General features: G+C 37.6%; 4 protein-coding genes and 2 long non-coding RNA genes across 6 annotated transcripts in view; 4 read left to right on the top strand and 2 right to left on the bottom strand.

Moving 5' to 3' along the window:
• The first annotated feature begins 22,355 nt into the window (after positions 1–22,355).
• LOC138910268 (protein gar2-like) lies at positions 22,356–22,973 on the top strand. Its single transcript, XM_070201497.1, has one exon. The coding sequence runs from the start codon at positions 22,356–22,358 to the stop codon at positions 22,971–22,973; it is 618 nt and encodes a 205-aa protein (XP_070057598.1).
• An 11,224-nt stretch (positions 22,974–34,197) lies between these two features.
• On the top strand, positions 34,198–37,807 carry LOC108947641 (uncharacterized). The gene is made up of 4 exons (XM_018775844.1): positions 34,198–34,442; positions 34,574–34,815; positions 37,163–37,516; positions 37,724–37,807. Exons 1-4 carry the CDS (start codon positions 34,277–34,279, stop codon positions 37,805–37,807), a joined length of 846 nt encoding a protein of 281 aa, XP_018631360.1. The 5' UTR covers positions 34,198–34,276.
• Positions 37,808–38,976: 1,169 nt separating this feature from the next.
• On the top strand, positions 38,977–42,093 carry LOC138910670 (uncharacterized). Its single transcript, XR_011415819.1, has 2 exons — positions 38,977–39,023; positions 41,873–42,093. It is a non-coding gene; the product is annotated as an uncharacterized lncRNA (long non-coding RNA).
• A 21-nt stretch (positions 42,094–42,114) lies between these two features.
• Positions 42,115–42,603, bottom strand: LOC138910269 (uncharacterized). The gene has a single exon (XM_070201498.1). It carries the CDS (start codon positions 42,601–42,603, stop codon positions 42,115–42,117), a length of 489 nt encoding a protein of 162 aa, XP_070057599.1.
• Positions 42,604–46,552: 3,949 nt separating this feature from the next.
• LOC104110844 (uncharacterized) lies at positions 46,553–54,245 on the bottom strand. The gene is made up of 4 exons (XM_009620403.4): positions 53,626–54,245; positions 51,850–52,030; positions 50,504–50,568; positions 46,553–46,913 (listed from the first exon to the last, which is right to left on the bottom strand). The coding sequence occupies exons 2-4, from the start codon at positions 51,992–51,994 to the stop codon at positions 46,839–46,841; spliced, it is 285 nt and encodes a 94-aa protein (XP_009618698.1). The 5' UTR covers positions 51,995–52,030; positions 53,626–54,245; the 3' UTR covers positions 46,553–46,838.
• A 7,115-nt stretch (positions 54,246–61,360) lies between these two features.
• LOC138910671 (uncharacterized) overlaps positions 61,361–72,089 on the top strand; it is a 12,829-nt gene continuing 2,100 nt past the window's right edge. The window contains exon 1 of the long non-coding RNA XR_011415820.1: positions 61,361–61,420. This is a non-coding gene — a long non-coding RNA (uncharacterized lncRNA). The remainder of the gene's footprint in view (positions 61,421–72,089) is intronic.

Genomic DNA, 72,089 nt, shown 5'->3' on the forward strand with positions numbered 1-72,089 from the left:
GGACTAAAATTTTATTTGACAATGTTGAACCGTCATTAAAGACTTTGTTTGATCTCTTTGAACCTAGATCTTGGGATCTCCAGTCTTCTAGGTAGAGTTACCGCCACAATGACTTGTTCTCGGCCATAGCCCCATTCCCCTTGATGATTTCTCAACTACCTCTCTAGTTAGGCCTTTTGTAAGTGGATCCGACACATTATCACTTGACTTTACATAGTCAATTGTGATAATTCCTCTAGAGAGTAATTGCCTAACGGTTTTATGTCTTCGTCGTATATGACGAGATTTACCGTTATACATGACGCTCCCAGCCCTTCCAATTGCCGCTTGACTATCACAATGTATGCATATTGGTGCCAACGGTTTGGGCCAAAATGGAATGTCTTCCAAGAAATTCCGGAGCCATTCAGCTTCTTCACCGGCTTTATCTAAGGCTATGAATTCAGCCTCCATTGTAGAGCGGGCAATACATGTTTGTTTGGACGACTTCCAAGATACCGCTCCTCCACCAATAGTGAATACATATCCACTCGTGGACTTAGAATCAGTTGAACCGGTGATCTAATTTGCATCACAGTATCCCTCAATCACCGCAGGGAAATTACTGTAGTGCAATTCAAAGTTCTGGGTATGTTCTAAATATCCCAAAACTCGTTTCATTGCCATCCAATGAGATTGGCCTGGATTGCTCGTATATCGACTCAGTTTACTTATAGCACAAGCTATGTCTGGTCGTGTACAATTCATGATATACATTAAGCATCCCAATACACGAGCATAATCCAATTGTGATATGCTTTGGCCTTTGTTCTTTGCTAATGCAAGATTCACGTCAATTGGAGTCTTTGCAACTTTAAAGCCCAAGTGCTTGAATTTTTCAAGTACTGTCTTAATATAATGAGATTGTGACAATGCCAGACCTTGAGGAGTCTTATTGATCTTAATTCCCAGAATTAAATCAGCAACTCCCAAGTCTTTCATATCAAACTTGCTATTGAGCATACGCTTAGTAGCATTTATGTTGGCAATGTCATTACTCATTATCAACATATCATCCACATATAGGCAAACAATGACTATGTGATTTGGAACATTTTTAATGTACACGCATTTATCACATTCATTTATCTTAAAACCATTTGACAACATTGTTTGGTCAAATTTCGCATGCCATTGTTTGGGTGCTTGTTTTAGTCCGTAAAGAGACTTAACAAGTCTACATACCTTCTTTTCTTTACCTGGAACCACAAACCCTTCAGGTTGTTCCATGTAAATTTCTTCCTCCAACTCTCCATTTAAGAAGGCCGTCTTAACATCCATTTGATGAATTTCAAGACCATACACTGCAGCTAATGCTACTAACATCCGTATGGACGTAATTCTTGTAACTGGAGAGTATGTATCAAAGTAGTCTAGACCTTCTCGTTGTCTATACCCTTTGACTACGAGCCTTGCCTTGAATTTATCAATAGTGCCATCATCTTTGATTTTTCTCTTAAAAATCTATTTAGAACCCAAAGGTTTATTTCCAGGAGGAAGATCAACCAATTCCCATGTATGGTTGTTCAATAAGGATTGTATTTCACTATTGACTGCCTCTTTCCAAAACAATGATTCCGAAGAAGTCATAACTTCTTTAAATGTTTGAGGCTCATTCTCCAATAAGAAAGTCACAAAATCTGGTCCAAATGAAGTAGACGTTCTTTGACGTTTACTACGTCTTGGATTCTCCTGATTACATGTACTTTCTTTTGTTTCTTCCCGAGGTCGTTTAGATCCTTCACCAAACGACTCACATTCCTTTTTATACGGATATATATTTTCAAAAAACTCAGCATTATCTGATTCTATAACTGTATTATTATGAATGTCGGGATTTTCTGATTTATGAACCAGAAATCGATATGCTTTACTATTTGTCGCATATCCTATGAAAACACAATCAACGGTTTTCGGTCCTATCTTTACCCTTTTGGGTTTAGGAACTTGCACTTTTGCCAAACACCCCCACACTTTAAAATAATTCAAGTTGGGCTTCCTTCCTTTCCATTGTTCATAAGGAATGGATTGTGTTTTGCTATGGGGCACTCGATTTAATATTCGATTAGCCGTAAGAATGGCTTCCCCCACAAGTTCTGTGGCAAACCAGAACTTATCAACAACGCATTCATCATCTCCTTTAATGTGCGATTCTTTCTTTCCGCAATCCCATTAGATTGGGGCGTGTAAGGGGCTGTTGTTTGATGAATAATTCCATATTCTAAACATATTTCTTCAAAAGGAGATTCATATTCACCACCCCTATCACTTCTTATCATTTTTACTTTCTTGTTAAGTTGCGTTTCAACTTCATTTTTGTATTGCCTGAATGCGTCTATTGCTTCATCTTTACTATTCAGTAAGTAAACATAGCAATATCGAGTACCATCGTCAATAAAAGTTATGAAATACTTCTTTCCACCGCGAGATGGTATTGACTTCATGTCACAAATATCTGTGTGAATTAAGTCTAAAGGATTTGAATTCCTTTCAACTGACTTATAAGGATGTTTAACATACTTAGATTTCACACATATTTGACATTTTGATTTTTCGCATTCAAACTTGGGCAGTACTTCTAAGTTAATCATTTTCCGCAAGGTTTTATAATTGACATGACCCAAACGTACATGCCATAAATCATTTGACTCAAGTAAGTAAGAAGAAGCTGAAATATTATTATTATTTTTAACAACCATTACATTTAGATTGAAAAGGCCCTCGGTGAGGTAACCTTTTCCCACAAATATTCCATTCTTACTAATTACAACCTTGTTGGATACAAAAACGCACTTAAAACCGTGCTTAACAAGAAGTCCAGTAGAGACTAAATTCTTTCTCATTTCGGGAACATGAAGGACATTGTTCAAAGTCATGACCTTGCCAGAAGTCATTTTTAGAAATACCTTCCCATATCCTTCAACTTTTGCTGTTGAAGCATTTCCCATATAAACTGTCTCTCCGGGTTCAGCAAGAGCATAGGTAGCAAAAGCCTCTCTAACTGCACAAACATGGCGAGTGGCTCCTGAATCAAACCACCACAGTTTAGGATTTCCCACCAAGTTACATTCAGAGAGCATGGCACACAAGTTATCAACATCATCATGGTTTACTACCATGTTTGCTTGACCCCTTTTCTTGTCTTTCTTCGGAGCACGACACTCCGTAGATTTGTGTCCGGTTTTCCCACAGTTGTAGCAGTTTCCACTGAACCGCTTCTTGCTTGGGTTGTATTTCGGACCAGAAGCCTTCTTCCTCTTTTTGTTAGCTTCAACAATATTTGCTCCCATTATTGTTGAATTTCCACGGCCTCTCCTTTCAGCAGCTTTATTGTCCTCTTCGATTCTCAACCGAACAATGAGATCTTCAAGGGACATTTCCTTTCGTTTGTGTTTCAAATAATTTTTGAAGTCCTTCCACAACGGAGGCAACTTCTCAATCATTGCTGCTACTTGGAATGCTTCGTTGATTACAAGACCTTCAGCAAGTAGATCATGAATAATCACTTGCAATTCCTGGACTTGAGTAATAACAGACTTGCTATCTATCATTTTGTAGTCCAGAAATTTTGCGGCAACGAATTTCTTCATCCCGGCATCTTCAGTCTTATATTTCTTTTCAAGCGCATTCCACAATTCTTTGGATGTCTCCATGCTACTGTATACATTATACAGATTATCATCCAGTCCGCTAAGAATATAATTCTTGCATAAAAAATCAGAATGCTTCCACGCTTCAATCACGAGAAAGCGTTCATTATCTGGAGTTTTATCCGGCAGATCAGGAACATCTTCCTTGATGAACTTCTGTAGACATAACGTAGTTAAGTAGAAGAACATCTTCTGCTGCCAGCGTTTGAAATCAATCCCGGAAAATTTTCCGGGTTTTTCTGCCGGTGCCAACGCCGGTGTTCGGCTTGTCGTTGCGTTGGCAGTCGCCATCGGAACAGCTTGGTTTTCGTTTTCAGTCATCATCTTTTTCAGAAAAGAATGACACAAACAAACGTTTAATACACGTTTTCAAACTGGAGTAAAAATCACGTAGATTTTAATATCCAACAAAACGCCACGAAGGCTTAACTCTCCAAAACGGGAGTACACAAACCACAAAGGTTTTAGTTTGCAGAATAATAAGAATAACACAAGTACAGAAATAAATATTAAATTCCTTAAGATTGTTATTCCCGGTCAATATTGCTGTATTTATAAATATTAATTCTGCAAAATATAAGTTAACGTAATGAAACAATAATAATAAATTCGAGCCCACTGAATTCACAGTGTTTCCTTAAGGAATTTAATCCCCTCCTAGTACCCAAGGTAATGGATTATTTCCTCCCAGGATAGAACGAATAACACACTGGTGTAGCGGTACTTCAAACCCCAGTGTTTCGGCGAACACAAAGTTCGGTAGCAAATCACACTTACAGTTGCTTTGTTTGAAGTTAAAAACAATGCAGAACGAAGGAGTATATACTCAGAAAAACGTATGGAAGTTCTGAGAGGAAGGAATGCAATGTATAGCCAATTTGTTGAGCGAATTGTATGTTGAGTTGAGTATTTCTTCAACATTTGCTGCTCATATATATATAGCAGCCAAGAAGGAGTGCAAGACCAAACGTCCACCCTTCATGGTGGATCAAGCATTACATATTTGTGGAGCAAGTACTTCATATTTGTGGAGCAAGCACTTCATGGTGGGAAGACCATTATCCGGCTGCCAAATTATCAATACACGGATTGGAAAATATCCGTTTATAAATACGGATAATCTTACGTTAATATTTACTATTAACAAATAAATTTGGTCCAAAAAATTAATCAATCAATCGATCATTTGACCAAATCCAAATCCAAATCCAAATCCGAAGCCGAAGCCGAAGCCGAAGCCGTAGCCGTAGCCGAAGCCGAGCCGAGCGAGCGACGACGACGACGGCGCGAGGCTTGCTTTCTTCTTAACTCTTTAAGAGCTACAAGAAGAGCAATTATATATATACCCACCAAAAATGTCTTCCACTTCCAATATGGGACAATGTCTCATTGTTAAGAGGGGAAACTTAAAATTTTACTCAAAATTTTATTTTTCCTCCATTTCCTATTCACCCTCATTTTAAGAATATTACATCTTAAAAAATAAAACCTCAACAGGTTTCACAGTAATATGTGCGATTGAAATGGATTCAGCAACTTGTATCATAACTTTGTTGTGGCATGCGATAGAAGTAGTGTGGTTGAAGATGTTTGAGTTCCTATTAATCTAAATGTTCCACTGGATGAAAGGTAGTAGGGTGGAGTTTGGAGTTTTAAAGGAGGTATTTGTTGTATGGATGGTAGTATCTTTGAGACATGTATCCTTTATCCAGTGGACAAAGTTGTGAACTTGAGGTTTTTGTAGTTTGAAAAAAGTCCATAAGTGGTAGAAAGTTTTGCACGAGAAGAATATGTGATATATGTCCTTTACTACGGTTGGACAGAATTGGCAAATATTTATTTGGAGTGTATTTTTTTGAATATGAAATCTTTAGTAGGTAATTTGTGGTGTACAAGTAGCCACATAAAATAGTTTAGCTTGTTCAAACACTTAAGCTGCCAGATCCAAGAGTTATTGACAGTGTTGGGTTCCTTTATTTGGCTGTTGATCTAGAGTTGTAGTAGATAGGCTGACTTTGTGGTAAAGTTTCCAAGGGATATTTGGTTCCACAAGGATTGATCAGGTTTGGTTGAGAATGAGATGTAGATGTTTTTGATTTGGTGTACAGTATCAGGGTGTAGGGTTAATTATAATCTATCAAAACACCATGAATTATTTGTAAGGATTGAAGACACTGTTTGTTGTTCCTCCATATATTGTAGAGGCCCATGTATGGAGTAGCGTAAACAGTTATTATGAGGAATCCGGTTGTCATTCTAGAGATTGATTATTTTTTCATCTCATATGTTCCAGGATAGCCCTGAGCGGAATAGAGCATTTGCTTTGGTCATGATTTTCCATATGTATGAATCAGCAGGTTTAGCTGCGTGTGTGTCTGCTCGTCGATGTTGGACATATTTTTCTTGTAGAATTTTTATCCACAATGATCGATTGTTCTTATGGAATATCTATAGTAACCCTGATAGTATTGCATAATTCTTCTCACTGGTTTTGTAAAGTCCCAGTCCTTCGAGCAATTTTGGAGTAGTTATAGTCTCCCAATTAATAAGGTGGACTCTCCTTTTTTCGGAGTTGAACCCCATAGAAACTTTTGTTAGATACGGTCTATGTGATTCCTAGTTGAAGTTGACAGTAGGTTATTTTGCATGGAATAATTTGGTATGGAGGCTAGTACTGAATGGATGAGGGTGGTTCTACCTGCCATGTTGAGAGTTTTTGCTTTCCAGGCTGAAAGCTTGTTGTTCATTTTGTCAATTATGAATTGATAATCTTTGCCTTTGGGGTAGTGGTTTGTTAGGTAGAAACCCAGGTATTTAGCAAAGTTAGTAGCCTTGCGGATATTTAGGGTACTGGTAAGGCAATCTTGAGTGTGAAGTGGCACATTTTTAGAAAAGAAAACTTTTAATTATGAGAAATTAATTTTTTGCCCTGATTGAAGGTGGAGTGAGTTGAGTATATTAATAATAGAGTTGGCGTTGTGTAGATCGACACGTGCGAATAGTATCAGGTCGTCTGCAAAAAACATGTGTGAGACCGGTGGCTCCGATCTACTAATCTTGACTATCATTGGCTGTTACTTGATCAATTTGGTGGGATAATGATTGCATACAAATGATGAAGATGTATGGGGATAGTAGGTCTCCTTGACGAATGCCTCGTGATGGTTCAAACAAGTTTGTTGGTTTTCCAATTATCAAAATTGAGACTGAGGATGTGGAGATAAAATTCATAATTAGCTTGATTAGTGGGTGGGGAATCCTAAGTTCTAAAGTGATTTGCGTATGAAGGACCATTCAAGTTTATCAAGGGCTTTTTCTAGGTCTAATTTAAGCATCATGTTTCCTATCCGTCCTAACATGCGATTAAAGTAGTTGATTGCCTCTTGCACTATAATTTCATTATCAACAACCCTTCAACCTGGGCGAATTCTGTTGATGATAATTTTGGTAATCATTTTATAGGATGTATTGCATAGGCTAATTGGTCTATATTGGGATATGTGCTCAAGATTTTTAACTTTTGGGATGAGTGTGATAAAGGTTGTATTTATCTCACTTGGGATTGTATTAGATTTAACAATATTTTTGCAAATAGATATGACTGTAAAGAAAAAGGATTCTTTTTGTACCCCCAATACATCTTGCATGCATATAGTCTCATAAAATGAGAATCTGTATGTCCAATTTGAATCGATCTCAATAGATCCCTCGTTGCTGCCCAGAGGAGAAGAATAGGTAAGCATGGCTCTGACGAGTGCCATCTTTTTCGATCTGGCTCAAATACCTATTAAAGTGCTTTCAGAAAGCGCAGCCTCCCTAGTAGGGTGGTTAAAGAGATTGGATGGAGTCCATCCAGCCCGGGTGCCTTGAAAGGTTTGAATGACTTTATTGCTCTATGTATTTCTTCCTCTGAAATGGGTTTTGATAATATGCTTCTATCCCCCTCGGATAGAGCGTTATCAGATCCTTCGTGAGAAGCATTTTTACTGGACATAAGCTTAGATGAATAGATGATGATGTAGTGGTTTAGGATAATTGAATCAATATCTTTGTGATCGTAAGTCCAGTTACCTACAGAGTCATTTAATCCTAGTATCTTGATGCTTCTTCTTCTTTGAATAGTAGAAGTATGGAAAGACATTATATTTGCGTCCCCCTCATTTAGCTATTGCACTCTAGATTTTAACTTCCAAAAATCTCCTTCTTGTTTTAGTACTAAATTATATTGGTCACGAAGGTTATTTTCTAGGTATTGATGGTATATAGACTTATTAGGATTGTTCATATTTTGAAGTCCTGCTAGTCTTGCTAGTAGGACGTTTTTTGTGTGGAAATTATTCCCAAAAGTAGTCCTATTCCAATCTTTGATGTGGGTGGTAAAGTTTTTTATGACATTAAGATATATGGACGATTGGTGCCAGTGGTGATTAACAATATTGTTAAAGTTCGGATGGCTAAATCACATGGTTTCTAGCCTAAATAAATTATTAGGCTTAGAAGTTTTTGATAGTGATAGTAGGGGTGGACAATGATCTGAGTGTGTGCGTGAGAGGTGTGTGATAGTGTAGTCAGGGTGTGCGGTAAGCCATGATGGGTTTGCATAGAAGCGATCTAGTCTTTCCAAGATTAGGCTATTTCAAGTACTTCTAAGATTTGACCAGGTAAATCTGGAGCCCGTAAACCCTAGATCGACCATGTTAATTTGGAGACAGGTTAGTATGGAATTAGCTCGATTATTATTAATAGGGTTTCCCCCGAATTTATCTGCAGTCGAATTAATTTCATTAAAATCCCCACACAGGACCCAAGGCAACGTATGGGTTATAAAAATCTGTTCTAGGTTATCCCATAAAATTTTCCTATTATTAAACCTAGTACTTGCATAAACCAGAGATAGTATCCAAGGTGGGAAAGTGGGACATACCTGGACATTTGTATGGATTTTCTGGTTAGTGACTGCAATGGGGTCCACATGTTCCACCTCATGATCCTTCCACAGTATAATCATCCCTCTAAATAGCATAGTGCATCAACGTGTAGCATATTTGTAAACCCTAACTCCAACATTAGTGCTTCGTGCGCTGCTTCTTTCATTTTGTCTTAGTGAGACACACCATGTTAGAATTGTGCCAAGAAAGGACTACTCTGAGGTTCCTTCTAAAATCAATTGCATTTGCTCCCCTACAGTTCCATAATAGTATCTTCATTAAGGGAGTTTTTTGTGCTAGCCTCTCTTGATGATTCCTCGTGGGATTTAGGGCAAGGGACATTTGTTGGCAAATGTTTTGTTCATGTAGGGGTTGCTCCCTCAGTGTTGGAACCATCACAATGGAATAAGAGAAGGGATCGACAGGGTAGATCCCCATGTTGATGCCCATCTTCATGACCAGTGGAGGAACACCGATAAGGAATTTTCTTTTGAAGTTTTGGGGCAGGGTGAGTGTCTGAGGCTCCATTATTGTGATATTCTATAGAAGTTGATCTAGGATTCTTGCTTGAAATGGTCATATGCCTGCTGTCCCTAGTGGTAGAGTTTCCAGGCGCTGTAGCTCCTCCAGTAGGAACTGTGGCAAGAACGGTACAACCTGTTCTTCCTCTTATGGTTCTGGTGAAGCGGGTTGGGGTGCCATAGTTGGTGATGAGCTCCATGAGTTGGGTGGTGGTGGTGTACTCCATCGTTGATGCTGATCCGGTGCTTGTTGATGGGTTCCTGCAGCCAGCATGTCCAAGATCTGATTGTTGAGTTCTGGTGCTATGATTTATTGAACTTGTAGTAGTTAGTGCGCATGCTGCATTCTCATATTTTAGTGGAGTCCTTGGGAGACATAGTGTGATAGGGTGGTCATGTTCTCCATCAGTAGTGTTACTTATTTCACCATGAAGTCGAAATTTCAGTGCCTTAAGAGTTATTGTAGTGGCGCTTCCTCCTGTTGTTGTAGTGGTGGGGTTTGGATTGCTTGATGGTAGTACTGTTATTGGTGTAGTTGGAGGATTTTTCGTAGGTTAGAGGGAACTGGTAGGGGTTGTAGTATCCGTTCAAGGTGTAGTTGTAGCCCATCGGAGGAAATAAGATTTGGAGATAGAAAGTTTGAGTGACTGAGTATATTTGGGTGTCCGTTGTACGGTGAAGATGGTGAGTTGGGAAGGGTGGTTGTTGGTAGAGCGCATCGTTGCCCAAATTTCTCCTGCTTGGTTCCCCATAGCTCCGGCGTGCATTGTTTCTTAGAGGTGATCGAGGCATTTTCCAGTTGTTGTGTGTGAGATTGGTTTGCTTTTGGTGATGGGGTGGTGTGAATTGAAGTGCTAGTTGGGTTAATAACTTGGTTGTCAGGAGAAGTGTCATGGGTAGGTAATGGTAGGGGTTCATCATATAGATGGGGTGTGATGGGATTTGACCCTCCAGCACTTGAGTGGTCTGATAAGAAAATGTTCAGGGGAGGCTTTGATGTTGCAAGTATCTACTTTGCATTTAATTCACTGGGGAGGGCGATCATTTCTACTTTAGGAGAGGGGTGTACATTAGGTAAATTTGAAGTTTTTATGGAGTGTTTGTATATATCCCGGTTGGATATATTTAAATGAGTGTCTTCAGTAATATGGTGTGGGCATGGTAGCCCTTTTGGGGTTGTAATATTTGTGGAATCAATTGTTTCAGTTGGGACAAATATTTGGACATTTATTTCAGGTAATTTATTAATAGGTTAGGAGATATTTGGTGGAAAGATTATTATTGGTGGAAAGGTTATTTTTGGATTGTAGGGGTGCAGTGATATGATGATAGCTTGCTTCCATGGTTGATAAAGCCTTTCTTTATCTTGTGTTGAAATGTGTATGAAGTTTGGGTGATTTTTCGGGTTTGTGTTTTCATCTTCGAGAGATAAATTATTCAAAGCGTTGCATTCAAAATCCAGTGGTGTATTATTGTTGTCAGTGGAGATTAATTTTTTCTTACAGCTATCTTTTTTATTTGTCCCTTCCTTGAGTTTGTTTACATTGTGAAGCAATAGATATGCCTCTTCATCATTCATTACTCTATCCTGCGTGGTTTCCATTTGTTGCAGTGTTTGATTGATTGATTTACCTTTCTTTCTCTAATTTCTAGAGAGAAGGCAGATAGAATGAGGCATATATATGTTTACAAGTTACAACCTTCGAGTTCAAACAATTATCCTCTTACTTAATCGAGGAACAAAGAAATCATCAACTGTGATTTCGGACTACTAAAGGCAATATGAATAATTTTTTTATATACATTAATTAGATTATTTAATAGAAATCACCAACTGTGATTCACCATTTCTCTCCTTGCTATTTGTATTTGTCAAGTATACACTGCACTTAGAGGTGGCAAAATCAGCGAATTAAATGAGTTACAAATGAATAATGACATATTCTTTTATGATTTTCCTTCGTTTTCTTAGAGAACTTTAAATGTGTAGTTCATTAAGCATATAGTTCTATTCCTGTATTTTCATCTGAACGTTCTTCAATGTTTTCTTGGATTGGCGGTTGGAAATTCATACCTATCATAAATGTGAAAGAAACACTATAAAACACAATCTTTTGAATTTAAAATTATTTGTTACTACGAATTTCATTTTAGTGATGTAGTTCGTAAAGAATGAGTTCAATTAAACCCAATATTTTCGACACAAAATATAGATTATATTAACCCATCATTCTGAAGTATAATGAGTTCAGTGGTAAAAACCCTAAAAATTGAACCCACCAAATTAAAATCCTGAATTCGCATATGCCAGTCAAGTGCTTTAAGATAGAAGAAATGATATTATGGTGAACGTTGACTAGCTAGTAAATATGAACGAGCCAAAAGTGAATGAAAATAGGAACCAATAAATCAGACAATAAATCTTTTAACATATGTTTTCTAAATCAATTTAAACTCCAAAATTCACAACTTATGTTAATTGATAAGAGAGAAGGTTCCCGAAAAAGAAAACTAAAATCATCTAGGAAAGACTCCGCGTACAGTATATATAATTCTTTGTTGAGTATTGAAGTTTTGATGATTAACAAAATGTGACTTACTACTCAAAGAACCAGGTCCTCAACATAGCTCTTTAACTGTTGTGAAGAACCAGCTTCTTAGGTTAAAGGATCAACTCCTCATGATTGATACTTGTACGTTTGTACAAGACAATGTAACTTTATCTCAAAGTTACCAGGTCCGAGTTTAGTAGAAAATGGCTGATGTAAGTGATAAAGGTCGTTACTCAAGAAAATATAGATAAGTCCGTCAGAGACAAAAGTCCCAAAGCTTGTGGAATCCTTCGAACAGTATGAGTCCTATCAAAGAGGAAGCTGACTATGAATATGACTCCTAGAAGATCTCAAGTCATGTTTAAATAGGATTGCGTTTGGACTTCTGAACTATCCTTTTACACATCAATAATAGAGTCATAAAGTGGTTCACTTGTGTTGAGTACTTGTCTTGTACTCTTCCGAGTTAGTCTAGTAAATGTGTTTTAGGAAATTGAGTTATAATCAAGTGTTATAAACAATTAGTGAGTTGGAGTGAGTGTTTGGTTTTACAAGTTAGAGTTACTTGTGAATCAAATAGGAGTAGTAGGAGTACTGGAGAGTATTTAATTACAGTATTGTAATTGATACATTTTGGCTCATTGTTCTAGTGGAGTTGGAGCTGAAAATCCTACTTAGTAGGTCGTGATTTTTGCATCTTTTGAGCCGGGTGTTTTTTCACGTAAAAATCATTGTGTTCATTTTATTGCTGGTTTACATTTCACTTAAGGAGCACGGCAAAGAACTAATTTCTTAGTAATTCATACGGGCACTCAAACTAACAATCAGTATCAGAGCAGGTTCTCTCATTTACGCGGGTAATACCTAGAGAGATCTTGGAAGAAAGAGGAGTGCTCCACCTGAAATTAATGAAGGACAATCAAGTACCAGATCACCCCTGGTTAATGGAAGATATTACAGTTAGTGAAAAGCAAGAATGGAAGATTTCTTGACAGGTGAAGACTATGAACTATGGACCATAGTAAACCAAGGTCCTTTGATTCCTACTAAATAAAATGCACAAAGTGAAACAGTTCCCAAGGACTCCTCCGAATTTGTGGCAGCAGATTTCCGAATGATGGAGAAGAATGCAAGGCTAAGAAAATCCTTATATATAGACTTGGTCCTGATGAGTATAATAGAATTTCTATGTGCTCTAATGCGAAGCAGATTTGGGATGCACCCCAAACTGCTCATGAAGGAACAAATCAAGTTAAGAGATCAAGAATTGAACTACTCATGAGAAACTATGAGTTTTTCTCCGTGAATGAGTCTAAGCCCATTCAGGATATGATGATTAGGTTCACTATAATAACCAATGAACTAAAATCACTTGAAAAGGTATTTACCTCAGAAGAGTTGGTTAGCAAAGTCCTAAGAATCCTTTCAGCTTCATGGGAATCAAAAGTCACTGTAATCCAGGAAGCCAAGGAATTGGATAAAATCTCACTTGATGAGTTGGTTGGAAACTTAAAAACTCATGAAATGAGAAATATGGAACTGCATAAAGAAGAACCAAAGAAGGATAACGCATTAGTCCTTAAGGTATCATAGAATGATAAATCTGACTATGATGATTCTGATCTGGTAATGTTTGCCAAGTTCAAGAAGTTCATGAAGAATTCCAAAAGTACATCCAAAAGAAAGACCAGTAGTAAGCACAAGTAGATCGACAAAGCTAACTATGATGGGTGCTACAAGTGTGGCAAGCTAGATCACATGGTAAAGGACTGCCCAATGTGGGAAATCGAGCGGAGGAAAAAACGAGCTGAAAAAGAAAAACGGGAGAAAATGAGAGAGAAGGGTTCCAACAAAGGAAAAATCCTAGGCAAAGAATTTACTGAAGCTATGAAGCAGGCATTCTTTGCAGCATATGAGGATAGTGGGAGTGATCAAGAGGAAGAAAAGGAGGATGGGGCGATTAGCCTCTATGCTGTGATCGATGAACAACAAGCTGTGAAGACAGAACCCCCAGTACAACTTGGGATACACATTGGAAGACCTCCTCATTTTGATGAACTCCACTATGATGAATGGAAGCTACGTATGGAAACATTTCTTCAAGCTACTGACTTTGATCTACGGGTAATCATCAGTCATGGACCAGTTCTCCCAACCAAATTGGATGATGAAGGAAACAAGTGCAACAAAAGAGAAGAGGAATACGATGAGGAAGATCGTCAGCTAGTTCAGAAAAATGCCAAAGCAAAGGACTTGTTCTACAGAAGTCTGTCTAGAAACACCCTCTTCAGAGTATCTTCTTGCATCTCTGCTCATGATATATGGAAGACATTGGAAATTGACTTTGAAAATGAAGACATCGAATTGGCTCTGGTTACGATTAAAGAATCAAAAATAAAGAAAGAAATGATAGGAATGATGGCCATGAGTGATTCAGAAACTGAAGATGAAACAAACTAGGTAAGTATATATGACTTGAAAGAAAATATTCATGCTATGTCCAAAAGGCAACTGATGGCCATAATTGTGACCTTAATGAATGAAATGGATAAAATGAGTAATGAAAATGATGTGCTAATCAGTAATCTTTCTTGTGTCAAACTTGACATCAAAGAGCTTGAATCCGACAAAGCCAGTTTAGAGAAATAGGTCAAAGACCTTAAGAACCAGGTTCTTGAATTAACTTCTGAGAATGAGAAGTCTCGTGATACATATGGCAAAGGCAAAATGATCGATCTGCAGGATAATCTTGAAAAGGAATTAAAATTGCTAATGATAAATTTTGTAAAGCTAATTGTAGAAATAAAGTCCTGCATAAGAACCTAGAAAAGGCTAATTATGAACTCTCTAGACCAAACAAATGACATAGATCTTCTGATGCCTTGAATTGGTTGAATGAAAACTGTATCACTAACAAATCTAGAATTGGCTACAGAAAACCTGTCCCTAAGTTTGACCCAAAGTATGTAGGAATTTCTGATAATAAAATGTGCACTCATTGTGGAAAAGAAGGACATTTAAGAGGCATATGTCCTGCCTTAATTCATGCTCAGTTTAGAAACACCTTTGGTATTGCTAAAAATATGAAGAGGGAAGATGAGACAAAGGTTAGTCCTCCTATCCATACTAAGTGGATTAAGGTTAACAAGAAAGTAGCTTCTAATCTTCTTCCCTTCTGGGCAAGAAGGGATCTGATTCGTCCTTTTTTAAACAAAAAGGAACCCAAGCTAGTCTGAGTTCCCAAAACTAACTTGTGAATTTTGGTGCAGGCTAAGGTGAGAGGAAACAATCAGGATTGGTATCTAGTCAGTGGATGCTCATGACATATTATTGGAGAAAAGAAAAACTTTCTTTTACTAACAGCCTTCCAAGGAGGGAGTGTGTCATTTGGTAATGGGAAAATGGCCAGATAACAGGTATTGGTAAGATTGACAAGTCACTCTCTCATGCTATAAAAGATGTATATTATGTGGTAGGTCTTAAACACAATTTTCTTAGTATCTCTCAAATGTGCGACAAAGGAAATGAGGTAAAATTCAAATCCAAAATCTGCACTGTCACTAAGCTTGATACTGACAAAATATTGCTAAAGGGAAAGAGACATAACAATGTCTACAAGATATCGATTATGTCACTTCCCCAGAGTGAGCATACATGCTTGAGTGTAGTGGAAGATGATCTACTACTATGGCATAGAAGACTGGGACATGCTAGTCTCTCTCAACTTAATAAGTTGGCAGCTAAGGACTTGGTCCTTGGGCTACCTAAAGTTGAATTCACCCCTGACAAAGTATGCGATGCATGTATTAGAGGAAAACATGTTAGGTCATCCTTTAAATCTAAGAAGTTTGTAAGCACTTCTAAACCTCTGGAACTTATTCACATAGATCTATGTGGACCAATGAGAATAAGAAGCAGAGGAGGTAAGAGGTATATGTTTGTGATTGTTGTTGACTTTTTCAGGTATACCCGGACTTTGTTTTTGGAATCCAAAGATGAAACCTTTGATGTTTTCTCTATATTTGTCAGATTGATTCAACAAAAGATAGGATGTAATATTCTAAGTATAAGAACTGGCCATGGAACTGAATTTGAAAATTCAAAATTCCTTGAGTTCTGTGGCTCACATGGGATTGACCATAATTTCTCTGCACCTAGAACTCCACAATAAAATGGAGTTGTAGAAAGAAAGAATAGATCCTTAGAAGACATGGGGAGGACCATGTTGATTGCCAGTGGACTGCCTAAGAACTTCTGGGCTGAGGCAATCAATACTACTTGCTATCTGCTAAATAGATGCATGGTCAGACCTATTCTTGAGAAAACTCCCTAGTTAGTCACTTCGAGGAAGAAAACCCAACATCACTCATCTGAGAGCCTTTGGGTGCAAATATTTTGTGCACAATAATGGGAAAGAAGCTCTAGGTAAGTTTGATGACAGAAGCGATGAGGGAATTTTCTTGGGTTACTCTCCACATAGTAAGGCATATAAGTTTTTTAATAAAAGAACTATGTGTGTGGAAGAAAATATTCATGTTATTTTTGATGAATCTAAAAATTTGGCTGAGAAAGGTTTGCATGATGAAGATTATGACATAGGATTCACTAGTGATGGAGATACAAAGGAATCTGATGAAGATGGATCTAAAAACCACAAGGAAATTGACAGTAATCATGAGGAACCAGTAGAGACCGAGCTACTCTAACTACTAATCAAAATAATGAAGCCACACCCACTGAACATGTCCCCTTGGGTCAGTTGATTAATTACTTGCACATTTTAAGAAAAAAGAATCTCTTGAATAGATAATTTATTTGAGTTTAAATCAGTCTGACTCCGGACCTGTTCCCTTGGGTCACTCCTCCGGTGAATCTTTTCTGAGTATGCAAACCAGACCATGGAAGCATCAAAGCTCACACCCTCTTGAAAATATCATCTTTGATCCAAATGCAGGGGTGCAAACCAGGTCTTCCCTAAGAAATATATGTGCACTCACAATATTTCTCTCACATATTTATCCTAAGACCATCAAAGAAGCTCTAAAGGATCCAGACTGGATCATAACTATGCAAGAGGAGTTAAATTAGTTTGAGAGAAGCAAGGTATGACACCTGGTACAGAAACCCAAGAACAGAATAGTCATAGGTACCAGATGGGTGTTCAGAAACAAGTTGGATGAACAAGGAAATATCACAAGGAACAAGGCCAGATTGGTAGTTCAGGGATACAATCAAGATGAAGGCATTGACTATGATGAGACATTTTCACCTGTAGCTAGAATGGAGGCTATAAGAATGCTGATAGCCTTTGCTGCCCACATGGAATTCACTTTATACCAAATGGATATAAAGAGTTACTTTTTAAATGGGTACCTAAAGGAGGAAGTGTTTGTCAAACAACCTCCTGGATTTGAAAGTGAAGAATTTTTTGACCATGTGTTCAAACTGGATAAAGCTCTTTATGGTTTGAAAAAGGCTCCTAGAGCTTGGTATGAAAGTCTCTTAAAATTCCTCTTAGCTAACAACTTTGTAAGAGGAAAGGTGGACAACACTCTATTTCTGAGGAGTAAAAGGAGGAATATCCTGATTGTGCAAGTGTATGTAGATGATATTATCTTTGGGGCTACCAATGAAGCAATGTGCGAGGAATTTGCTAAGATGATAGGAAAAGGGTTCAAAATGAGCATGATGGGTAAGCTGAACTTCTTTCTGGGGCTACAAATCAAGCAAACAGAATGGAACCATGATACATCAGCAAAAATATATCAAAGAGTTACTGAGGAAATTCAACATGGACTCCTCCAAGTCTATTGATACCCCCATTGCTATTGCAACAAAGCTGGACCTTGATGAAGAAGGGAAAAATGTATAACAGAAGCTATATAGAGGAATGATTGGGTCACTATTGTACCTCACAGCAAGTAGGCATGATATAGTATTTAGTGTGGGATTATGTGCAAGATTTCAGACAAATCCCAAGGAATCCCACCTGAAGGTTGTCAAAAAGAATATTAAGATATCTCAAGGGGACCCCTGACCTGTGTCTATGGTATGCCAGAGGGTAAAACTTTGATCTAGTTGGTTATGCTGATGCTGACTATGCAAGTTTTCATGTTGACGGGAAAATGACTTCAGGAACAGCACATTTTCTTGGTTCTTGTCTGATGTCTTGGGGAACCAAGAAGCAAAATTGAGTGGCATTATCTACAGATGAGGCTGAATATGTGGCAACAACATCCTACTGTGCTCAGTTACTATGAATAAGACAACATTAAGGGACTATGGTATATTTATTGATTGTGTTCCTATTTTCTACGATAACACTAGTGCCATAAACATTGCAAAAAATCCATGTCAGCATAAAAGAACCAAGCACATTGACATTAAACATCATTTTCTCATATACAATGTTGAAAAAGGGAATATCTCAACTAACTTATGTAAAACTGAAGATCAAATTACTGATATTTTTACTAAAGCTATAAGTAGGGACCACTTTGAAAGGAATGGACTAGAACTAGGTCTAATTAACTCCTTCCACTAAGTTGACTCCCAATGATTGGTTACAAAAAACATAATAAGACGTAGATATTTAAGTATAATGTGTTTGATTCATCTTTGTCCTTGTATTAAGCTCACACACTCGCATAGAAAATGTGGTTGATAACTGTGTTGCATGATACTAATATGAAGTGCTTAAGCTTTATTGCAGAAACGAATAAGGAGTTGCTAAGGAGTTGGTTCTTTGACTCAGGTATGTGCCAGGTTGTCTTAAGTCACTAGAACTTATATTCTAAAGTTACTGCTATACTCAGACTTTTATTTCAGTTGGCATCACTTCTAGTCGTCTTCTAGTCATAGAGTAGGGGTGAATCCTTGTGTAACTAGAGATCAATTACTCCTGAAAACCTTATAGTCAAAGTAACCGTTATAAGAGTCTCGTTAGAACTCAAATTTGGTCACCTTCTCTCTTCCAGTCAAATCAGGAGTAACACCTTTAAAAGGCCCTTATGATCAGCTTCTCTAACCTCATTGTTCCTTTCAAACCCTAAGCAAGTATAGAAAGCGGGTATCAAGAACTAACCCTTCCATTCTCTTCTTCGAGGTTCTCATCTGATCACCAAGCCTAAAGCCAGTCAAACACCTTCTAAATCTAAATCATCAACCATGGCTGAAGCAAAACCCAAAATCTTGACGCCAAAATCATAGAAAAATGTCAAGCCTTCAAGAGAACCCATACCTACACATGTTCATTCTCCATTAACATCATCCACCATACCTACCTCATCCTCCCCTACTCCTACTGCTCATGTTATTGTTATTCCCATCTCTGCTGTACCTCCTCCTTCAAAAGCCACTACCCATGCACCTGAGCTTCCTATGAAGAATATCTCTAAGAAGGCAAAGGTCAAAGCAACTTCAAGAAAATCTGTCAAGAAAGTGCCTGAGGCTGCTACTCAGAGTGACTCTGGAGTTAAGGAATATAGGATTCAGGGGGAATCAGGTATAGGCACTACTGATCAGGTATCACATCCTGCTTCCAAGTTAGATGTTTTGGCTTCTACTATTGATCTTGCACCCCTAGATACTCTTCCACCTACGAGTGAGAAGTCACCAGTAGAGAAATTCATGGTAGAAGAACATACATGTCACGACCCAAAATCTCACATGTCGTGATGGCGCCTATATGAATACTAGGAAAGTCGAAAAGCTCGATAAACCACAATTTCTCTTAAGTTTGAAAATACAATAATTAAATTCAGCGGAAGAAATCTCACAATTTCAAATATAACACTCCCAAAATCCGGTGTCGTTGAGTACATGAGCATCTAAATGAATACAAAGTCTGACTGATAAACATCACTGTATGAAGTATAGAACAGTACAATAACTAAACAGGAAGAAAATTAAGTCTACGGTCGTCAAGCAGCTACCTTGATACTCTCAAACAGAAATAACTCTGAATTCTAGCAGTCGTCGTATCCGGGAGCACCTGGATCTAAACACGAGGTGTAGACTGTAGTATGAGTACAACTAACTCAATAAGTAACAAGACTAACCTCTGGGCTGAAATAAATGATGAGCTCCGCAGGTACAGTCCGGTAAAAATAATGGTACAGAAATGTAGGCATGCTTTCAAGTTCAACAGTTAAACTCAGTACAAGTGAAATAGATCAATACTGCATGATATGAGGCATATGACATCTCAGTGGAAAGACCTCATGTAAATACTGGTCACAAATTATCCGGTCACTCGGTACTGTTTATAGCCAATCCAGTCCAGGGGTGTTCCAATCCGTATGTAAATACACATCGACTGAGAGTCGGTCACCTAGTACCGTATAAGGCCAATCCAGCCCTGGGATAATTTATCCCCAAAATATAAATAATACGATCAAGATCCATGTCCAAGTAAACTCATTATAATAAAAATAAGTAGGGCAAGTCCATGCCCTGGGAAATTTCATCCCCATATATATATATATATATATATATATATATATATATATATATATATATATATATATATATATAAAATCAATAAGTAATGCAAGTCCATGCCCTGGGAAGTCCATCCCGAATATTGATGATCATCTACGCTCATTGGGGGTGGGTACAGACTCCGGAGGGGCTCCTTCAGCCCAAGCGTAATACAAAGCCAATATGGTCTACTGCAGGCGGGTAGTCCCGATCAGTATAATGACAAAGCCTATAAGGCCTGTTGTAGGCGGGCAGCCCCGATCCATATAATTATGATGTATAAAGCCATTATGGCCTGCTGCATTGCGCAGCTCAATCCCATAAATATCCTCAGAATGGATAATTATTACTAAGTGTGAAATGTATATTTTTGAACAATTAATTCAACTACAACACGACCCCATGGGTCCTAAAATATCGGCACGTAGCCTAAACACGATATTTATCACAAGCCTCTGCTCAATTCCTCTAACACGTGCCACATGTTCAGATAATAACATGATTCTTTAATTTTACAACTTCACAGGATTTATTCAAGACACAATTTCTGTGGTGCACGTCTACATGTTCGTCACCTATCATGTGTGTCACCTTCAACAATTCATATCATACCAAATTCGGGGATTCATACCCTCAGAACCAAGTTTAGAAGTGTTACTTACCTCAGAGTGTGAAATTCTTTACTTTGCTATGCCCTTGCCTCGCAAATCGGCCTCCGAATGCCTCGAATCTAGTCACAATTAATTCGTTTCGGTCAATAATATTCATTGGAATTAATTCCATAAGAAAATGCTAATTTTTCAATAAAATCCGAAATTAACTCAAAAATGGCCCACGGGGCCCACGTCTCGGAATCCAGTGAAAGTTACGAAATATGAACGCCCATTCAACCATGAGTCTAACCATACCAAAATGACTAAATTCCAATAACAATTCGACCCTCAAATCCTCAAAATCTATCCAAGAGGGTTTTCAAATTTTTCCAACTTAAATCACCAATTAAATGTTAAAAATAGTGATGGATTCGGGTAATCTAACCAAGATTGAGTTAAAAACACTTACCCCGATATTTTCTTTGAAAATCTCCCAAATATCGCCTCAATCCGAGCTCCAAATTGTTAAAAATCCTATTTTCTGAACTTAAACATTATGTCCAGTGGTTTCTTCTTCGTGAACGCGACCTATGCTTCGCGAACGCGAAGCTTTGCAAACTCAGACCTTCACGAACGCATCCCTTACCTCGCGAACGCGTAGAACAAAAGACTGTGGTTCCCAGCTGCCTCACTCTCCTTCGCGAACGCGACGCCACTCACGCGTTCGCGATGCACACACTGCCCTACTCTTCGCGTCCTCTCCTCCGCGAACACGTAGAACAAAAATCTCACCAGCTCAGAACGCTCTTCGCGAACGCGAGGCTCCTCTCGCGAACGTGAAAAATAAAACTAGAAAAATTGCAGCAGCAGATATCAGCTATCTCACTTAGGCCAAAAATAATCCGTTAACCATCCGGAACACGCCCGAGCCCCTCGGGATCTCAACCAAATATACCAACAAGTCCTAATACATCATACGAACTTAGTCGAGTCTTCAAATCACATCCCACAACACTAAAAACACGAATCACACATAGATTCAAGCCTAATAAACTTCGAAACTTTCAATTTCTACAAACGACGCCGGAATCTATCAAATCAAGTCCGATTGACCTCAAATTTTGCACGCAAGTCATAAATGACATAACAGAGCTATAAAAATTTTCGGTACTGGATTCCGAACCTGATATCAAAAAGTCAACTCCCTGGTCAAACTTCCAAGCTTAAATTCCTATTTTAGCCATTTCAAGCCTAATTTAACTACGGACTTCCAAATAAAATTTCGAGCACGATCCTAAGTCCAAAATTACTATACGGAGCTGTTGGAATCATTAAAATTCTATTCCGGGGTCGTTTACACATAAGTCAATATCCGGTTAACTATTTCAACTTAAGCTTCCAACATGAAATTTGTTCTTCCAAGCGAACTCCGAAATACCTTAAAACCAAAACCGACAGTTCACACAAGTCATAATACCTCGTACGAAGTTATGCAAGACCTCAAATAGTTTAAAGGAGCGTAAATACTCAAAATAACCGATCGAGTCGTTACAATACAGGGGATTTAGGAAATGAGGTAGATACAACGGTTATGGAGCCTGTGGTTGAGTGGGAAGGATATAAAGTACCAGTACAAAAGGAGGCTTTTGATGGCCTTAATTTTAGCTGGACTGAGGATGAGAAAAATGATGAAGGTGAGAAGGAAGAAGAAGTTGTGACCAGTCATGAGGAACATAAAGCTCAGAACATAGAAAATGAAGAAGGAAAGAGTGAGAATGAGGGAGTATCTGGAGATGAGAAGGAGAGTGATACAGAGGATAAGACAGGTGAACATGCTAATAACTCTGTAGAAGAAGAAAATCTGAGTGAAGAAGAGGAAGTTTCCGAAAGTGATGGAAAGGGTCAAGAAAAGGTAGGTGAGAGTGAAGAAGGTAATGACGAGAGTGAGAAAGAAGAAGGGAATGAGAGTGAGGAATCTGAAATCTCTATGACAATTGGAAACACTGTCATAGCCCCTTTAGAAGAAATTGGTAAGGAGATGAGGGCTCAAGAACCTGGGTCTCTGTTGACTCCTTTCACTGGAGATGAAGATGTTAGCAGTGATGAAGATGATGTGCCACTATCTGAGGTAGGGAAGAACTCAGAAACCACTGAGAAAGCTACAAAGACAACAGTTTCAACAAAAAAAAAAAGTGGTTCCTCCTGCTAGAACTCCTCTCACAAATCATGAAGGAGTCCAAAAGTGCAAAGAAGCCAAAGAAGAAGGTTTCAATTATGGAACCTGTTGTTGAGGTGGATGGAGAAGATAAATCTGATTCAGCCTTGCCAGCAAAGTCTGCAACACCAAAGAAAAGGGGAGCCAAAGACGCCAAACCTGCTACATCTTCTGCAAGGGCTAGTAGGGGTAAGACAAAGCAGAATATTTCAGTTGCAGTTGATCTACTCACAGAGTTTAGGAACAAAAAAGTACTAAATAGGAAGATTCTTGCGAACACTGATGAGAAGGGAATGGCTCAACCGGTTGAGAAACTTGAGCTACAAGGGTGGAAACACATGATTGTCAAAGCTTTCCCCCCAGTATGTGTTCCTACTATGGTGGAGTTCTACACAAATTTCACTTTTTATGGGAAGGTAGTCAAGAATAACGTAGGGGGCTTCGACATGGAGTTTGATACTGAGGAATTGGGACTACTTCTCAATATCCCTTCTTTGGGATTTGACAATTATTTAAAGAATAAGTGGCTAGCCATAGACAATGATGTTGACATTGGCATTGTGGTCACCAGGAAGTTCTCACAAAAGTTTAAACTAGATTCTCCCCAGAAAGTGTACAAGACTGATATGACCCCCTTTCACAAGCTACTGTTTCAGTTTGTCAACTTCTGCATTCTTCAGAGATCTGATAGAAGGCATAAGGATACTCTACTAGACATGGATATGATGGAACTGCTTGACACTGGTTGACCTATCAATCTCCCTAGCCTGATAATTCAGTACATGGCAAGAGCTGCATATACCTCCAAACCAAAGCATGCTATGTCATATGGTTTCATGTTAACTGAGTTATTTGACAAGCTCAACATTACCTTACCTCAGCTTAAGTTTGGAAACCACAATGATGTTTTAGATGTTGTTACCCTCAAGCAGTATGGATATGAGGAGATCAAGTCTAGTGTAACACCCCGGAAAAAAATTTCGAAGTACTTGAGCACTAGTAAGAAAGTTGATATGCGCTAATTATATTCTTTTATGTTCAGACAAGGGCTATTATAAGAATTATATCAATTAATCATGATAATATATGTATGAGGTGCATTAAGAATGGTTTATGGTCTAAGAAGAGCCCCAAGGCTAAGTCAAGTTGAAAAGTTTATGATGGGATAAAGTTTCAAGTGAGTTCGCACAAGATCTAACTTCAAACGAGCATAGATATCTTGATATGAATAGTTATATGGTGTATTACTATCAAACGAAAGGTCTATGTGTATAGTTTCTAATGCTTCAAACCGTTCGTCATTTGGACATTCCTACAAGAAGTTATGACCAAATTACCAAAGGCTTGAAAAATGTGATTTTGCGACAAATTCTACAATCGCAGAATAATTATGTGATCGAGAAAGTGCTTCTGCAACCGCAAAACTGGTCGCAGAATGGACCAGTACAGCCCAGTTTTTGGCACCAATTTTGCGGAACATTTTGCGACCCGCATAGCCATTCTGCGGTCCATTATGCGACCGCAGACCTGATTTCAGAGGGTTAATTTTCCTATTTTCATAACCCGACCCCATTTTGATAAATAGGCTTTGAGGCTTATTTTGGGGCAATTATCTGAGGTTATTTAGAGAGAAGTGAGAGTGTTATAGAGAGATAAAGTAGATGAAGTGTTTTGTTCATCAAGATCTTGCCCAAGCTTTGAAATCCAACAAGGAAAACTCACAAGATCTTCATCTAAGAGGTAAGGTTCCATACCCTAGTTTTCAATTTCAAATCTGGGTAAAAGATGGTTGATTTGGAGTATGATTCTTGGGTATAAGAGTATTATTTATACATGCTTGTACTAATAAGGTTTGTGGAAAGATTGTTGAGCTCAAATAAGTAAATATTGGGTTGTGGAGTGAAGGAAATCTTGTAGAAGAACCTTGTAGTTAAATTTGCACACCTAGTGTTTGATAAAATGCTCAAATGAGTTGAGATCATGAATATCTTCCTAATAATGGTTCAATTTTGTTATGTCTCAAAATAGATTGGGATTGCTAGAATTTTTGAAACGTTGTAGTAATTTGAGAAAAGCTCAAAGCAAGGTATGTTGGCTAAACTACTCTCTTAGAATTGAATTCAATGATGTTCTCATAAGTTTCAAGTATGGTTGTCTCAAGTTCCTTATTATATGTTTCAAGTTGTTCCCAATAAATTCGATTATCTCAAATAAGCAAAGTGTCGAGAATTAAGTATTCAAAATGTGTTCCGAATGTTCCTAACACATTATGTTATCCTTTGGGAATATGTTCAAGAATGATATGTGTATTAAAATGATATGTCTTTGAGTTGTGTTTCAAATGAAGGTTATGATTCCAAATTGTGTGATAAAACTCAATATGCTTAAGACTCTTAATTGCTCATATGTGTACCTAAAGTCTTGATTGGAAATATCTTTCTGTTGATAACCTATAAAGATGGTTGGAAGTGAAATAAGTGAATTGGAATATAATGTGTGGCCAATGTGCAAGAGTGAAAGTTAAACTTGTGGCCAATGGTGCCAATGGAATTAAAAGATGTGAAAGAAGTATGAAATGCGATGATTGATATAAGTGAAAGTTATACTTGTGGCCAATGGTGCCAATAAAATGAAATGATGTGATAAAGGTTATGAAATGAGCCTTGATTCAACTATTCTGAATTGACTTCGAAAATAAAATTGCCTAAAAGCTTATAAACTCAAGTCATGCTCATATTTATGATGATGATACATGAGAGGGAAGAAATGAAAGTGTGGAATATCAAATATGGCCACCATGCCTTGAATAAAGAATCTTATGAATGGACAAAAGATCCAAAGAAATATTGTTGTTGTTATTGATTGAAAATACTAGTGGATATTTATACAATGTGAAAGATGATGAGGTAAATACATTTGCACATATGTTATTTTTGTGAATTATTCCCTTTATTTGGGATGAGATTGATGTGATAAAATTATTCCTCTTAATTGGGATGAGATTGATTGATATAAAAGGGTTGATGTCTCGAATAAGACAGCCTAGCCGATTGGGTCGTGATCGGACTCCTTGTCGCACACATGGTGGTGATTGTGCTGAAAATTGTAATTGAAATTGAGATTTTGGTTGATGTCTTCAAATAAGACAGCCTAGCCGATCGGGTCGTGATCGGACTCTGTGTTAAAATTACGGTGGTATTGGTATTGATAGTAATTGTGGTTGATTTCTCTAATGAGATAGCCTATCCGATTGGGTCGTGATCGGACTCCGTGTTAAAATTACGGTGGTATTGGTATGGATAGTAATTGTGATTGATTTGTTTTAATGAGATAGCCTAGCCAATCAGGTCGTGATCGGACTCTGTGCTAAAAGTATGGTGGTATTGGTATTGTGAATATTGGTATTGTGAACATTGGTATTGTGATTATTGGTATTGTGAACATTGGTATTGTGAACGGTGATATTGTGAACAGTGGTATATCGATGCTAAAGATCTCCCAACCAAATATAATATTATCATCATATTTTTATTATCACTTCACAGTGTTATCTTCATATTTTGGAAATTATTATATTTTAACTTGGCATTTGAATATCATTTATTGTTACTTGTTGGTTCTTACATTGGTATTCTATTTTGAAAGAGGACAATTAGCTTTACATACTAGTACTAGTCCATATGTACTAACGTCCCTTTTGTCGGGGGCGCTGCATCTTCAATGGATGCAGGTGATTCATCAGTGGTGCAACTTTGGTCCTCGTTAGCAGTTACTCCCTATTCAGCAGGTTTTGGTGATCCCTACTCTATTCCGGGCCCGATGTCACTTGATGTTGCACTTTGTGTCTTGAGGTATAGCCAGGGCCTTGTTGCCCGTACTTCCATACTATTCTTCTGTCATATTTAGAGGCTCCGTAGATAGGTTGTGGGTGGTGTATGATGTTGGGAATTGAACTAGAAATGTTGCTATTTGGCAAACATGTTTTTCATTATATCTATAAACTTGTAATACTTTGGAAATTATGAACGAAGTTGCTAATAGAATGAATGGAAGTTGTTAATGAAATCTTCTCAGTGTTTGATTAATGGAGTATATCTCCTCTTATTTCATGAATGAGATTGGGTAGAATGAAATCTAATAGGCTTGCTCAGCCGGGTTTACTCGGTTGAGCGCCAGTCGTGCTCCCCGAGTTTGGGACGTGACAGCTAGAGGACCCACAGGATCTACCATTTTTCATGGGAGATGTAGGGTTGCAGAACACAACAAAAGGTTGGAGTTGCTATTGAAGAGAATGCCAAGCTTCCTGAAGATAATAATGAACTGAGACAGGAAACTAAGCAACTCAGGAAAGAGCTACGAATAGACAGGGAGGCCCATGCTCAACGGATTACTACCCTTGTGAAAGCCTAGACTCCCTCTGCCTCTCACCCTTGAACATGTTCCTTCCCAGTGTCCTTAGTTCGTTTTCCTTTCTAGTGATGTCTTATCTTTTGTTTTTTCTTTCTTAGTCTGAGTTGTCTGCACTATGCTTATTTATTGTGTTCTAATGATAAAGTCAAGGCCCTGGGCTTCTTTTGGAACTACTTAATATTTCACATTCCTCTATTTTAATGATTTGCACTCTTTTGGATCATCAGTTTAGTATATTTGCCTTTTCTTATGCTTGTGTTGTCGCATGATAGGCTTTGAATCTTACACTATATGTGCTTACTGTCTAACATTTGTGTGTGTTTTTTCGATGATGCCAAAAGGGGGAAGATAAGGTGGGGACATACATGTACTTGATGTGATCATCTGGTACTTTGATGTGATTGTTGGTTCTGGGTACAAAGTTTGTCATCATCAAAAAGGGAGAATTTGTTGAGTATTGAAGGTTTGATGATTAACAAAATATGACTAATTACTCAACGAACCATATCCTCAAGGTAGTTGTTTATCTGTTGTGAAGAACCAGCTTCTCAGGTTAAAGGATCAACTCCTCTTGATTGATACTTGTATGTTTGTACAAGACAGTGTAACTTTATCTCAACGTTACCGGGTCCGAGTTTAGTGGAAGATGGCTGTTGTAAGTGATAAAGGTCGTTGCTCAAGAAGATATGGATAAGTCCGTCAGAGACAAAAGTCCCAAAGCTTGTGGAATCTTTGGAACAATAAGAGTCCTATCAAAGAGGAAGATGACTATGAATAGGACTCACTACAAAAACAAGGGCCTAATTGCGGCGGTTTAATAGCGGGGGTCAGCTCCAACCCTCACAAATTTCATTAAATAAGAGGGGTTTACTTAACTGACACAATATAAGAAAATAGCGGCGGCTGAAAACCTAAGCTATCTGCAAAAAACAGCGCGCTAATATTTTCCACGCTATTTTTTGCTTCGTTCATTTTTTTCTCAAAAGCTCAAAAGCTCTGCCCACTTCTCAAAATCTCAAAACCTCCGCCCACTTCTCAAAAGATGAAAACCTCCACCACGCTTAAAAACTCAAGGTAAAGATCTCAATTTTGAGAGATTAACTCAAATTTCATGATTCTTTCTACTTTATTTTTCTTAGAATTGAAAGTTTTGTGTAAATTTCTCATTCCGTTTGTAAGATTTGAACTCAAACCCTCGTTTTCCCCTCTTTTTTCTTTGATTTTCTTCATGTTTTTCCCCTATAGCAGTGGCAAAGGCATCTCAATCACTCACTCTGTCATAGTAATCGACAAGTATCTTCAATTACAGTAAGTTCTTCTACTCTATTTTTGGTTTAGTGCAATATTATTTCTACAAATGGGTCTTTCATCTTCCCCATTGGGTTTGTATAATCTGTAACTTTTGTATGTTTTCTATTGCATGTGGCTTTAATTTTATTTTTACTGTTTTTTTGGATACTTTATGTTAGATTTTTATTTTCTCTGTTTATTTGAGTTTTCTTTGTTGAACTAGCAGAAAATATAAATTTTTATGCCATATTGTATGAGGATTTATATGGGTGCATTGTGATTCTAAGGTTTGGTGTTTGAGCAAAAGTTTGGTAAATTTTCTTTAATAAACTGTTTTACTGTTTATATGGGTGTACTGTTTTACTCCAGTAAAACAGTTTATTACAGAACTGGACCTATCTAATCAAATTTTAGTTTACATATGGATACAATTAAATTCCAGCACATGGATAAGCATGAAACAGTTTAAATTAAACTACACATTCTAGTTTACAAAACTACACATTCCAGTTCCATGATACAATTAAACCTCCATCGTATAACTAGATGGTTGGTAGCATGAAATAATTTAAATTTTCTTTAAAGCCATGTTATAAAGGAGTGCATACAGAACCAAGAGAAAACAAAACCTTTTAGAATCAAAGTTCATCCTATAACTTTCAACTTTTTTAAGTTATAATGGAGTACATACAAAACCAAGAGAAAACAAAACCTTTAGAATCAAAATTTATCCTATGACTTTCAATTTTTTTAACTTCTCCTTCTAAAGTAAGCCTCCCTTATTTTGACAATCTATCTCAAATCTACCGGTACTTCATGAAAATCATAATAATCTTTTCTTAAGATATTTGGCTATGTATGTTCTCTGTTAGAATTAATTAATTTTTTCATTTTCTGTTTTGTTAACTTATACTAATAGACTACTCATTTTCTTTCTCATGAAATCTTATAGGTGATATTATTGCACAATAATCTAATTTTTAATGGATAAATCTTGAATTGGAATGCTTAGGAACACACCAGAATATTTGTTTGGTTTGAATCAATTTCTAGATTTTGCATTTGGCAGACTAGAAATATAGTGTTTGATCATTTGATCGACAAGCCGTTCCCTCAAAACTATGTCACTTGGGTTATGCATGGGGAAATGAATATATTGCATAATTCTGGAAACATAGAAGTCACTCAAGATGCACCACCCATTGAAAATCCTATAGAATTGTTGATTAATGAAACATTCAGGGGCTTAAGACATGAGGGTGTTGATATAGGTCCATCACAAGTAGTTGGAGAAGAAGAAATGATACATGATATGCCTACTTCAAATAACAAAGATTTTTTTGAGTTGCTTAGAGATGGACGTCAAGAATTATATGAAGGGTCTAAGTATTCAAAGTTAAAATTTTTGTTAAAGCTTTATCACATAAAATGTTTGTCTGGGTTAAGTGACCAGGGAATGACTATGATACTAGATCTACTTAGAGATGCATTTAAATTTGCAAAGATTCCTCATTTTTTTTATGAAGCCAAGAAGACCATCAGTAAGTTGTGTCTTGATTATATCAAGATAGATGCTTGTCCAAATGATTGCATATTATACTGGGAGGATGATGTTAATGCAGAAGCATGCAAGTATTGTCACACTTCTAGATGGAAGCCCGAGAAGGAGAGCAGTAAAGACCATGAACCAACTACAAGTAAGAAACAAAAGAAGAAGAAAAATAAGAAGCCTGCAAAACTTTTGCGCTACTTTCCATTAAAACCAAGATTACAAAGATTGTTCATGTGCTCTAAGATTGCAGAGCATATGAGATGGCATGCAGAGGATGGTAACAAAGATGGAACCATAAGACACCCTAGAGATGGTGAGGCATGGAAGAGGTTTAATACAACTTTTCCTGTATTTGCTTCCGATCCTCGAAATATTCGATTAGGCCTGGCTAGTGATGGGTTCAATCCTTTTGGGATGATGAATACTAATTATAGCAATTGACATGTAGTTTTGGTTCCATATAACCTTTCTCCTTGATTGTGTATGAAGCAACCAAATTTTATCCTCTCAATGATTATTTCAGGTCCACGTACGGCGGGGAATAATATAGAAGTATACCTACAACCCCTTATTAAGGAGTTGAATGAGTTGTGGAGTGAAGTATTGGATACTTTTGATTAATCAAAGGATGAAATGTTTAGAATGTGAGCAGCTCTTATGTGGACAGTTAGCGACTTTTCTGGACTTGATATCTTATCTGGTTGGAATACACATACTGGTCTTGCATGCCCATCTTATAATTTTGACGCAGAACCTTGTCGACTTCGTCATAGTAGAAAGTGATATTTTATTGGCCATCGTCGGTTTTTGGGAAGAAACCATAAATATAGAATGATGAGACATCGTTTTGATGGAAATGTTGAAGAGAGGACCCCTTCAAAGAAGTTATCGGGATCAGACATTTTGCAAAAAGTGAAAGATATCAATGTCATATTTGGAAGACAAGCAGAATTGAATGATACCAGGAAACAAAATAGGAAAAAGAGTGTTGGAGAAGGTGTAACTCAACAATGGAGGGAAAAAAAAGCATATTCTTTGATCTTCCATGTTGGGAGTCTAACTCATTGTGCCATAATTTAGATGTTATGCATATTGAAAAGAATGTGTTTGATAATATTATATACTCTTTGCTAAATGATAAAGAAAAATCAAAGGATCATGTTAAGGCTCGAAGAGATCTACAAGATATGGGTATAAGGCGCGATCTTTGGCCGGATGAGAATAATGAATGCCGGCTTGATGCATTTACAATTCCAAAGGAGAAAAAACTGGCCTTCCTAAATACTTTAAAGAATATCTCAGTGTCAGATGGTTATTCAAGTAATATATCTCGTTGTATTTATTTGGATAAAAAAAGAATCTTTTGATTAAAAAGTCATGATTGTCACATCCTTATGGAACAACTGTTACCAATAGCAATCCACAATGTGCTTCCAAACCAGGTTGTTGCAACGTTGGTAGAGCTTTTCTCCTTTTTTAGGCATCTTTGTCTGAAAAGATTAAGCCTTTCAGGCCTAGAAAAGCTACAAAATCGGATTGTGGAAACTCTTTGACATCTAGAGATGTTATTTCCTCCATCATTTTTTACTGTAATGGTTCATCTAACTGTTCATCTAGTGGATGAAGTAATAAAGGTGGCCCGGTACATTATTGGTGGATGTATTTTGTTGAAAGGTGAAATATTTCTTATTCAAAATTATTTTAATAGATCTTGTAATAGTATTTCAATGTAAATGTTTCTTCTAACACTTTATTATTTTAGTTATAGATTATTAGGTCATTTCAAGTCCCTTGTAGGAAATAAATCACAACCAGAAGGTTCTATAGCTGAAGGTTACATAGTTGAAGAAGCTCTAACTCTTTATTCTCGTTATTTTGAGGGAATTGAGTCAAGGTTAAATCGACCTAAACGTGTAAACGATGAACCAAATTATAATGAGGCTTCCGAAGTGTCATCTATGTCCCCTCAACAAGGTAAACCCGTTGGAGGCTCCACAATAGAACCATTGACTCTTTTGGAGAAAACTCAAGCTCATCGATATGTGTTACTTAATTGCGCAGCAGTAAAGCCATTTATTGAGTAAGAAATTTGATTTGATTTGATTTATAATAAATATTTAGAGTAATTGGATTAAAATTTATGCATATAACACCTTTGTAGTGAATTTAGACATCACATCAAAAGAAGTAGAGGCCGAAGACTTTCACCAACAGAGGTAGAGAGGAGAGTTAGTAAAGAGTTCGCTGATTGGTTTCCTAAGCGAGTGAGTGAATGATATTTAAAATGTTTCCTAATTGGTTTCCTAAGCTTTCTTGTATCAAGTTGTAATTTCTAATAAAAATATTTTATTTATTTAGATTATGAATCCAGATATAGCAGACACTATCTCTGATGATATCAAGTTCTTAGCACAAGGTCCAGCACAAGATGCAAGAAGATTCAGTGCTTATAACATTAATGGACTCAAATTTCGGACTTTGTCTAGAGAACAAGGATTAAAAACTCAAAATAGTGGAGTTTTTCTTGTCTCTAACACTTCGTGTGTTGCATCTAGTTCAGATAGATATGCAAGACAAGCACACCTGACATATTATGGGAAGTTGGAAGATATTATTGAGCTTAATTATTATGGTCGGTTCAAGGTTGTTCTCTTTAAATGCCAGTGGGCTGACACTACTCGAAATAGAGGGTTCAAAATAGATGTTTGGAAGTTTAATTGTGTCAACTTCTCTAAATTGATCCACCCTGGTGATCGCGAGGATGATGATCCATATATTGAGGCATCTCAAGCAAATATGGTCTACTATGTTGATGATGAAACTGATAAAGGATGGAGTGTCGCTGTACATCTAAAGCCAAGAGATTTGTTTGATATGGGAGAGGTTGATGAATAAGAAATATACGAGAATGAGCCATTGAGACAACAAGAATTTGGATATTTTTTTTATGTTGATTACGAGAATATCCAAATTGCAACAGAGGAGCATATGACTGAATAGATATAATAAAATATCCAAATTGCAATTGCAACAAGAATTTGGACAATCTTTTTTTGCTTGATTAGGATATTTTGATTAGTGTTTTTTTCTTCAAAACTTACTATATTTTGGCTAAGAAAGTGATATTTATTCTTTATGAAAATTTTGTGATTGTTTGTTGCTCGAGTTTTGCGTAGAATTCAGTAAGAGTTTGATAAGCTATTATAATGTGGATCTAACATGTTCAAATATTTCTTTGAATGTTTACTTTTTAACCATATTGGATTCTTATTTTTTTATATTTCTCAGCTACTACTATTTTCATGAGCTATATTTTATTAACTTGATATTGTATGAGAAAGAGGTAAGGCAGAAGCATTGCTGATGAAAATTTAGAAGCCATTTTCTGAACTGAAATATTGTTCAAGAGAAAAGGGAAGAGTGTGAGATTATGATGTTGTGATTTGTAAAGAAGGGCTTTTTGTAGGATAAAAATAAGATCTAATTTTCATTTACACATCCGAACATGACTGTTCTGAAATTGCCATTAGGATACAACTATTGTGAAATACAGAAGGGCATGTGAGTATGTGACTTTGTGAATTCCTTGGTTTTCAGAGTACTACTTCTAGGACTTTTTTTTTCACTTCTTAGATATGATGGTTATCAAGGTTATGAGCATGCTATAATACCAGCTATGAGAAAGAGAACTTTAGTAAATTTATGTGTATATCTTAAATTAGATTCCGACTTGCACACCATTCTTTTATCTTGAAGTTTGTGGATTCTCTTTGCATTGCTTATTAAATTCATTCATTATTGAATTGCAGATATGGCAAGGTTCAAGCGTTTGCTGAAAAAGGAAAATTCAGATCAGTCACAAGGTATTGAATCAACACTTTCTTTTCTCCAATCAATGCCATGCATGCCAACATATCCGACCACATTAATTTTGGCCACAACATATCTGACCCCATCATTTCAGCCCACATCGCAGGCGGCTCCAACATTTCAGTCGGTATTATAGACTTCTCAATCAGTTCACTCAACATCCCATCTAGCTCCAATGGATCAGGCCGCATCACAGCCGGCACCGGCAGTTTACCCTGCATCACAGCCATCTTGGTTAGTTCACTCGACTCCAACAGATCAGGACTCATCACAGCCAGGTCCAACAGTTCAGGCCTCATCTAGAAAGCATTCAGGGAGCCATTGGACTGTAGAAGCAATAGGTAAATACTTTTGACTATTAGTACATATTCAGCAGTCCCTTCAAGTTGAGGCAACAGTCATTGAACAAAATTAATGTAGTGTAGCTAAAAGTCTTTATTTTTGGATTCAGCTGATCTTTTTTGTTATACAGATTCGGAACAAAATATCAAGAAACTCAAAGTGAAAATTAACGAAGTGCTAAATTTAACGTGTGAAGAACGTATTGTGGTTGATTTTGATTACCTGGATGAACCATTTGGAGATGCACGCGGCCTCCTTTCAGGATTTTGTGGAATTTTAGCATGTGACTGCACTTTATTTTCTATCCACTGTGAGAAATGGTCGAGTTTACCTATCTCATACTTTAATCGCGTCTTCGATCAAATTATAAAGGTATAAGCTCTACATTCTTATAACTATATCACTGTTTTTGTTTTTGGAGAAAGACAACTATATCTCTATTTTGTCTTTGAACTATAGCTCTACATTCTTAGAACTAATAGGATTAGGAGCATTCTGTAAATGAACAAAATTATTGTTGCATATAAAAGTGCTATCAACTCCTGAAAAATGGATCAACAAAGATTTACTAACATAAAAAAAGGTATGAAGTAGGCTTGACAATTCATTGTCAAGGCTTGTTATTTATATTCTTGACCAAAATATTATATACTCTGCTCTGACATTTCATCAGGCCTACTCAAGACTTTGGCAGAACATAGTAAGCCTTACCGTTTTGCTTAAGAAGCATGTTAATTAATGACTGATCTGCCATTAGAATCCACAAACCATGATACTTGGTTTAACCTTGGATACTTTTACAGATTGATGCACCATTTACCTTTTTCTTTCTTAAATGGAGATCAGCCATAACTTTTTGTTGAACAAGAATCACAAGTTCAGTAAAGAGTACACCTTAACACTTTGCTGTAAACAAGAGAATCTTACAAGAACAGAGACAAAAAAAGCAAATAGACAAGACCTTTTATTGTACAAAAACCACAAGGACATGCTAACCAATGTTTTATTTTTGATGCCCAAGTTCTTCTTTAATACAGAGTCAGTTGCACGACCACATGTTTATAAATCTATTGGAAAGAAATAGGCTGCAAATAGGCTCAACTTTTGGAGTGCATTTGAAAACCCACTTAAAAGTAGAACTGAGATTATTGATAATGTATTGGATGGAATTCCGCCGGATCAATGGATTTTTTTTATTGATTACCAATATAAAGATTCAACAAAGGTACTTATGTAACTGCTTCTACTAGTCTTTACAATTATATTATTGTTTGTTCTTCTAATTGAGTTTGAAATATATTTTTATAAGGAAATGCGTAAAAGAAATGCTGAAAATAGAAAAAAAATAGACGATTCCACACACAGGTGGTTCCAAAGCCAATACTACGAGAAGGGCTGAGATGGTGAGTAAATTAATTTACTATGTAATTATTTCTAAGTAGTAACTAATTCTGATTTGATTTTTTATTTACAGATGGCTCAGACTGGATAAATGCCTGGACGAGCACAAATATACATTGCTACTCATAAGCTCTGTTTTAAAAGGCGTTTCTGGGGTGAGCCCCGGGGCGAGGCGTACCAAAAACGCCCTGGAACGATGGTGTGGGGCGAAAGTCTCAAGAGGCGTACGCCCCGCAATTTGGGGCTTACGCCCGGGCGTTCGGGGCGCGTTTGTTTAGTAAGGAGTAAGCCAAGAGACCTTTTCAAATTAAAACAAAATTTGTTGGATTAGTCCTTCATATAATACCCAAATTCTCAAAAGTAAGTTTTGTAATTACTCAAAAGGTTTAAAAAGGAACTCAAAAGTATTAAATTTAAAAGTAAAGACCTTTTTATTGATTTAAGCCCTAATTCATGATTTTCTCAAATTTTTATCTTGTCCGCTAGTCTGCTAATATCTCCAAAAAATAACGAATATTTAATTTTTTTTACAAATACAAAGAGAACTATATTTTTCTTCATAGCAGCAAATTCAAAGTTCAAATTGCAGGTTAATCATCCTTTTTGTTCCTCCATATAGAAAATTTTATTCTTTTAGACTCAAATTACTTGTGCTTGTAAGTAACGTATAATAGATTATTTTGATTAGTTTTTTGTGGGGATGGAGCACACATATATATAGTTTTTTTTAATTTTTATGTAATTTTACCTGTTTATAAATATTAATTGTTATTATATTATTTTACAATTTTACCTGAGGCATATGTAAAACGCTCCGCCTTACACCCACGCCTTTTAAAACACTACTCATAAGAATGAAGATGGAGTCTATGTTAATGAAGAAGCAAAAGAAATATGCGTAAGTTTGTGTGAATTCGTAGCTTATCTTAAACGTGATGGCTGATGCTATTTTCATTTAGTTGTTTCATTTTGAAAATTTTAGAAAACTTGTGATATGACGTTTGAACAACGGCAATTACGAATATGAAATTTAGTTGTAGCAGTTTAAACTACCACTAATATGTGCAAATGGCATATTTTGATGAATAATGCTTGTAGAACGATTCCAAGTTAGCTTGAGCAATAAATTGATTAGACGTTCATCTTATTCAGCAACCACTGGCTTTTGTGATTAGGCATTTATTCAAGTCAAGTTAAATATTACCATTGTGTCTCTCTTATTTGTTGGTCCCTTCCAGATCCAGATCAAATCGAATTTTGACACTAGACAAATGCATCCATGTTGGCTTAGTTGTGACAATGAGTTTTGTTTGTGTAGGAAAAAAATGAGTTAGCTTTAAGCCAAAGCACCATAGACGAGTCTCAAATTTTGCCAAATGATGTCGTTGGTAAGGTGCTAGGAAAAGAGCACTCTGGAAGGGTGATGTGTTTGGGATTAGACCATGTCCCTAGTAGAGTTTTTAAACAAGTAAGACCTCATTTTGGTGGTACAAGTTCTTCAAGTACTGAAGGTTCATGTTCGTCCCAATGTCAACATAACCATAATCAAATAATGAATGCTCACAATCAAATGATGAACGCTTTCAAGGCATATATGATAATGAAAGAAGGGACTATACCAGAACAGTTTGCGGGGTTCTTTGCTTCTCCTTCGACGGTTTCTCCTACAACGGTAAGTAAAGTTCTTCAATATTTTTTTCTAGTCCTACAATGTGTGCACAAGTTTAACACCAGTTTCTTGTGAATCTATAAGTACAACTGGCCTTGTTGTTGCATCTGATGTTGTTACACTTATTTACTTACAGTATTTAGTAGAACCTAGAGTTACTGCAATTTATGATTCTGGCATAATTTTTATACTTTATTTTTTTTATGGCAGCCAAGTGATGCGGATAGTGGACCCCTTTCGTCAATGGACGCAAGAAGATCATGCAGTGATAGTAATTCTAGTGGCAATCGTTAATTTCATTGTAATTATCTGAGATAATTAATTGTGACGATGTAATTGTGTGGTTGAAGTGGATGTTAGAATGTTGGAGTGAATGTTTTGTGTTTAAAATAGTTTTTGAGTGAGGCTACTTAATGTTGACAATTTAGTTTTAAAGACTAATGATATTTTATGATAACGTTTTGTGATTTTATGATATGTTATCGATTTCTTTTAACTTTAAAATATATTTTTTTGCTTTGATTATGATTTACAACTTAATTAGTAATTTTGTCAATAATATATGAATTAAAAAAATTAATAAATTTTTGAGGTTATGACTGACAGGAGCTTTAAATATAAGCTAATAAAAAAGAATAAAAATTATATTGCGGAGGTTTAAAATCGCCGCAATTCGTAACTAAAAATTATTTTAAATAGATTTAAGTTTTAGATCTGCGGGGGTCAACCGTCGCGAAGTAACCTCCGCTACTTAGTTCTGGCGGTCAGCAAAAAACTGCCGCAAATCGATTGTGACGACTCTTATTGTGGGGGTTTTAATGACTACCGCAATAACATATTGCGGGGGTTTTAAACCGCTGCAAACCTTAAAAATAACCCCCGCAATTAGGCCTTTTTTTGTAGTGACTCCTCGAAGATCTCAAGTCGTGTTTAAATAGGATTGAGTTTGGACTTCTGAACTATCCTTTTACACATCAACAACAGAGTCATAAAGTGGTTCACTTGTGTTGAGTACTTGTCTTCTACTCTTCCCGAGAAGGTCTAGTAAATGTGTTTTAGGAAATTGAGTTGTAATCAAGTGTCAAGTGTTCCCGAGAAGGTCTAGTAAATGTGTTTTAGGAAATTGAGTTGTAATCAAGTGTCAAGTGTTCCCGAGAAGGTCTAGTAAATGTGTTTTAGAAAATTGGTTTTACAAGTTAGAGTTACTTGTGAATCAAATAGGAGTAGTAGGAGTACTAGAGAGTATTTAATTACAGCATTATAATTGATACTTTTTGGTTCATTGTTCTAGTGGAGTTGAAACTGAAAATCCTACTTGGTAGGTCGTGGTTTTTGCATCTTTTGAGCCGGATAATTTTTCACGTAAAATTCGTTGTGTTCATTTTATTACTTGTTTACTTTTCACTTAAAGAATACGAAAAAGAACCAATTTCTTAGTAATTCATACATGCACTCAAACTAACATTCTTAACATGAAAAAATATACATAACTTTTCATTAACTTTGTTAAGTTAACACATCTGCTGCTTTTGTTAAGTTTTCCCAATCCCCTTTTTTTATCACCTCTCTCTTCTTTCAACTGTTCTTCTTCTTCTTAAAACAGTAACCTTCAGTAGCACCCCAGTAGCGACACTTCGGCATCTGCTGCTTTGCCGTCGCCGTTTCCGCTGCAGGTGCTGTTACAGTTAAGTCCACTTCTCTCTTTGCAGCCTCTCTCACTCTCCCTCTCCCACTCTCTTTCTCTTTCTCTCTCCTTCTTCTTCTTTTCTCCCTTTTTCTCTCTCTCTCTTCTTTCTCTTCTTTTCAGTTCTCACCGCCGGAGTCGGGACGTGCGTGTTCCAGGCGAGTTGGTGCAACTCCGGCGACCCTTGATTACCAGCGACCCTTCTGGTTTTGCTTTTTCCGGTGACCCCCGCTCCATCTTCTTCTTCCCCTCTCTCTCTTTCCCTTTCTCTCTCCCACTCCTTTGTGTGTGGGGGGGTGCGTCTGTTTCTTTGGACAGGTGCAACTTCTTCCCGGCGAGGACGGACTATTTCCCGGTGTGTTCAAATTGCCGGCAAGTTTCGTAAATTCCGGCGACTTCCGAACAGCTTTCCGGTAGGACACAGCAGGACTTACCAGTGCTCTTGAGCAGATCCGACACGCTTCAGGAAAACTTGCTCCAGGTTCTTTCGTTCTATATCTGGTACTCATGGCATCGGTATTTTTATTGTATTTTTTCTGCTCGCGGGAGTTGGTACCTCCCGTTTTCCAGTTTTTCTTTGTTGTGTGAGTTAAATTGTTGACATCTTACCTCGTACTAGTTTATTTACCATATTAATGTGCATGTTATTGCAACTTGTATTCTTCTGATTTAGTCGGTTGCCTTGTGTGATAGTGATTCCCCTTACTCTGCCGTAGGTAGAGTGGTTGTGGTCTGGGATGGTCGAGTGAGGTCATGTCCCCGGGGGAATGGGGGTGGGGCGGGAGGTAGGGTAGGGTTTAGGGGGTGGGTGGGAGGCAAGGGAGGTAAAGGGAACAAGGGTGTATGTAGGTTGAGAATTGGGTCATGGAACGTAGGTACATTGACGGGTAAATCTATAGAGTTGGTGAAGATCCTCCTGAAGAGGAGGGTCAATATAGCGTGTGTTCATGAGACAAGGTGGGTAGGGTCGAAGGCGAGGGACGTGGACGGGTATAAACTTTGGTACTCAAGAGTCTAGAAAGGTAAGAATGGAGTGAGCATCTTGGTGGATAGGGAACTTAGAGAGTCTGTGGTTTAGGTTAGACGAGTGAATGATAGATTGATGACTATTAAGTTGGTGGTTGGAGAGTGCACCCTAAACATCATTAGCGCCTATGCGCCGCATGTGGGCCTAGATGATGAGGTTAAACGGCGCTTCTAAGAAGGGTTAGATGAGATTGTGCGCCAGGTTCTGTCTGGAGACAAAAGGTATGTCGGTTCCCTACATTATGGAGATTAAGGACATGTATGATGGGGCTAAGACTCGGGTTAGGACAGTAGGAGGCGACTCTGAGCATTTTTCGGTTGTAATGGGGTTACACAAAGGTTCTGCGCTCAGTCCGTTCTTATTCGCCCTGGTGATGGACGCGTTAACATACCATATTCAAAGGGATGTGCCATGGTGCATACTATTCGCTGATGACATAGTTCTGATTGATGAGTCACGAGCCAGTGTTAACGAGAGGCTGGAGGTTTGGAGACAGACTCTTGAGTTTAATGGTTTCAAGCTGAGCAGGACGAAGACAGAATACCTGGAGTGTAAGTTCAGCGCTGAGCCAGGGAAAGTGGGCGTAGATGTGAGGCTTGATTCACACGTCATCCCGAGTAGAGGAAGCTTCAAGTACCTTGGTTCGGTTATCCAGGGGGGAGGGGAGATCGATGAGGATGTCACACACCGTATTGGGGTAGGATGGATGAAGTGGAGGTTAGCATCTGGAGTCCTGTGTGACAAGTGAGTGTCACTGATACTCAAAGGTAAGTTTTATAAAGTGGTGGTTAGACCGGCCATGATGTATGAGGCTGAGTGTTGGCCCGTTAAGAACTCACATATCCAGAAGATGAAAGTAGCAGAAATGAGTATGTTGTGGTGGATGTGCGGGCACACTAGGATAGGTAAGATTAGGATTGATGATATTCGGGAGAAGGTGCATGTGGCTCCCATTGATGACAAGATGCGGGAAGCGAGGCTTTGTTCGGACATGTTCAGAGAAGAAGGCCAGATGCTCCGGTACGGAAGCAGCTGGTTGCGGAGGGTACGAGAAGAGGTAGAGAGCGGCCTAAGAAGTATTGTGGAGAGGTGATCAGACAGGATATGGCGAGGCTCCAGATTTTCGAGGACATGACACTTGATATGAAGATGTGGAGGTCGAGTATTAGGGTTGTAGGTTAGGAGGTAGTTGAGTCATGCCTTACTTCGTACCATGGTGGAACTAGCCATGTAGGATTTTTGTCTAAGATAGCTAGTAGGAATGTTGTGGCTTACTATTTTGCTTTTTAGTGCATGTCCTATTTACTAGCTATCGCTTTTGCTTTGCATCTTTCTTCTAGATTTCATGGTGTTCCTATTTTTCTTATGACTGTTGTGGTGATACTAATATTTACTAATATTGTCTCCCTTTACTTTGCATCTTTCTTCTGGATTTCATGGTGTTCCTATTTATCATATGATTGTTGTTGTGATACTCATATTGTATCCCCTTTTTGTCCTTTTGTCTTTTTGTTTTTTGAGCCGAGGGTCTTTCGGAAACCGTCTCTCTACTCTCTCGGGTTAGTGGTAAGGTCTGCGTACACATTACCCTCCCCAGACCCCATTAGTGAAATTTTACTGGGTTATTGTTGTTATTGTTGTTGTTAAGTTAACACATCATCATAGCACTAAGAAGGAACCAAAACTGTAAAATTTTGTACACTATATATTCAAAGGTAATTGTTTTTCCCGATAATCATTCACAATTTCCACGAATATAGTTCATACAGACGTGGCCTATTTTCGTACTATATTTTTCTTTTGTCTAATTTGACTAGCTAAAAACTAATAATAATAAAACAGATCTTACCAAATAAAAAAGAAGAAGAAGAAGATAAAATTTTAAAATTTTCATGCTGCAGTAGTTCTGAGTCTTGTTATCACCCTTTCTCTCATTGTTCTTGAATGCGCCAATCCTTCATCCTTTATATTTCTCCTTAGATTTAACAATTTAGACAAAAATCCTCCTTTCTTCTTATTCCCATTACTCTCTTCCAATATTCCACCTTCTCTTCTTCTCATTATTAAAGCCAACGATCTACTTTTCGTAAGCACATTATTGTCCGTTCTATAATGAGGTGGAGAAGAACACGAGGACACATCCGAAGACGAAGACAAAGAAGACAAAGAAGAAGAAGAAGAAGTAATAGTTGTAGTATTACTTCGTGAAGTCGTTTTTGAAAGCATAGAGAGTTTTTCACTAAGACAAACGGAGCAAACCCCGGGGTTTTGCTTGTGTTTAGGGTGCTTTTTGCAGATTATAGAATTGGACTTTGCTTTGCTTTTGCTGATTTGCATCTGATCCCTACGATTCTTGAAAAATCTCCTTCTGTTTTCCATGGTATTGTTTTTGGCTAGATGTTCTTGGAAATGGAGGGGGGGGGGGTGAGGGTATATATAAGTATAAAAAAATGTTGGCAAAAGAGGTTTCTGTGATAGTTCATGTGAGGTTCGTAATGAGGTTCATAAAAATGACTTTTTTGACGTGTTATGTTAGATTTTTTGAAAAGTCTATAAGTTGATGACCCAAAATGCACTGCTAGAAATTTACTAATTAGAAAAGGAAAAATGGAACTCGTGTTGGACTAACCGTTTGGTTTTGCTGAGTCGGTGGCTAAAAGGACTAAGCAATGAAGCTTTCTTTACACTTTCTTACGTGGGGCAAGCGTGGAAATTTACTCTGATAATCTTACTTTAAATTAAATATTTAAATAAGAATAACAAAATACAGATTGAGTAAATTAGAAGATTATACTTCTTGTACGACCAAAGGAACGGACTCCCAAAATTCTTCAACTTCTTGTACAAATATTTTAAATCATACTTTATTTTTATTCACAATATCATTATATGATTTAGTAGGGGTGTAGGAGTAAAAAGATTTTGCAAAATATTTTTATTTTTTTAAAACTAATGCATATGTAGTCCACTGATTTAGGAGAGTCTTTTTTTTTCCAGCTTTAAAAAAAATATTTTTTTTTTTTAATTTTTACAAAAAAATACTTTAAAAAAACCGAAAAGACATAAAAATATATATTTTGCAAATTTTTTTTTTTCCAGTTTTTACAGAATATATATTTTTCAGTTTTTAAAGCATTTTAAAAAAAAATAATTTTTTTCAGTTTTTACAAAAAGAATACTTTTAAAAAACTGAAAAGACTTAAAAATATATATTTTGTAAATTCTTTTTTTTTTTCAGTTTTTACAAAAATAAATTTCAGTTTTTACAAAATATATGCTTTAAAAAAACTGAATTTTAAAACGGGTCAGGTGGTGGATTTTTTAAAACGGATCGGGTAAAAAAATGGGTCGTTTTCATCTGGTGCTGACACGTGGCACTCCATCCAAAATAAGGGTATATTTGTTCCAAAGTATGACGGGAAGGGTATACATAGTCCAATAATATAACGAATGGTATTCCTAGACCATTTTCGAAAGTACATGGGTATATTTGCCCTTTGCCAATCTTTAAATGATACTTTATTTTGATTTCACAATTACTACTACTATATGATTTAGCAAGCAAAAGTTCCCTTTTTTCAGTTTCCACGTTTATTTCCATTTTATTAAAGTAATTTATTTGGAGATCTCTAAGATGGGAGAAGTGAAAGAAAAGGTCAGATACTCCCTAAAATTAATTTTGTTCACCATTGTGTTTGATAAAACAGGAAGATAATTTTCAATAAAATATGTGTCATGGGAACCATTTTCATATTATTTGATTACAATAAAATACTTTATAAGGAAAGCATTTTTCATAGAAAAGGAAAAAATAGTTTCCCTCATTTATGAACAAGCATTTTTCTCACCACTATCTTAACTTTTTTACTTCATGGACATTATTATTAATCTTTATTACTCAAAAAATCCATCAGAACACTCTATAATTTGCCAAAGTTATTACTAATCTTTCATATACATTTTTCAGAAAACTTGTTCCACTTACCATCAAACACCGGAAAATAGAAAATATTTTCTTATTTTCCAGAAAAACATTTTTTGATGAAAATAACTTCCGCATACACTTTGAATTGGCACCTGTTAGAAAGAATTTATACGCTGAAATTAAGACATGAGTGCAAACAACAAAGAAAAGAAAGAGCGCTAAGTTTCCATGTTAATATATTAGTACCATATTTCTTCCAAGTCCCTTTTCTATATTTCAAAAATAAAATAAAATAAAATAAGGTAATTAACCGAAATAGACAAATATACATCGAAGGTTTCAAATTAAACTTACATTTCTCCCTCTCCAAAATGGACAAACATCCACCTTAGGAGTGGGCATCGGTTGGTGCTGTTCAACATATCGGTTATCGGTTTATAAATATATTAAACCGATAATCGAACCGATAAGATATGTATTGGTTAGTCGGTTATCGATCTTTATCGGTTCGATTATCTATTTACCCAATAAGAATAAAAATATCCAAAAATTTCATGTTTTTATTAAAGAAATCGTGATCATACTGATAAGAGAAAAGACCTGAATTTTCACTCTTAAGAAAATAAGGATTAAATTTCAACTTTAGAAAAGAAAACTTTCTTTGCATATGAAAATCCAAATGAATGATATCAATTTTGAAAGTTATAATTTACTACGAGTAAGGAATAAAACATTCAACAATCTAATCTTACTAATTATTTCATTGCGAGCGGGCATAATTCATAGGAAAATATAAAATCCAAATCTTGCAAATACTACAGATTCTTTAAAGCTTAAAAATCTTGACAAGAATTAAGATGACAATTCAGAAAAGTTTAAAACTTACTCTAATAATTAAGGTATAAAGATGAAAAGTAACTGTCAAGAATTGAGAAAATGAAGTCATAAGGTGTCTTTATATACTTAGTAGTAAAATTATAATTTTGTTAAAGTTTATTGGGCTATCGGTTAAACCATTAATAAAATTAGCAAAAAACCGAGACCCGAACTTAATAATCAAATAACATTAAATCGTTATCGAACTATTTATCCAATAACCCGATATCGATAACTCATTAGTATTTTATCGGTTCAGGCTATCGATTATACCCAATATATGCCCCTTCCTAATCCAAGTTGGTGTAGATGGAATATTTGTAAAAGAAGAGTAGAAGACAGTTTGCGCACCTACCATATATCACGCGTTCTATCTTTTTTGAAGAAAAAGGTTCTGCTTTTAAGTATTTTAATCCAATCAGCAAAGATACCTTTGTTTTAAACTTTAAGCATTGAATTTGCAAATTATTCCTCCTAATTCTAAGCGTATCTACTGATCTTATTCCTATCCTAACTACCTCGCCGTTTTCTGGTCCAGGGCAGGGGCGGATCTACCTTATGAAGTAGGTGTCATGGCACCCGTTCGCTACAATTCTTATTATGTACATAATATCTCTTTGAAGAAACGTATATATGGATACAGTGACACCTAGAAGTCACAAAGTGGACGCGGGTGCCATTGATTCAGCCTTCCTTTGAAGGCTTTCTTTGACATCATGAATGCAAGTTCGATTCCCTGATAGAGCCCTTTGATTTTTCATTTTTTCTACTTATTAAGTTTTCCTTTATTTTCAGTTGAGCCCTAGGGTGTCACCATTTTTCCTTCTTTTTCGGCTCTTTCCCTCCTTTTCTTCATTTTATTACTTGCTTAGTCTCTGTTCTTTTTTTTTTTTTAATTTCAGTCCGCATTTTGTTTATATCATTATACCTTACTTTATGAACAATTATTTTCAATAGATAATTGGAATTGATTTTAATTAGCATATAATTTTTTTTATTTTTAATAAAACAATATTAATTTATATATTGGAATATAATTTGAGCAATATCTTCTATTGGGTTTTGAAAAAAAATTAAATGGTTTGATCGATAGTGTTTTGAGTCGAATATTATAGGTTGAATGTTAGAAATTTTTCCTTGAAAAATAATTGTCATATAACTCAACAATTAAGATGAAAAATAAACAAAGAACAATACAAGTAAATTAATCTAGTCAAACAAAGAATATATATTGTTAAGTTACTCTTTAAGAAAATATTTATATTAGAGGCGCTCTTTCATGAAATGTTATTTTTCTTTTTGCATTTTTATTTAAAATGTGTTTAAATTAAGCGTTAAAAATTTGAACTAAAATCAAACTTATTTGCTTTGTGAATGAAAGGCCTATTCAAATTAACCAAAAACTAAGCGAACCGACACATTATTCCTAATGTGTCTTTGTAGCTACTGACATGTATACTGTATGCATAACATGGTGTGGCACCCGCAACCTCCGAATCCTGGATCCGCCTCTGGTCTAGGGGGGTATTCAACCAAACTAGTTAATCTCCATAGAAAATGCAGCTACAAAGGTATCCAAGAGAGGTGATCATGTCACCCATGTCATGTTTAGCTAAAAAGTTGAGTACCTAAAAATAGAAATGAAAAAAAAAAAAAAAAGGCCAGACTTCTTGATCCCAACAGAATGTAGCTGTAGAAGTGTGCAAGAATGGGAAACAAGTTGTCGCCTTCATGTTTAGCTAGAAAATGAGGACAGAAAAGCCTGATATACTTGAAAATGGGAGGAAGTGTTCATCATTTTTCTCCTTCTACCTTATTTTGCAGATTCGTTTGCCTCCGTACTTGTGCTTTTAATTTCTATCAGGCATTGGGATACATAAGGTTTCAGCTGCAAAAGAAAGAGAAAAGAAAGGAATTCATCAATTGCAAGGTGTAAAAAACTTCACATAAAATGAGTAAACAAAAGGGTCACAAGTTCCACAAACATTTTCTACGATCTAGCGAGAACTTACACAACTACACTAGAAAGAGACACTAGTTTCTTTTACCTACACTATAGACTATGTACATAATGCAGTTATGTAAATTCATGGATAATTTCCAGAGAAGCTGAGACGGGGATCACTATCTTGGATAAGAGTGAAAGGTGAACACCCACCAATATTGAATGTCAAGACGAAAGAAAGCAACAGATCACAGAATACAAGAAAGTGCAATCTGATTACTGAAAATTTAGCTCATTTGGGGAATGCTTGAAAAGTCCATGCCCTAATCCATGGGCTATGAAAGTGCGAGGTCTTAACCTACCTCAAGCACAACCTGTTTCAAGATATTAAAAAGGCTTTGAAAAGGTTAATATAATGGAATAACCCAAAGAATGTTTTCATTTTAGATAACTTTTAGCCAAAAAGAAACTGAATGAATGTAAAGACAAATCAAAAGCAAGTGCTGAGCCCAAACAAAAAGCATAAGTACCAACGTATTTCCTAGAAGGGACTGAAAATTATATATTTCTTTAGATGAATCAAAAGAAGTTCATTAATAATACACCAAGATAGTGTTATCTTCACAAAAAGTATCTTGTTAAACCTCTAGCTGACCAACTTATTTAACATCTATATATCGTTATGTACTCTCTAAGGCTCTTACCTCATCTACGATACGTCACGGAAAAAGAACAAAGGCAGTAACGAGTGAAGACATCTCATATTTTGACAAGCACATTTCCAGATAGACCACAATCTAGTTCCAAATGTTATATCGTTTTTTAATCATCTCATGGACAGGAAAGAAATTGCCAATGAGTGATTTTGGGTACTCTATGAACAACAGAAATTATAAATAGTTCTTAGACATGACTGATCTTATTTATGCTGGTCTGTATTACTTCACAAATCCCTTATGTGAGTAAACAAGATAATTAATTCTCCAAAACAACAAAAATAATAAAAGAGAAAGTAAAACAAGATGAGTACTGGGGGTAATAACAAACATACAGGTCTAATAGGAGCATAACAGAAAGGATTGTCACGCACATATATTCTAGGCAAGACTCCGAGTTTAAAAGTTACAAAATATGCCAAAGGCAAATTGACGGCATTTCTATCTCGTTATCATACACTAACACAAGCTGCAATGAATTGGATATCCTCTAAAAGGTCGTCACCAGAAGAAATGTTTTTATCAACTAGACCTGCCCCTATCTGTGGGACGGACTTTTAGGACCTATTAAAACTCTTAGGGACTAATAAGTTAACTCCTACTTTTCATACCAATTTTCAACGGAGGCTTGAATGCTATTAGCATCATATTATATTCCAACATTAATCTTCCTCAATTCTTTATTAAGAGAGAACAACTAATTAATTAACTTATCAGAATTAATTATTAGGATAGAATAAGAATGGTATACACACTTTTAGAGAGTTTAAGATACAAACTTGTAGCTAGTTTACAGCAAACACCATTTATTTTTACTATCCAATTTTATTTGGAAAACATACAAAGGTACAAAGGTTGCTATAGATGAATTTGTGCAACAATTTCAAAAAAATAAGAGGTAGACATACGCTTGAACCAGTATATTTACTAATTTCAAAAATTCTTGATTTAAAAAAAAATGTATCACTCATGAAGCATGAAAATTTACTGCATATATGTGACAAATACTTAAATAAATTCTAAACAGATAACCAGTAGAAATAGTTATAAAGATTGCAGTGCCTACATTGTCAATATATTTTTGTTTTCTGCATTGTAATTATATCGTTATCACCCTTATTTAAATTGTTATTTGCATTATGATTAACAGTATTTTTAAACTATAAACTATTATAAGTAGGCGGTCTGATAGGCAATTACTGATTTACAAGACAGTATTGGAAGAAAATATGATAATAGGATTCAGGACTTCTTAGGCAAGGGTTAGGGTGAATAGGACTCGTTGGACTCCAGAATTGTCCATTGTAAGGGAGATATACGACTAAGAAATAACCCTATTCCTTTTGGTTCATGCATGGATGAGATTTGACTATACAATTGAGCAGGAACAGAATTGAAAGAAAAAAGGGGAAGAAAAGCTTATTGAAACCATCTCTATTTGTTTTGGTAGAACCGTTGTTTAATTAAAAACTACTTAAAAATACAGAATGAAATCAGAAAGCAAGATGTCCTTATAAACTAATACATATGGAAGAACATAAGAACATGGAAGCAAGTCAGCAACTGCAGTTAAATAACAGATTCTCTCCTTAAGCAAGGGTGGGGGGTGGGGATGGGAGGAGGAGGAAGACGGTTTGTTTCCTTTCTTTCTGTCAGCCATTCCCCTAGCTGAAGAAAGAGTCTTAGAATGGCAGAAAGGATAAAGAGATCTAAAGGAATGCTATCAACTTGCTAAGTTTAGCTGAACTGCATAACCCAAAATGGGGCTAAGACCAGAGGTGGAAACATGGGTAAATGAGTGATGAAAGCACCTGTTGCCTCTTTTTACTTTTAGCAAATTATTTACATCAAGCTTACTCTTGATGAACGTAAATGGAACAATGAATGGTTATACTCTTCATCAAGCGGAAAGGCTAGAAGGTGAGCAACCGGAAAAGGCACATTGATCAGAGAAAATACTGATTGGTCAATACTTCAATATTCACCAACTCCTCTAAACCATGCTCACCATTTCAAGCTGCATGACCTAAAACGGGCTAAGACTAGAGGTGAAAACATGGGTAAATGAGTGATGAAAGCACATGGTACTCTTTTTACTTTTAGCAATTTATTTACAGTAAGTTTACTCTTTTTACATTTATTAGAAGGAAGCACTGGCAGAAGCTCAAGAAGGAAGTGGTGGCTGCTATTTGGGGGGCTACAATTCATCACGTATGGACTGCTAGGAATAAAAAACCGTTTCAGGGTGGAAGTGTACAGACGGATACTATAGTTACACAGATTAAAAGAGACAAGAGAGAGAATTGAGATGATCAAAGTGTCAAATAGAGGATATAGGAGTAGAGGATTCATACAGAGACTATTGTGCAATTTATTTACAGTAAGTTTAATCTTTTTACATTTATTAGAAGGAAGCACTGGCAGAAGCTCAAGAAGGAAGTAGTGGCTGCTAGGAATAAAAAACTGTTTCAGGGTGGAAGTGTACAGACGAATACTATAGTTACACAGATTAAAAGAGACGAGAGAGAATTGAGATGATCAAAGTGTCAAATAGAGGATATAGGAGTAGAGGATTCATACAGAGACTATTGTGTAATTAAAGATATTATGGAGTCCCAGTTTCTTTGAAGAAGCTAGGAGCTCTCTAGGTGTATTTGATTAATTTTGTTATCAATGGTAATATTCACAATTGTTACCAAAAAAGAAAATTACGTTTGATTGCTCTTCATCAAGTGGAAAGGCTAGAAGGTGAGCAACGAAAGGAACATTGATCAGAAAAAATGTTGATTGGTTAATACTTCAGTCAAAGTTAAATACCTTGAAGTCGGTCAAATCTGGAACTACATAGTTAGGCAGCTTCTCTTGCATAACAACATAACCACCTGGAACAAGAAAGAACAATCTGTTTTTAGATATATACAGAAATATCGGTGTGCTTCTATGTGACCAAAAATAATTATTGATATTTCCAGCTTCATAAAACCCTGGAATATATAGCTTTCGAAGTAAGGGAATTCAGTATTTCTACTTTTTCATTACGGACACATTATGATTGTTGGAATTGAGACAAAAATGGGCTGGGCGACAAGAACAAGAAATTCAATGGCCTTAGCTGCAACCATACAATTTGTTTACATCGAGGAGACTGGATTTCCTGGTTATAACAGTAATCTAAGATTATGTCGAGGAAACAGTCAAACATAAACTTCCAATAAGACTACTATTCTCGGGTATGAACTTAGCAAGAAAAATAGAGAAAAAATGATATACGATATCTTCACTGTCAAAAACCTAAGGTTAAACTTTTTGTACCTCTGGAATTTGTAACAATCAAACAAAACTGCAAGTAATGTCCATTTTTGTAACAAATCAAACAAAACACCATGTCATTTTCAAAAACATTATCCTTAGTTTCATACACGATACATCTTCTCAGGTAACAAACAAAGTCAGAACATTTTGTTCAGGTTTTCCGTACTCTCCTTCTTTTCTCGTTTGATGATTCAAGCCAAACATCATATGACTCCTCAGATATACCACTTTACATACCATTTGGAAATTGGAGAAGGGGGGTGAAAGAAAAAGTAAGGATACATATATCACGATGTAGGTTAGAGAGGTGCATAAGCAATCACATAGATCAATCAAATCATAATCTTTCTCAAAAGTATGAGACGTAAAAGACTTACTAACATTACGAGCTTAACCATAGATGATAAGAAAAAAATTCATTTATATGTCAAGACTGCATAAAAATTTCACTTCCGACTTCCGAGTAGAACAATGGTGGCGAATGGTGATGGCATCGTGCAGTTTTAGGCTCTACCTTTTTTCTGGCATCTACTGTACCAAATACTACAGGTAGTTGGGTACCAATCAGCATTCATTGAAATATAGAAATTCCTGTAAAGCTATTGAAAATATGTTCTAACTAGAGAGAAAAGACAAAAGAATAGTCGTTCGCAACACTTGAATAGAGATTTCAAACCTTTAGGCTCAACCTTTTTTCTGGCATCTAGTGTACCAAATACTACAGGTAGTTGGGTACCAATCAGTATTCATTGAAATATAGAAATTCCTGTAAAGCTATTGAAAATATGTTCCAACTAGAGAGAAAAGACAAAAGAATAGTAGTTCGCAACACTTGAATAGAGATTTCAAACCTTTGCGAGTGTGGAAACCAGTAGGCTTGCAATTCTTTCCCTTGTAGTAGCCTCGAGGAACCCGTTTTGAAGTAAGAATGTCGAGAGATGAAGTGCGTTTTCTTCTGAAAGTTCTCCCTAAACCTAACAACAGTCCCAGCGGCATTGTATAGTCTTCTAATTAAAAATAAATAAACTGTGCCTAGAGAAAACAACATACAAAGAGAAAAGGATATTAGATATTTGCATAAGATCAAGATTTAATATTTGAAGTCATAACCAATTTCGTAGCATATTCTCACACTTGTCACTGAACCTTTTATACATTTGATATAAATTACAATATATACAAGTTTGTCTAATTTGTTCTTTCATTTTATTCAAGTAGAATTGCTTTTGCAATTCAGTACTCTTCAAACAACACTATGATATTGCCAACTAGGGAAATAAGCACAACCAGGCATATCAAACATTCATAAGGGAAAATAATGCTATAATTTGCTCAATTAAAGGAAAAGGCTCTAAATGTATCCTACAGAGACGACATCTTGCAATTCAGTACTCTTCAAACAACACTATGATATTGCCAACTAGGGAAATAAGCACAACCAGGCATATCAAACATTCATAAGGGAAAATAATGCTATAATTTGCTCAATTAAAGGAAAAGGCTCTAAATGTATCCTACAGAGACGACATCTCCTGAAAGTTTTCCAAGGGAAATTCCATAGACTTTCTGAAATATTGAACTAGGAATCTAGTATTGAGGACAAACGTTTCTGAAATGTCCTTAACTTCTGGACATGAAGCGAAACAAGTAAATGCTAGGACATAATTTTCTAAGTGTCCTGAAATATTGAACTAGGAATTTAATATTGAGGACAAACGTTTTTGAAATGTCCTTAACTTCTGGATATTAAGCAAGCGAACCATGTCACACAACACTCATGAAGTTAAGGACATTACACTGCACACATGAAGTTAAGGACACCATGTCCTTAACATTTACACTGCACGTATGAAGTTAAGGACATGATGTCCTAAAGTTTAACAACAAAAGGTGCTAATATAGGACACTTTGTCCTTAATATTTACACAACACTCATGAAGTTAAGGACACCATGTCCTTAACATTTACACTGCACATATGCAATTAAGGAAATGATGTCCTAAAGTTTAAAACAGAAGGTGCTAATTCAGGACACTTTGTCCTTAATATTTACACAACAGTCATGAAGTTAAGGACAACATGTCTAGCACAGGGGTATTTTTGTCTGGGCGGGTAAAAGTTCATTAAAGCAAGTAAACGTTCATTAAAAGTTCATTAAAGCACTGGCTAAAGAGTAAATACATTTTAAACGGTGGCTAAAGAGTAAATAAAGCTCTAATTAGTGGCTAACTGTACACTTCCCCCAAGAAATGCAAGCATGAAGTGAACATTTCAAAGTTATTTAATCCAAAGCTACATTCTTAAATAGTATCTAACATGTGCAAAAAAGGACCTAAGATATGATTTCTACTGCAAATACTTTTCAATTCTATGTGGGTAATATAAAATAATCAGAACTTTCACTAAGGTTCTGAGATCTAAATGATACAAATAAAATCTTAATACAAAACAAGTTCATGTTAATCTAATTTAAAATAAACAGATATAACTAACATTAACATACACTGTAACTCATGAACATTTTTACCTAACACGTGATTTCCAGCAGTAACAATCTTCTATAAACATGATTTCTAAAACATAGTATTTTAACAACAATAAAATAAACAAAGTGGATTAGAATTTACCTCTTGAGGGGCAGTGAACTGGAACTTTGGAGATTTTAGATCTACTCCACAAGACAAGAGTTGAACAACAAAATTACAGAACTTTTGAGTATTAGATTGTATGTGCTAAAAGAAAAATCAAGATTGAAAGATTGAGTTGAGTCGAGAGAGATTTTTTATGGTCCAAAAACTTGGTTTTCACCGTGTTCGAGCTCTCTTTCGTCTGAAGCCTTTGGGGAGTATTTATAGATGGAAGTTGAGTTTTGATTTGAAATTTGAATCCAAAATCAGAAGGGTCACGGGTTGAGTGTGGAGTCCGAAAAAGAGCCGTTTAAATCTCTGTTATCTCTGCCTTTTCAGAGATTTCAAAGGTTCTTTGACCTCTACTGTTGACTTAATCTTGTGCTAGAAAGGGGCTAGAGAAACGCAATTGTACGGAGTTTCACAAAAATGGAGGAACAATTCTGAGGTAATAGTCTGCCATGGTGAAGTTTGCAAAAAAGGGGGAAGGAGACGTTGCTGGCAATGAGAAGAAAACCTAGTTTAATCTTTAAGAGTTTAAGTTCTTTTAGGAATGATATTTGGGCTTGGACATATTTTGGTCTATGGGAATTGGGTAGGCTAATGAAAGAGAATGGGTTGGCTGAAATTGGTAGGCTTTTTTCCCTTCTTTAAATCGATTTCTTTGGGCTTCTTTGTATTAATAACTTGGACTAAAATATAATATTAATATAGCATTGTTTTAAGCAAAAAATATTGAAAAGCAAGAACTATATAAAATAACTTGTCCAAGGTAGTAAAGATCGAGAAACACAAAGAAATTAATTGAAGGAAAGGTAGGAAAAAATTGGATATCAACTGTTCATAAATAAATTTGGTACAAAATTATTATTTTTATAATGAACTGCATAATACAATATCATATGATTGACAAGATGAAACAACATTGTTACAATATAATAAATGGTAGGCTCTTTTATAAAATACAGAAGTTTGTGGCAATTTTAAAAATAAAATAAAAATTTAATAGTAATATTTTGGGCCAAAACCAGCTCTTATTTTGCGATTTTGCGATTTGCAATTTTGAGCTGATTTTGCGATTTGGGATTTGAAAATTTGCCAAAATATGAATACAATTTATGAACAAACACGTATTTGGCAACAAAAAAAATGGAAAAAATTTGGCTAAATTTATGGCCAAGCGGGTCCTTCATCTCATCTTCAAAAACTTATTTTTTCAAATCAAATTTATGTCTAAATACTAGTTCAACTCTCTACCGACAAGCCCTTTAGAAAAAAAGCTAAAGTATTCGCTTTTTAAGTTCCCACTTCCCATTCAGACATTTTATTTTTACTTTGGTTACATGTGGATGTAAAAGAAAACGTCAACATCTCCATTTCAAATAAACGCAAAGATTCTGAACTTGATATACTTGTCATTATGTTTTTGCCTTCATAAAACACATGTTTCAGGCGCAAATTAATTGAACGTCAATTTGACCCTAACAAATTAAGAAATGAATAAGCTTATCCTTTAAATTGTATTTTTAGTAAATAAACTAATAACAAGAAGTTTGCTAAAAGATTTCCTTGACTCTTAACTCTTAAGACGAAATTGGTAATGAGTGTTGCCGATTCACCACCTGTTCTAAGGTAAAACAAAATGTCAAAGAATGCAAAAGGTGAAAAATTGTCTAAAGCACTAGTAAAAAAAGAGAGATTCTCCCAAAGTTTACTTTTTCCGATTTATATGACCTGGTTATACAGTAACACGTTAAACAATACTTTTCTGTTTTTCTGTTTCAATTTAGATAATATAGTTTGACTCGGCACAAAATTTTAAAAAAAAAAGACTTTTGAAACTCGTTGTCTTAAAAGTTTAAGAGGTAAAAGCTTTTTGGAGTCATGATATTTTGTGGTTATATAAGTTTCTCATTAAGGTTAAAATAGGTAAAATAAAAGTTTAAAGTTGAATTATTTCCAAATATAAAAATATGTCATTTATTTTGGAACTAACTAAAAAGGAAAGTAACTCATCAAATTTGAAACAAAGGGAGTAAGTCAAAAGCGGAAATTGGGATCGAGAGAAAAAAGAGAGAAAAAGACTATAGAATGCTTCTTAATTAATAAAGAGAATAACAAATATTATATTTTTTGCTCTTTCTTGTACACAATATGTTAACATTTGTAGAGCGAGAAAAAAATTTGTGCATTGACAAGTTCAAAAATAATTCTCTTTTCTCTCTAATAACAGTTAACAAGGTAGCTCCAATCTATACAAGCGGATCATTAGCTGTCACATATACTAAGATTGATTTTATTCCGAACATGCTCTAATTAATCATTTTTCATCACAACCTAATAAAATATTTGTACAACTCATTCCTCTTTTTTTCCTAATCAATTAATTGCTCTAACTTGTTTACTAGCACTTAATTTATTAAGCTATAATTCTTATCACGTGCATTGCGCTTTCGCAAATTCTATATTGCAAGTGAGAGTGAGTTTATCATGGATATATCCATGGCTATATATATACATTTGTATCTCTCCTTAAATAGAAGATTTTTATGTGATGGTTGCATGGACATATGAGTTATATAAAGGAGAAGTATTATGTGATTAACTAAGTATTTTCTCTAACAAGAATCTGTGGTCGTTACCTTTCGAGTACTCACAGGGTAAACTCTGCTCTTGTGTAATAGTCCGCAAATCACACAAGAGGGTAAATCGTACTAGGCAAATCATGTGCGACACGTTCGACCGAAAAGGTATGCAAGTGAGTTTAAACCCTAGATCCCTCATTTGGGAAGTCCCTGCTCAGCTCTTCATTCCCTGTTATTTTAGGTTTTAATTGTATTTTTAGGAATTAATCACTTATTAATTGTAGGATTAATACATGAAAATCACAACAAAAATATATTAGTAACTTTACATGCATTATTAGTTAATTAAATTAGTTAATTGTTAAAAAAAAATAGGTAAGTAGGTTTAATTTTGCATATTAGATTTGAGTTAGGATTTAATTTAGGATTTTAATTAACTTGACTAGAGCTTAAAATCAAAGTAAGAAAGAAGTAGGCTTGTTTGGGTCTTTAAATTTCATATGGGCAAGTTCATGGTGAGGCCCAAAAGCCGTAGAATCCCCAACCCAGACTTTTAATTCACCTGGTCCTGTTTTAATATTCCAAAACGATGTCGTTTTTTCACAAAGGATCATATCCCCTCATCTAAGTCAATCCGACGGCTAGGAACTGACCACCCCATCCCCATATAACTGTCTGAATCTCCCCTCCCCCAACCCTAGAGAATACTTCCACTTCCCCTTATCTTTCATCTCTTTGATTCTCTCTCAGAGCCGCCGTAGGAAATCGCCCTACAGCGGCGGCACCACTCCAAACTCCCTCAAAGTCATACCCCACATTCCTCACCCCATCCCCGTCATTAATTATAATGACCCAGCCGGTCGTTTCTATTATTACAACCCCGTTCCCCATTTATTGCTCGATTTATGTTTTATAGTTGTATTATGACCTATCAGATTAGTTAGTTTGGATCCGGAGAGATTTTGGAATAAATTGAGACACTTAGTCTCATAATGGAAAGCTTAAGTTGAAAAAGTCAATCGGATGTCGACTTATGTGTAAACGATATCGGATTTGAATTTTGATAATTTTAATAGCTCCCTATGGTAATTTTGAACTTAGGAGCGTGTCCGAAAAATTATTTAGAGGCCCGTAGTGGAATTAGGCTTGAAATGGCGGAAGTTGAATTTTGGGAAGTTTGACCAGGGTTGACTTTTTGATATCGGGGTCGGAATCCGATTTTGGAAATTTAAAATAGGTCCGTAATGTGAAATGTGACTTGTGTGCAAAATTTGAGGTCAATCGGACCTGATTTGATAGGTTTCGGCATCAGTTGTGGAAGTTGAAGTTTCAAAGTTCATTAATTTTGAATTTAGGTGTGATTCTTTTTTTGTGTGTGTGATTTGAGGCATCGGGTAGGTCCGTATTATGTTATGGGACTTGTTGATATATTTGGTTGAGGTCCTGGGGGCCTCGGGTGAGTTTCAGATAGTTAACGGATCAAATTCGGACTTAAGAAAAATGCAGGAACTGCTACCTCTGGTGTGATCGCACCTGTGAGGGTCTTGGCCACAGGTGCGGCGTGGTTGGCGCGGATGCGGGACTGGCCTGGGGCGAACGCAGGTGCAAAGGGGAATGTGCATCTGCGAGGCTTTGGAGGGCTGGCTGTGTCCACAGGCGCGCATTTTCATCCGCAGAAGCGGATGCGCAGGTGCGACGAAAATGCCTGGGCAGTGTTAAAAATGAGGGTTTTTCAAGATTTTTCTCATTTTGGACATTTTGGAGCTCGAGTTGGGCGACTTTGGAGAGGAAGTTTTCCACACAACTTGGGATAAATATTCTTGACTCCCTTATGATTATATTCCATGAATCTATCTTCATTTTTAGCGATTGGTTGATGAATTTAAAGAGTAAATTGGGGGTGTTGGCCTAAAGTTCATAATATGAAATTTTAAGTTTTGAACATCGATTTGGAGTCGGAATTGAGTAAAATTAGTATGGTTGAACTTGTAATTGGATGTGTTGTCATATTTTATGAGTTTTGTCGGATTCCGAGATGTGGGTCCCACATACAATTTTTGGAGCGTAATTTCGGATTTTATAAAAAAATATTAGTATTTTGTTATGAAATTAATTCCTATAAATTGTGTGGACTGAATCAAATTTATTATGGCTGGATTCGAGTCGTTTAGAAGTTGATACGTGCATAGTGGAATTTCTCGGGCATTTTTTATCTTGCTCGGAATTGGATCCGTCTTGTTCGAGGTAAGTAACTCTTCTAATCTTGGAGCTAAGGGTATGAACCCTAAGTATACGTGTTATGCATTTGGTGTTGAGGTGACGCACATGCTAGGTGACGGGCATGTGAGCGTGCACCGTGTGAATTGTGACAGTTATTTATGTGGTACTGTGTAGTTATTTGAACTTGTCTGAAGTCATGAAATCTCTACGTACTAGAGTTATCAAAATGTGATTCATGCTATAAACTATGTTTAGACTACATGTTTATCCTGTTGGGACCCACCGAGGTCATTTCTGTTGTTAAGTTATCTGCTTTCATTGCATTACATACTCAGTCATACGCATTCATATGCATGTCATATCTCAGCCTCTGTTGTTATTTATTGATACATCATAACATCATTTTCGGGCTATTTCATGACATTGTGAGCCCATGAGAGAGAGAGAGACTGGAGAGATTGATGACTGGGTGAGGTTGAGGCCCTGATTGATTCTGATATTGATACTGATTTATGATAGTGCTTGGGCTGAATGAGCCCCTCCGGAGTCTGCACACACACCCAGTGAGCGCAATTGATATTATATGGAGATGGATCTTCTCCACAAGGCTGTATTGGCCTTCCTCGGTACTGGTGACTTATAGTCAGTGATATATATGTTCCGAGATGGATCTTCCCTGGGCCGTATGGGCCATATACAATACCAAGTGGTTGATTTTGAGAGTGTGAATCTGGAGATGGATCTTCTCCACAGGGATGGATTGGCCTTCCTCGGTACTGGGCGACTAAAAGTCAGTGATGTATATGTTCAGGATGGATCTTCCATGGGTCGTATGGGCCATATACAGTACCGAGTGGTTGAGTATTCGAGAGTGTGAGCACATGAGGATGTCAGCATGGTGCATCACATATAACATTGCATTGATATGCACACATGACATACATGCATATAGATGTATTTTTCTCATGTTGTACGGTATCACGTCATGCATGATTTCTCACACGTGTTGACATATGGGCATAGTGATGCATTTGTTTTACGCTGGTTATCTGGAAAGAAAATGAGACATCTTAAGTATCATTGAAAGGAATTTTGGGAAAATTACAGTTTTCAAACTTATTTATATTTTTAGCAACTTCGATAAACGATTTGGGTTTTCACTGAGGTACTTGAAAGACAGAACTATTTTCGAAAATCATAATTTTGCTGAGTATTTTATCTCTGAGTTACTTCTTGTATTAATTGCTTTACGTTGTTATGGACTGTTGTTGACTATTGGTCTTGGACCCGACCTTGGTACAAGCTCGTCACTACTTTCAACCTAAGGATAGGTTTGTTATATATTGAGTACATGGGGTCGATTGTACTCATACTACAGTTCTTCACCTTGCGTGCAGATGTTGGCTGCTGATGTTGCCGCGTTCGTTAGGAGCTGGATCTAAAAATATACATGCGTTCCGATTGTAGCTGCCTCTTGTTCATGGTAGCCTTAGATTCATAAAACTATGTTTATGTACAAGATTAAGATTAATGGTAGCCTTGGGTAATGTATAAGATTAAGATTTTTCTTTACTTAAATTGCTTTAATAATTGTTATAGGAATTAGATAGTTAATAATTGGCTTACCTAGCGGGTTAGGTTAGGTGCCATCACGACTAGTTAGATTTTGGGTCGTGACATTAATCTACCATCAACTTTCCAAAAATCCCCACCAAATTCACCGATTTTCAAATATGAGAAATCAAGTAAAATCCAAAAATCGCCCAGTCCTTTCTCTGGTTCATTTACGACCTTTAACTTATATCAAGCAATGGTTTTTGGGTAAGTCGTTATTTGATTTTAGTTTTAGATCGTTTGTTGGTCTCCAAAATCTGTCCGACCAAGTTGCTTTCAAGAAACTTCATCTCCTTTCAAAAATTCGGCTCGCAATTAGCATTGCTACATATAACATTGGCTCGTATGAGAAATTGACGGCCAATGCTAATGTAGCAATTCCTCTTACACGCCGGAATCCGCGTTTATTTGCTAGGGTTCAGTTGTAGCTCACCATGGTCAGTGTCATTATTCTGAATTAACTCAAATAGGTATAATCCTTCCCTTTTCTAATGCCTTCATCGTTTTAGTTCATTAAATTTATCTTTTCTTTTTTTTAGTATAGGGTTTCAATATTACATGATGTCTGAGTTTTCTTAGTCTAAATTGCTCATTAGTATAATTAGCATGTTTAGTTAATTATTAATTCAATGGATTCATGTTTTAGTTTTGGATTTGTTAATTTACTGTTAGTCTAGTCCGGTTGGTTTTTCGTGTGGTAGATGTTTGTTCTATTAAGTATTAGAGAGGTAGTAAGTATTGGGAAAGGTAAGAACAAAGAGGGGTAAATACTGAAGTGTTGAAGGGCAATGTAGGGAATTGGTTTAGAGAATCTTAGGTAGTTATGTAGGAAGCTTATAGAAAAGGATTAACGTGCAATAAGCTAAGCAAATTGGGTAAAATTGGGGGGTTAAAAAGGATAAATTCAGAAGAAAATGGGCTGTAAATAATAACATAGTACTTGAAGAAGGGACAGTTGTCCGAATTGGTTGGGAAGATGCTATTTTCCCTTATTTTTAGGGAGGGTGCATGTGAAATGATTCTCATATTTGTTTCATAAGAGAAGCTTTCAATCTGCATTTAAGGGGCTAGATACTACTCTCACACACATATACACATCTCTAAAAATTCACACACACTCACATTCATTCATCTATCAGCTGAAAATTCAGAAAAGCGTCTCAAAAACAGAATTTTAAAATTCTAAACTCTCAATGGAGATCTAAAAAGAAAATTTCAAAAAAAGGGTGAATCGTGTGAAGATGTCGTTTACTTTCTGGGTTCTTAAGAGCTATGGAGGTGTGAGATCATTACTGCATTGTTGCTCTTGGCTGAAATCAATAGTTGAGCTCCATTTGCTTTTATTTGGCTATTCTACACTTCATTTTGAGCATTAGGTACACATTTGGTGTAACGAACCGACCGATCATTTTGAGTGTATTAGCCTCGATCCCCTATTTGCTATTTTTTCCGTATATGTTTTTGCATGAGTGACTTGCCGGGAGGTCTTGTTTTTGGTTTCGGAGTGTTTCAAGACACTTAGTCCCTAAAACGGAAGCTTAAATCTCAAGATGTTGACCGTAGTCGGAAGTGTGTGAAGACGACTCCGGAATGGAGTTCTGTCGGTTCCGTTAGCTCCATTGGGTGATTTTGGACTTAATATTATGTACGGACTGTAAATTTGAGGTCTGTAGCTAATTTAGGCATGAAATGGCGAAAGTCGAATTTAGGGAAGTTTGACCGGAGGGTTGACTTTTTGATATCGGGGTCAAATTCTGATTCCGAAAGTTGGAGTAGATCCGTAATGTTAAATATGAATTGTGTGCAAAATTTGAGGTCAATAGTACGTGGTTTGATAGGGTTCGACATCGGTTGTAGTATTGAAAATTTCAAGTTCATTAAGTTTGAATCGGAGGGTGATTCGTGTTTTTCATGTTATTTGAGGTAGTTTGAGGATTCGACTAAGTTCGTATAGTATTTTGGGATGTATTGGTATGTTTGGTTGAGGTATCGGGGCGGGTGAGTTTCTGGTGGTTAACGGATTATTTTTGGACTTAGCTTGATAGCTGAAGTCTGGTTGTACATGATATGGTTTCCTTGTACGCGATCGCATGAATTCATTCGCGATCGCGTAAGCTTATTTGGGGCAGAGGTGAGTTTGTTCTACGCGATCGCAGATTTAGGAACATGATTGCGTTCGCGTATAAGGATTTGAGCAGGAGAGGAGGTGTGGCCAATGCTCTATGCTATCGCGTGAGGCAGGATGCGATCGCGTAGGTATGAGAGGCAGTGATCCGCGATCGCATGGGTGATTGCGCGATCGTGTAGGGTAAAAATGTGGGGCATCATAGTTGTGCTTCGCGATCACGAGGAATGTTCCGCGATCACAATGAAGGATATCTGGGCAGGCAGTATTAATTTCAAAAATGAGGGTTTGAACCCATTTTGCATATATTGAGCTAGAGAACACGGAATTGGGCGATTCTTGAAGGGATTTTCGTGGAGTTGGTTGGGGTAATTGATTCTTACTTGGTTTTGGTTAAATTCCATGATTTCATCTTTAATTTTATCATGTAATTTGTGGAATTGATCCCTTTAGCATATATTGATTGTATTGTTCTACTTGTGACTAGATTCAGGACATTTGGAGATTGATGCGAGGGGCAAAGGCATTGCGGAGTAGAATTTTACGCGGTTTGAGGTAAGTAACAATCTTAAATCTGGTTTTGAGGGTATGAAACCCCGAGGATTGGTATGATATGAGTATTTGGAGGTGACACAGATGCTAGGTGACGAGCGTGTGAGCATGCACCGCGAGGGATTGTGACTTGGTCCGTCCTATGAGACCGTAAAGTCGAATAGCCATTGTTATTACTTGTTTTTCCTTATCTTTGAGAAATTGACTGCCTTTCATGTTAGAAATCATGCTCAGGCCATATGATATCACTGTTGGGACCCACATCGGTCGTATACTTGTTGAATTGACTGCTAATTCCTGTCTTGTACTCAGTCACAGTCTTACTTGTGTGTTATATCTATGTTCCCTCTCATTTCTTGTTAATACTTGTTGTATTCTCTGTTTGGGCTGATTATTATGATATTCTGTGAGCCCGAGGGGATGGAGAGGTTAGTGACTCAGATAGGGCCTGAGTGCCGAGCTGTGAACTATATGAGGGTATATGGATGAGGTTGCACGCCGCAACGAGCCTTATGGCTACTTATAAGATTGGGTCGGGCTGCACGCCGCAGCGATATAGCGCTTGGGCTGGAGGGAGCCCCTCCGGAGTCTGTACACCCCCAGTGAGCGCAAATATCTATTGAGTGTGAATACTGAGGGCTGAAAACCGAGTGATTGAGTTGTTGTGACGAGTTGAGTGTCTGTTGCCATGAGAGGCTATACTTGTTTTTCATTTGTTGATGCACTTAGTTGCTATCTGTCATTGTTGTGAAATTTCTTAAAGATTCTATATCCGGATTACTTCCACTGTGACTGTATAAACTGATTTGACTTGAACTGCCTGATTTGAAAGCATGTCTACTCTTTATTTCTCAGTTCCTTATTTATTTCTGTTACTTGATGAGTTGGTTGTACTCATACTACACCCTGCACTTCATGTGCAGATCCGGGTATGTTTGATCATGGAGGTCGTTGAGTTCGTGCGCGATCGAGTATTAGAGACGAGGTAGCTGCCGGTGTCCGCAGACCTGTCTCTCCTTCTATATTTTCTCTTTTTTATGTATTGATACTTAGGCACTGTTTGTATTAGACTGGATATCTAGATGCTCATGACTCAGTGACACCCCGATGTCGGGCTATTTTTTCCGCACTTATGTGTTAATTGGGTTTTACCCCATTTATGAAAAACTCCGATTATTTCTAATATCTTAATTCATTTCTGTTAATTTTTTTTTTGGAAGTGTTTTGGAAAGTTCGGCTTGCCTAGTACCACGATAGGCACCATCACGACGGGTTAGGCTTTGGGTCGTGACAAGTTGGTATCAGAACCTAGGTTACATAGGTCTCACGAGTCATGAGCAGGTATAGTAGAGTATTGCGGATCGGTACAGAGACCTCTGTACTTATCTTCGAGAGGCTATCAAACCCTTAGGAAACTTCACATTCATGAGTTCTTGTCGTGCGAATCTGTTGATTCTAGTAACTAAACATATGTTGATTCATTCTCTCACAGATGGTGAGGACTGGTGCTACCGGACATGATGGACAACCACCAATACCACCAACCAGGGTCGCGAGAGGCCGAGGTCGCGGTAGAGGCTGCGGTAGGGGCAGAGGTGCAACCCATACAACAGCTGGGGCAGTACCTGCAAATTCACCAGTTGCCCCAAATCATGACCAGATTCCAGTTGTTGATGCACCAGCTCAGGCACCACTTGTGCCTATTTTGATTCCAGGCCTTCAGGAAACCTTAGCTCAGATTATGTGCGCGTACCAGTCTTGCTCAGGTGGTCTCTGTTCAGGCCGCAGCAGCCACTTCTCAGGTCGAGGGAGGTGCTCATACTCCCACCTCCCGCTAGAGCAGGTGGTACAGGGATTCCAGACACCGGGGGCACCACCAGCCCAACCGGTTGCAGCTGCTCAAGACCATGTGGTTCCTGTTATGCTTGAGGATGAGCAGCGTAGATTGGAGAGGTTTGGGAGACTCTAGCCTCCATCTTTCAGTGGTACCGAGGGAGAGGATGCACAGGGTTTCTTGGACAGGTGTCAGAGGATACTCCATACAACAGGTATTCTATAGGCCAGGGGGGTCTCGTTTACTACTTTTTAGTTCTCTAGGGCTGCCTTCAATTGGTGGGAGGCTTTAGAGAGGAGTAGGCCGGTCGGCGCAGCACCCTCAGCAATTATCCGATCTATTCCTGGAGAAGTTCGTGCCACAGTCCCGCAGAGAGAAGCTGCACAGGCAGTTCGAGCAACTTCGTCAAGGTGATATGTCTGTGATGCAATATGAGATGCGATTCTCGGAGTTGGCCCGTCATGCTATCTGGTTGGTTCCCACAGATATGGAGAGGATCATGAGGTTTATAGATGGCCTCACTTTTCAGTTGCAATTGCTCATGACTAGAGAGAGAGTGTCTAGTGCTACTTTTGATGAGGTTGTCGACATTGCTCGTCAGATTGAGATGGTTCGCAGTCAGGAGAGGGTTGAGAGGGATGCCAAAAGGCCTCGTGGACAGGGTGGATTTAGCGATGTTCCTTCTAGGGGCAGTTCCACCATGGTAGGGGTCGTCCTTTCAGACATGCTTAGACGACTCGCCTAGTCCACCGTGGTGCATCATATGGCCATGGTTCACACAGTTATCAATAGGGCCATTCATATCTCAGTTCCCTCCCAGCTCAGAGTTCATCCCATGCTCCATCAGGTCAGGGCTCGTCTATGCCAAGTCCTTCTACCAGTCATCCTGGTGCTCGGGGCTCCCTTCAGTGTGGGGAGTTGCTATAAGTGTGGAGAGTTTGGCCACATCAGGAGACATTGTCCCCGCCTTACGGGAGGTCCGGCTCAGCAGAGGAGCCAATCTACGACATCAACACCAGTCTCTTCACCACCCGCTCCGCCAGCTCAGGGTGAAGCCCAATCAGTTAGGGGCCGCCCGCGAGGGGGAGAAAGATCAGGGGGTGTCCAGGCCTGTTTCTATGCCCTCCCTGCCAGACCAGATGCCATTGCTTCAGATGATGTGATTACAGGAATTGTCTCAGTTTGCCACAGAGATGCCTCTGTATCACTTGACCCTGGTTCCACTTATTCATATGTTTCCTCGTATTTCACTCATTTTCTGGATATGCCCCGTGAATCTTTAGTTTTATCTATTCATGTATCTACTCCTGTGGGCGATACTATTATTGTGGATCGCGTATATCAGTCATGTGTGGTGACTATTGGGGGTTTGGAGACTAGAGTGAACCTTTTTTTGCTCAGTATGGTCGAGTTTGATGTGATATTGGGTATGAATTGGTTGTCTAGATTGTCACGCTAAGACTATGACGTTGGTGATGTCGGGGTTGTCGAGGGTTGAGTGGAACGGTTCTATAGACTATGTTCCCAGTAGAGTGATTTCATACTTGAAGGCTCAGCGGATGGTTGAGAAGGGTTGCCTATCCTATTTGGCTTTTGTGAGGGATGTTAGTGCAGAGGTCCCTGCTATTGATTCTGTTCCTGTGGTGCGATATTTCCCGGATGTATTTCCTGCAGACTTGCCGGGCATGTCGCCCGACATGGATATTGATTTCGGTATTAATTTGGTGCCGGGCACTCTGCCGATTTATATTCCACCGTACCGTATGGCACCAACTGAGTTGAAGGAATTGAAGGAACAACTTCAGGAACTCCTTGATAATGGGTTTATTCGGCCTAGCGTGTCACCTTGGGGTGCACCATTTCTATTTGTAAAGAAGAAGGATGGTACTATGAGAATGTGTATTGATTACAAGCAGTTGAACAAGGTCACAATCAAGAATAAGTATCCATTGTCGCGTATTTATGATTTGTTTGACCAGCTTCAGGGAGCGAAGGTATTCTCCAAGATTTATTTGAGGTCAGGGTATCACCAGCTGAAGATTCGGGACTCAGATATTCTTAAGACAACTTTCAGGACCCGATATGGCCATTATGAGTTCCTTGTGATGTCTTTTGGGTTGACTAATGCCCCGAAAATGTTCATGCATTTGATGAACAATGTATTTCAGCCTTATTTGGACTCGTTCATTATTGTATTCCTTGATGATATCCTGGTGTACTCTCGTAGCTAGGAGGAGCATGCTCAACATATGAGGATTGTGTTACAGCGATTGAGGGAGGAGAAGCTTTATGCAAAGTTCTCCAAGTGTGAGTTTTGGCTCAGTTCAGTGGCGTTCTTGGGGCACGTGGTTTCCAGCGAGGGTATTCAGGTGGATCCGAAGAAGATCGAGGCGGTGCAGAGTTGGTCCAGACCGTCCTTAGCCACGGAGATTAGGAGCTTTCTAGGTTTGGTGGGCTATTACCGTCATTTTGTGAAGGGTTTTTAATCTATTGCATCGCCCTTGACCAAATTGACCCAAAAGGGTGCTCCATTCAGGTGGGCGGATGAGTGCGAGGAGAGCTTTCAGAAGCTCAAGACTGCTTTGACCACTACTCCAGTTCTAGTTCTGCCATCAGCTTCTGGTTCCTACACAGTGTATTGTGATGCCTCGCGGATATGTATTGGATATGTTCTAATGCAGGAGGGTAGAGTGATTGCTTATGCTTTGCGCCAATTGAATACTTATGAGAAGAACTATCTTGTCCACGACCTTGAGTTAGCAGCTATTGTTCACGCCTTGAAGATTTGGTGGCACTATTTCTACGGGGTCCATTGTGAGATTTACATCGATCATCAAAGTTTGCAGCATATGTTCAAACATAAGGATCTTAACTTTCGGCAGCGGAGGTGGTTGGAGCTTCTTAAGGACTATGATATCATCATTTTGTACCATCTCGAGAAGGCTAATGTGGTGGCCGATGCCTTGAGTCATCGGGCAGAGAGTTTGGGGAGCCTAGCATATCTTCCAACAGAAGAGAGGCCATTGGCATTGGATGTTCAGGCCTTAGCTAGTCAGTTTGTTAGATTGGATGTTTCTGAGCCGAGTCGAGTATTTGTTTGTGTGGACTCTCGGTCTTCTCTTTATGATCGTATCAGGGAGCGCCAGTCTGATGACCCCCATCTGCTTGTCCTTAAGGACACGTTCCAGTATAGTGATGCTAAGAATGTCACTATTGGGGATGATGGTGCATTGAGGATGCAGGACAGGCTATGTGTGCCTAATGTAGATGGTTTGCGTGAGCTGATTCTCAAGGAGTCTCACTGTTCACGGTATTCTATTCTTCCGGGTGCCACGAAGATGTATCAGGACTTGAGGCAACATTACTGGTGGAGGAGGATGAAAAAGTACATAGTGGAGTATGTAGCTCGGTGCCTAAATTGCCATCAGATGAAGTATGAGCATCAACGACCAGGTGGGTTGCTTCAGAAGTTAGATATTCCGGAGTAGAAATGGGAGTGAATCACTATGAATTTCGTTGTAGGGCTTCCACGAACTCAGCGGGAGTTTGATGCAGTTTGGGTGATTGTAGACCAACTGACCAAGTCAGCTCATTTCATTCCTGTGATGACTACCTATTCTTTCGAGCAACTGACTCGAGTGTATATCCGCGAGATCGTCTGGCTTCATGGCGTACCGGTATCTATCATTTCTGATTGGGGTACACAGTTTACATCACGGTTCTGGATGGCAGTGCAACATGAGTTAGGTACTCGAGTGGAGTTGAGCATAACATTTCACCCTCAGACGGACGGATAGTTCGAGCGCACAATTCAGATATTAGAGGATATGCTCCATGCGTGTGTGATGGAGTTTAGGGGTTCGTGGGATCAGTTCTTGCTACTAGTGGAGTTTGCTTACAACAACAGTTATCAGTTGAACATCTAGATGGCATCCTATGAGGCTCTGTATGGTAGGCAGTGTAGGTCTCCACTGGGTTGGTTCGAGCCGGGTGAGGCGAGAATGTTGGGTACGGACTTGGTGCAGGATGTTCTGGAGAAGGTTAGGGTGATTCAGGATAGACTACGCACAGCCCAGTCCAAACAGAAGAGTTATGTGGATCGGAAGGTTCGCGATGTTGCATTCATGGTTTGAGAGCGGGTCTTGCTCCTAGTGTCACCCATGAAGGGTGTGATGAGGTTCAAAAAGAAGGGCAAGCTGAGCCCGAGGTTTATTGGTCCATTTGAGGTATTGCGAAATGTTGGGGAGGTTGCTTACGAGATTGCCTTGCCTTCCAGTCTAAGCAGGAGTTCATCCAGTATTCCATGTTTCTATGCTCCGGAAGTATCACGGTGATCCGTCTCACGTGTTGGACTTCAGCTCAGTCCAGTTGGACAAGGATTTATCTTATGTTGAGGAGCCGATGGCGATCTTAGATAGGCAGGTTCGAAAGCTGAGGTCGAAGAGTATTGCTTATGTGAAGGTTCAGTGGAGGGGTCAGCCGGTCGAGAAGGTGACTTGGGAGACCGAGCATGATATGTGCAGCCGTTATCCTCATCTTTTCACCACTTCAGGTATGTCTCTATGCTTGTTCGAGGACGAACAATTGTTTTAAGAGGGGGAGGATGTAGCGACTCGGCCGGTCATTTTGAGTGTATTAGCCTCGATCCCCTATTTATTGTTTTCTCTGTATCTGTTTTTGCTTAAGTGACTTGCCAGGAGGTCTTATTTTTGGTTTCAGAGTGTTTCGGGACACTTAGTCCCTAAAACGAAAGCTTATATCTTAGGATTTTGACTGTAGTCGGAAGTGTGTGAATACGACTCCGGAATGGAGTTCCGTCGGTTCCGTTAGCTCCGTTGGGTGATTTTGGACTTAGGAGCGTGTTCGGACTATAAATTTGAGGTCTGTAGCTAATTTAGGCTTGAAATGGCGAAAGTCGAATTTTGGAAAGTTTGACTGGAGGGTTGACTTTTTGATATCGGGGTCAGATTCTGATTCCGGAAGTTGGAGTAGATCTATAATGTCAAATATGACTTGTGTGCAAAATTTGGGGTTAATACGACGTGGTTTGATAGGGTTCGGTATCGGCTGTAGAATTGGAAATTTCAAGTTCATTAAGTTTGAACCAGAGGGTGCTTCATGTTTTTGATGTTATTTGAGGTGGTTTGAGGATTCGACTAAGTTCTTATAGTGTTTTGGGATGTGTTGGTATGTTTGGTTGAGGTCCCGGGGGGCCTCCAGTGAGTTTCAGGTGGTTAAAAGATCATTTTTGGACTTGGCTTGATAGCTAAAGTCTAGTTGCAGCAGGTTCTGGTTTCCTTGTACGCGATCACAAGGATTCATTCGCGATCGCGTAAGCTTATTTGGGGTAGAGGTCAGTTTGTTTTACGCGATCGCAGAGTTAGGAACGCGATAGCGTGTGTGTGCGAAGATGTGCTTCGCGAACGTGTGGCTAAGGTCGCGTTCGCGTAGAAGGATTTGAGCAGGAGGGGAGGTGTGGCCAATGCTCTATGCGATCGCGTAGGTATGGGAGGCAAGTGATCCACGATCGCGTGGGTGATTCCCCGATTGCGTAGGGTAAAAATGTGGCGCAGCATAGTTGTGGGGAATGCTTCGCGATCGCGAGGAAGGATATCACGGCAGGCAGTATTAATTTCATAAACGAGGGTTTGAACCCATTTTGCATATTTTGAGCTAGAGAACACGGAATTGGGCGATTCTTGAAGGAATTTTTGCGGAGTTGATTGGGATAAGTGATTCTTACTTGGTTTTGATTAAATCCCATGAGTTCATCTTTAATTTTATTATCTAATTTGTGATTTGGGGTGAGAAATTGGGAAAAAAGAGGAAGAACTCTTGAGTTGGGATTTTGAGGTTTTGAATGGAATTTTGTTATCGGTTTAGAGTAAATTTGATATAGTTAGACTCGTGAGTAAATGGGCTTTCGAGTTTTGTAAGTTTTGTCGGATTTCGAGACGTGGGCTCGGGAGCCGAGTTCGGGCCAATTTTGGATTTTTGGCTATAATTTAGTACTTTTATTGTGGAATTGATCCCTTTAGCCTATATTGATTGTATTATTCTACTTATGACTAGATTCGGGACATTTGGAGACTGATACCAGGGGAAAAGGCATTGCGGAGTAGAATTTTACGTGTTTTGAGGTAAGTAACAATCTTAAATCTGGTTTTGAGGGTATGAAACCCCGAGGATTGGTATGATTTGAGTATTTGAAGGTGACACACATGCTAGGTGACGGGCGTGTGAGTGTACACCACGAGGGATTGTGACTTGGTCCGTCCCGTAAAACCGTAAAGTCGAATAGCCATTGTTATTACTTATTTTTCCTTGTCTTTGAGAAATTGACTTCCTTTCATGTTAGAAATCATGCTTAGGCCATATGATATCACTGTTGGGACCCACAGCGGTCGTATACTTGTTGAATTGACTGCTAATTGTTGTCTTGTACTCAATCAGAATCTTACTTGTGTGTTATAGCTCCGTTCCCTCTCATTTCCTATTAATACTTGTTGTATTCTCTGTTTGGGCTGATTATTATGATATTCTGTGAGCCCGAGGGGCTGGAGAGGTTAGTGACTCAGATAGGGCCTGAGTACCGAGATGTGAACTATGTGAGGGTATATGGATGAGGTTGCACGCCGCAACGAGCCTTATGGCTACTTATAAGATTGGGTCGGGTTGCACGTCGCAGCGATATAACGCTTGGGCTGGAGGGAGCCCCTCCGGAGTCTGTACACCCCCAGTGAGCGCAAATACCTATTGAGTGTGAGTACTGAGGGCTGAGAGCCAAGTGATTGAGCTGTTATGATGAATTGAGTGTATGTTGCCCTGAGAGACTGTACTTATTTTTCATTTGTTGATGCACTTAGTTGCTATCTGTCATTGTTGTGAAATTTCTGAAAGATCCTATATCCGGATTATTTGCACTGTGACTGTATAAACTGATTTGACTTGAACTGCCGAATTTGAAAGCATGTCTACTCTTTGCTGGAATTATTGAAAATGAACTTTATTTGTATAGCTCGTCACTACCTTCTCAGATCCTTATTTATTTCTATTACTTGCTGAGTTGGTTGTACTTATACTACACCCTGCACTTCATGTGCAGGTCCAGATGTGTTTGATCACGGAGGTCGTTGAGTTCGTACGCGATCGAGTATCGGAGACTACGAGGTAGCTACCGGTGTCTACAAACCTTGTCTCTCCATCTATGTTTTCTCTCTTTTCTATATTGATATTTATGCACTCTTTATATTAGACTGGATATCTAAAAACTCCGGTTATTTTTAATGTCTTAATTTATTTCTATTATTTTTTTTTTGAAAGTGTTTTAGAAAGGTCTGCTTGCCTAGTACCACTATGAGCGCCACCACGACGGGTTATATTTTGGGTCGTGACACTTTTGAACTTACATCTCTTTGTGTGCTAGAATAATCAAGTTTCATTTCTCTTCTCTTCTATGAAATCCAGATCTATTGTTACTCTCATGTGACTTTCATTTCCTGATGAATGTTTTGTACAAGACCATGAATTTGCT

Source organism: Nicotiana tomentosiformis, chromosome 4 (genome assembly GCF_000390325.3).
Source record: "Nicotiana tomentosiformis chromosome 4, ASM39032v3, whole genome shotgun sequence".
Taxonomy (NCBI): Eukaryota; Viridiplantae; Streptophyta; class Magnoliopsida; order Solanales; family Solanaceae; genus Nicotiana; species Nicotiana tomentosiformis.

Coding starts and splice junctions, on each gene's coding strand:
- LOC138910268 (XM_070201497.1), top strand. CDS start 22,356: ATGGAGCCTGTGGTTGAGTGGGAAGGATATAAAGTACCAGTACAAAAG.
- LOC108947641 (XM_018775844.1), top strand. CDS start 34,277: ATGGATCAGGCCGCATCACAGCCGGCACCGGCAGTTTACCCTGCATCA. Junction 34,816..37,162: donor TCTTCGATCAAATTATAAAG/GTATAAGCTCTA, acceptor TTGTTTGTGTAG/GAAAAAAATGAGTTAGCTTT. Junction 37,517..37,723: donor CGACGGTTTCTCCTACAACG/GTAAGTAAAGTT, acceptor TTTTTATGGCAG/CCAAGTGATGCGGATAGTGG.
- LOC138910269 (XM_070201498.1), bottom strand. CDS start 42,603: ATGGAAAACAGAAGGAGATTTTTCAAGAATCGTAGGGATCAGATGCAA.
- LOC104110844 (XM_009620403.4), bottom strand. CDS start 51,994: ATGCCGCTGGGACTGTTGTTAGGTTTAGGGAGAACTTTCAGAAGAAAA. Junction 50,569..51,849: donor TGGTTTCCACACTCGCAAAG/GTTTGAAATCTC, acceptor TTCTTGTTCCAG/GTGGTTATGTTGTTATGCAA. Junction 46,914..50,503: donor CAGATTTGACCGACTTCAAG/GTATTTAACTTT, acceptor TTTCTTTTGCAG/CTGAAACCTTATGTATCCCA.